The 69,814-nt window shown below is 55.6% G+C and overlaps 1 protein-coding gene and 1 long non-coding RNA gene across 3 annotated transcripts; one reads left to right on the forward strand and one right to left on the reverse strand.

Annotated features, from left to right (window-relative positions):
• Nucleotides 1-289: 289 nt before the first annotated feature.
• On the reverse strand, nucleotides 290-5,102 carry FOXF1 (forkhead box F1). 2 transcript variants are annotated; one of them, XM_074349299.1, is made up of 3 exons: nucleotides 4,849-5,102; nucleotides 3,215-4,220; nucleotides 290-1,780 (listed from the first exon to the last, which is right to left on the reverse strand). In XM_074349299.1, the coding sequence occupies exons 1-3, from the start codon at nucleotides 4,945-4,947 to the stop codon at nucleotides 1,620-1,622; spliced, it is 1,266 nt and encodes a 421-aa protein (XP_074205400.1). In that variant the 5' UTR covers nucleotides 4,948-5,102; the 3' UTR covers nucleotides 290-1,619. The 2 variants fall into 2 exon arrangements, with proteins under 2 accessions (XP_074205400.1, XP_010966497.3); XM_010968195.3 differs by lacking the exon at nucleotides 4,849-5,102 and having other exon boundaries at nucleotides 3,215-4,749.
• A 581-nt stretch (nucleotides 5,103-5,683) lies between these two features.
• On the forward strand, nucleotides 5,684-28,033 carry LOC141574338 (uncharacterized). The gene is made up of 2 exons (XR_012501245.1): nucleotides 5,684-6,040; nucleotides 26,289-28,033. It is a non-coding gene; the product is annotated as an uncharacterized LOC141574338 (long non-coding RNA).
• The last annotated feature ends 41,781 nt before the right edge of the window (nucleotides 28,034-69,814 follow it).

Genomic DNA, 69,814 nt, shown 5'->3' on the forward strand with positions numbered 1-69,814 from the left:
TGACATTTAGAGGGGCAGAGGGCTCTTCTTAAAAAACAGAAGCCAAGAAAAATAGTTACTCTTGTCCAGATTTCAGTTCAATGCGAAACGAGGAGTGAAAAGAGAAGGATTAGCCAACAAATAAAAAAGAGAGAGAAAATATGAAGAATCATCCATACTTTAAATGCAAAAAAAAAAAGTCTAGAAATCCCAGACTGGTCTCTGTTTTTTGGGGTTGGAAGACACTCTGCAATCCCGATAAAATACTCGTGCGATTTTATTTCTAATTGATACAATATTAAAGGCCATGTACAAATGTTACACATTTTTATTTTTGTTCTTTTCTTAGGAAAAAAATACACAAAAGGCAAAAACATCCTCAAATTGTCATTTTTATACAGTGCAGAAGGAAATTTAAAATACGTGTCACAAACGCTGCACTCCAGCAGCCAAAATACTAAAAAAAGGGGGGGAGTCCTTCATTTTATATATATATATATATTTATATAAAACATATGGAAATTTGTTTTTACACAGATCGGACTTAGCTTCAAATTTACAATGGATATCTAAAAAAAATTCTACGCGGCAAATATTGCCAACAAAGTTACACCATTAATACTGATAAACGGAGGAGCCTATGCGGTGTTTTCGATTATTAGGGAAAGAAAGTAGAATAAATAACAGGATGAGCCTTGCTATCGGTTTTCTTTTTAAAAGTGCCTTAACCTTTCTGCGTCACCGCAATCCTGAATAGGCGCGCTCAGCGGGCCTCCCGGTCCCCGCAGCGCCGTGCTCGCCCGCTCCCCCACCAGAAGGTTTACAGTAGAGACTGGGAGACAGCTGGGTCTCGGGAGAAGAACACTCACCAGAAAAGTCAAAATAAAGTTCGACACCAAACCAAAAAGACTGAAGAAAAGGAAGAAGAGGAAGGCAGACGGGGACAACAGAGGCCAGAGAGCCGCTGCTTCTGGGCGCCTTCTGGTTTCTCTCCTAAGAGGAGCAGTGGCTTCAGAAATGCAAGTTATTCGCACAAGGGTCCACCTGTGGTTGGTCGGAGGACTTCTGAGGTGGGGAGGGAGAAGGCGATTTCTTGCTCCCCTCTTCCCTGCAAAAGACGGCTCTAAAAGGCGACGCAAATTCCAAGACATTCTTTCCAAAAAAAAAAAGTTAAAAATAAGAAGATAAATACTCAACCAAAAAATACAAGTATTTGGTACTGATGGCCTCACACGTTTGCCTTTCTCCTAAAGCCTTCCCCGACGTTTGCCGCTGGAGGGGAAGAGGGGGAGACCGCAGCAGAATTCTTGTTTAGATGTGGAGGGTTTTTCCCCAGCACAGCACCTTCTCAGCCGCTTTCAATAGGATCAAAAATAGATATTTATTTACCAACAGCTGCAGTCAGATCAAGCCCCACCACTGCCATTTTTAAAAACTGTTGAGGGAGTAGGGGGGGAGGTGCCGGCCACTGCTCGGTTTTTGCCTTGGGGACTCCTTTCTGAATAATCCGGTTGGGGAGGGGTCAAACCCTTTTCTTCTGCCGACGGTTATACCTCGAGAATAAAGCAGTTCCTGGCAACGGGTTCCGAGGTCCCTGCGCCAGCCAGCCTGTGCCCGGAGGGCCCCCGGGGTCTGTGGCCTCACATCACACAGGGCTTGATGTCTTGGTAGGTGACCTGCTGGTGATAGTAGGAGCCGCCACCGGCCGAGTGCATGGACGAGGACGCCATGGTGTTGAAAGAGAAGACGAACTCCTTTCGGTCACACATGCTGGGCGACTGCGAGTGATACCGCGGGATGCCTGTGGGGCAAGGTGACAGGAAGGGGGGCGTTAAAGTATGAGCCTCCCGAGGTCACAGGTCCTGGTGGAGAAGCAGTGCTGCCCACGGGTGCACAGGGCAGGCCCTCCTGGCTCGGCCGCAGGGCCCGAGGCCTCCCCTGTGCGGCGCCTCCCCGAGTCCCTGGGCTCCCGGGCTCCACAGGGCCCAGCGCCCCAGAGGAAGATCCCAGAACACCGGCAACGGTCCCGGTCCCCCGAGTGCCCGCTGGCTGCCAGGGCCTCTCCTGCCTTGGACACCAAGAGCCGGGACAGGAGCTTCCGGAGGCCGAAGGGGAAGTGGTGAAAGGGGCCGAGGTGGGCCAGCAGGGAGGGCCCAGAGGCCTCCACTCCCAGGGCAGCCTGAAGCCTGTGCCGCCCCAAAGGCTAACCCCAAATGCTGCCGAGGTCCCGGTGCAGTGAGCCGGACCGGCTGGGGCCAGCACAGGGGCCAAGGGTGGCTTCTCCAGAGGAAAGGCCCCTTGAAGAACCAAGCCCCAGGGCAGCTGGTGCCCAGGAGTTTGAAGCCGGCCAAGCTAGGCGACCCCTGTGGAGAGGTGGCCCTCTGGCCTCTAGGCCCAGCTCCTGTGTCCCGAAGGCTGCTGACAGCTGACCCCTGACAGGCCTTTGCTTGGTTCATGCCGAGCTCGTTACAGAACCGGGTCCAGAAGGCTGCAGTTGGGGGCCAAGATAAAGGGCTCCAAGGGGAAGGTTGTCCATCTTCTTCCTTAGAGGGGTCGGGGTGGCAGTACCTGGGGTCTTGAAAGCCTGGATCCTAACAAGTAGAGTCCGTGGGGCCTGCAACTCTGGGCCCCTCGATCTGGGCCCCAGTCTGCCTCTGTCACCACAAAATACCCCCAGCTCAGCTTTCACACACTCAGGCCTGGTTCCTGGAAGGCCGGGTGCTGAGCCTCTGCGCGCCAGGCCCAGCCGGCTTCGGGCCTAACTCTCCTATCCTGCCCAGCTCAGAGCAGAGGCCGCTCTCCCACAGCTTTCTGGGGGCGATTGAAGAGGGTGAGCCAACTGGCCGGGGCTGGCCCTGGCTCCATCCTGGGAACTTGCTGAGGTGCTAGGGGGCTAAGGGACCCAAGGAAACTTAGAATATTGGGGTCTAAATGTTTTTAGTGAGGATAGGGCCTACCTGGCCAGGATGGGCAGCCAGCAGCTGGAAGTTAAAAGAGAAAACGATCTCTCAGCCCACACTGGGGGATTCCAAGCTGCACTCATCCCTCAAATGGAGGAAGATAGGACCGAGAGACACCTGGGGAGCTGATGCTTCCCTGCAGCACTGGGGTTAGTACCCCGCAGAAGGGGCCACAGGCTCTGGCCCAGGGCGTGAAGCGGTTTGGGGACTGGCTCCGCAGCACACTCATAGACGTCCGTCTCCCAGGGCTCGGACAGCCCAGCCTCCCCACTCACCTTGCAGCTCAGCTGGGGCGTTGTGACTGTTCTGGTGCAGGTACGGCTGGTCCAGGGAATGCGTGGAGAGGCTGCCGGACAGAGGGTTGGCCGCAGGGTTGCAGGGGGACAGGGGCTGCTGCTTGATGTAGGAGGCGCCGCTGTTGAGCGCAGCGGAGGCGGAGGGTGGCCAGGCGGCCGCAGAGCCCGAGTAGACAGCATGGGGCTCCATGACCCCACCAGCGGCAGCAGGCAGCAGTGGGGAGGCGGGCACCGAGCTGTCGTGGTGTGGGTACTCACCGGCCGCCGCACCGCCGCAGCTGCCCATGTACGAGTGGCCACCGTTGGCGGGCAGATGGGGCACCGAGTGGCTAGGCAAAGCCATGCCGTCCACGTTGCCCGGCAAGTGGCCGTTCATCATGCCCAGACCCCCCTCCAGCGCCAGGCTGTTGGGCGGGCAGGAGAGGCCGCCGGCTGAGCTCTGGAAACCGTAGGTGTCCGGGAGGTGGTTGAAGCCAAGCCCGTTCATCATGCTGTACATGGGCTTTAGCGCCTGGCATTTCCTTCGGAAGCCCCGCGGCCGGCGCCGAAACGAGCCCTCCTCGAACATGAACTCGCTGGCTGGGTCGATGGTCCAGTAGTGGCCCTTGCCTGGCCGCCCGAGGCCCTTGGGCAGCTTGATGAAGCACTCGTTGAGCGAGAGGTTGTGGCGCACGGAGTTCTTCCAGCCCTGGTAGGAGCCGCGGAAGAAGGGGAAGCGGCTCTGCAGGAACTGGTAGATCTCGCTGAGCGTCAGGCGCTTGGTGGGCGAGCTCTGGATGGCCATGACGATGAGCGCGATGTACGAGTAGGGCGGCTTCTCCGGGCGCCGGATGCCGGCGTTCGTCTTCTTGGCCTTGGACGGGCCGGACGACGCGGGGTCCATAGCCGCACCGCCTCCCCCGCCGCCGCCGTGCGGTGGCTGCTGCTTCTCGGGCGCCGAAGACATCGGGTGGCTGCTGCCGCCGCCGCCGCTGCCGCCGCTGCTCTGCGCCGCCGAAGAGCCGGGAGGAGGAGGAGGAGGAGGAAGAGGAGGGGGAGGGGGAGGGGGAGGGGGCTGCGCGCGCGGGGCTGGCTGCACCTCTGCCGTCATCGGCGGCCACTTCTCCGAGCGAGCCTCGGCGCGCCCTCCCCCGCCCGCCCGCTCGTCCTCCCCGAGGAGCTGCTGGATCCGCGGGCGGTTGGCGCAGAGCCCCCCTCTCTCTCCAACTCCCTCCTCCCCCACCTACTCTCCTCCCTCTTTCCCTCTCGCCCTCCCACAAGGGAAGGAGCCGAGCGGAGGCTGAGAGCAGCCTCTTTGCGGCCTGGGCGGAGGCCGCGAGGAAGCACCCCCCACTGGTTTTTGGGGGGAGGCACCACCTCTCGGGCCTTCAGCCGTGCGTCCCCGTGGGGAGCAGCGCTCAGTCCCCGCCACCCGCGGCGCTCGGCTCCGCGACTCCAGCCCAGGCCGCCCTCTCTGCCTTTTCTCTCGGCAGCGTCTCCCGAGCCGGCGTAAGACCCTCCAGGAGTTCCCTCCCCTCCCTGCCCCCCTCTGGCCCCCGCGTTGGTGGGCGCTTAAAGGGCCCCACCCTCGCCGCTCAGCGGCCGCCTGCAGAACCCGCCCCGCCTTCACCAACCTGGCGAGCAAGTGTTAATGCGCCCTCGGCCCGCAGTTCAGCCCCGCTGCGCTCAGGCCCCCCCGCCTTCCCTGCCTGGGAGGCGCGGAGGAAACGCATCCCGGGTCCCGGGCCTTCCCCGACGGATACTGCTCGGTAGCAAATCGCAACTGCGGCGGCAGCCGTGGCCGCTGGGTCGTGGCCATCGTGGGCACAGCCGGCTCCGCTAAGGGTCCCCGCGGCCGGCAGGCGTGTGTTCCCGCAAGGGACCGCCTACCCACTCTCCCCGCCCCGGGAAGGACTGTGCCGCACCCGGGACTTTTCGGACTCGCCCAGCAGCGCGCGAGCAAGCAGGCAGCCGCTGGAGCCGAGAGCGGGCGGAAAACGAAAGCGCAGGGCGGGTCGCTGCCGCTTTGTCTCCGGCGCCACGGGCTGTTCGGGGATCGAGTGAGAACCGCTGGCCCTTCGCGGGGACCAGCACCTCGCTAGCTTCTCTAGCAAGCGGTCCGCACATTCCCTCGCTCGTGCTCTGGAGCACTCGTGCACACACATGCACACACTGATGCACTCACGCGTGCGCTGCCACTCACGCATACACTGCGCTCAGGCCCGTGCGTGCCGGCTCCTGCACGCACCAGAGGCCACTGGAGCTTCAATTAGCACCTACTCCCACTTAATGTGTACACTGGCCACGCTCTGATCTGAGCCCCCACATAACTCAGTTGACTCCCCCGCCCGCCCCTCAAAACAAACACTCTGAAAACCCGCCTATTTGGCTCCGCAGTCCCGGTGTCCCCGCTTCCCAAGAGCAGGTTCCGATTTCTCGCAGATGGTAAAGGCCCTGGCAGGAAGTTTATACGGCTCAACGTAAACACGTTCTGGGGGATTCTTTAATAATAATAATAATAGAGAATCCCGCGTGCGCGGGGGGAGTTGGCCTAATGCCCCTGTGGGCTCGGCCTGCCGCCGCCGCGGGGGCCTCTGACACTGCGCGCCAGGCCAGGTTCCGGAAGGCTGTCTGCGCGGGCGGGGAGCGCGGGCCCGGGCGGACGTTGCGCGCCCAGCTGCCCGCAGCAGGAGGCTCTCACGCACGCCTTTCCCCCCCGCCAACCACCCAGCGCCGAGGTGCCGCCTAGGACGGGGTCGGGGGGACGGTGGCGCCGAGCGCAGGACGGCGCAGGAGCCGGGCGCAACGCCGCACGCGGGGACCCAGGTGAGTGCTGTTCGCCTGCAGACTTCGGAGGAGGGAGGAGAGGGGTGTTTTCACGGGTCATCGCGAGGAGCCAGGACGCCGCGCTCAGGCGCGAGGTGGGGTGAGAGGAGTGTGCCGAGCTCGGAGTGCGGCCCTCGGCGCTTTTCAAAGCCCCCGGCCTCTCAGGTTTCCCTCGTCTCCTTGTCACCCGCTGACGCCCCTCCTCGCTCCGACGCCTTCAGCCTGGGCGGTAGAGGGCTCGTCACCTTCGGGGCGCCTGACATGTCCATGAGAGGAGCTGGGGGTCTCGGCGGCGTAGCCTGCCGCGGCGGAGCGCGCCCGCGGAGACAGGAAAGCCACCTTCTCTGCGCTGCGCTTCTCCCCGGCCCTCCCTGCTGGGCTTCGCGTGCAGGCAGGGGCCGGCTGGGGAAGGGTGAGTGTGGGACGTGACCGCGTCGTGTGAGGTTGTGTCGTCGCGCAGGTAGACGCTCAGTGGCAGACCCACTCCCACTTCACGCAGCCCAGCCAGCATCCATCGACCCCAGGCAGCCTGAGCACCGCGCATGGTCTCCATGCATCTTCCCAGAGAACGCTCCTCACAGCTCAGGCGCCCCAGCCCTCGCAGGAACGCTCATGCCTGCTCACCGCTGAGGACACACTTTTGGTTACGTGCACACACTCTTGCGTGGCGCGGTCACCCACGCACAACTAGCCGCACATGCACACGCAATCGCAGACACGGCCGCTCCCCTCCCGCGCACACGTCCACACACGCATTCTCACATTCTCTCCCTCCATCCACCACTTTTTTTTTCCGCCAAACGGCAGCTGCAGGGTAGGAGGCCCCGCGGCGCCGGGAGGGAAGTTTCCGCGAAGGGGTCGCTACCGCCAGCTGCTGGGAGCACATCTGGCCTTTAAAAAAAGAGGCGAGCGGGGGAGGTTGCCCGCTCCTAAGTCAGCGAGGGGTGCAGCGCAAACCCCCAGGCTCCCAGAAAGTGATAGTAACCCCTCCCTTTCTCTCGCTCCTCCCCCACTGACCGGATGCCTCCAAAGTGAGGGGCTCTACAGCGCAGGAGGGTTGGGGGGATACCCTTTTCCTAATAGCCCCCTTCCCTCCTAGGCCTTCTCCATTTGGGAGGGCGCTGCAGATTCCATCTTTGGCTAACCCCCAGATCAGTTTTCCTCCCTCCTGAACCGGACTGTTTTTCACTGGCTCCCTGTGAGCTCCTTGGGGGCTCCTGTGTGTTTGGGGTGGGAAAACTTAGGCCTGCCTGGGAGGCAGTGCGGAGTCCAGGCCCCACTTGGCCTCCATTTACCCCTCAGTCTTTGCGGAGGGTCGAGGGGAAGGCCCGCAGTCACTGAGGCACACAGTGGCCTCGGAGCCTCAGAAGTGTGGCAGATGGAAGCGCTCCCCAATCCCTCATCTCCGTCGAGGTGGGAGGTACAGGGGAGGGGGGTGAGCCCCAGCTCTGTGATTCGGAGGTCCCCTTAGTAACTGGAAGAGCCACAGGCATGACAAGGAAGGCTTTTCCAGGTGCCCAGAGACCAAGCTTTCAGCTCTTAAGAGGCCCCTGAGGAAGGGTCTTGTCTGTTCATATGTTTTAGGGATGGGGAAACTGAGGCCCCTGCTTGGTCCAGCTAGTGCTGCCAAGTAGACATCTCTCCCTGGTTCCGCTCCACCTCAAAGGGCTGACTGCCTTTTAATTTACCCTCCCAGATGCCTTGTTACAGGCCAGGGGTGGAAAGAATGGGGTTTAGAAATGCTTCTGTTGCCCCCACACACACCTCTGGCTTCCCAGGCTCAAGGGCACAAAGACCCATTAGAGAACTCATGGCGATAGAATTGTGCACCGCCATGGGCACAACAGCAATAGTACCTATCGACTGCTGGCTGTGCACCCAGCACTGAGCTTCCCTTATCAGCACTTTCAGATGCTCTTAACCTTTCTCTAGGCTCTGAATTCCTTTGATAAACTATTCAGACCTACAACCCTACACCTTCCCCTTCTGGAGAGCACAAACCTGTGACATTTGTAGAATGACTGTCAAGTTTTTACCAAATGCCTGGGTGCCCATCCGTGAATCTACAACTTCCTACTCATGAACCCAGGACTCTGGTTAAACACTCTAAAGATACTTGTTTAATCTCCACAGATGCCCCTACCAAGTCAGTATTATCAATATTGTCAATATCCCTTTACAGATGGGTTCAGTGACATTGCCCCAATTTCTAGGTCACTCTGCAGAGCCAGGATATAAATCCAGGTCTGAGCAGGTTAGGCCTCCAGCGTACAGGGCAGAGACCCTCTACCTGCAGACGGCCGTGGTGGTCTGGATTTGAGGATTTAAATCCAGCCTCCACTGAGTAGGGATATTGTCTAAGCCATTTGTGCCTTAGTTTTTTTGGCGGGGGTGGGCGTTGTTGGTTTATTTATTCCCCCAGCTTTTTGAGATACTGTTGATGGGTAATGTCGGGTAAGTTTAAGGTGTGCAGTGCTGTTTGGTACATGTATTTGTGGCAAAATGGCCTCCGACCCGTCACAGAGTTACCATTCTTTTTTTTTGTGGTGAGAACATTTAGGATCTACTCTTAGCAACATTAAAGTATAGGATACAGTGATCTTAGCTGTAATCTCCAAGCTGTAACTTAGTATCTTCAAAAAAACAAAAGGGACGAATAAGGGCACCTATTTCTTAGGGCTGCGGGGAGGACTGGACAGGACAGGACAGTGTGGAAAAAGACAGGTAATCCAAACAGACAAGACACAAACAAAACTCCCAGGGGCCCAGCTCCAGGGACAGCGGGAGAAAACGCAGAGAGGGATGCAGGAAGCTTTCTGCTCTTAGCTTAAAGATCCATGAAGAACCCCCTCCAATCCCAAATCTAACCTGCACCCCAACACTGGCCCCAGGAATCCCCAAATGGGGGGGGGGTGTAAAAACAGACATGCCTGCCATGTCTCCCACTCCCCAAGCCCAAGGTACTTTTACTGGCTAATTGCTTAAGTGAAGCCGCCAGGGCGAGAGCACGCCGTAACCCGAGCGGGGAACCAGATCCACCTCGGACTGTGCCGGCTGGGCGGCGGGCGGGCGGGGGCAGGGGGCGGCCGCCGACCACCCACCGCGAGGGCAGCCGCCCCGTCCGCCCGCCTTCCCTGCTCTGCATTAGCGCTGGGCCGGTGCCTCCCCACTCCCCGCTCCCTCCAACCCCTTCCTGGCAACGTCCAAAGGCGACACAAGGTAGTGTGGGCTGGGCCCCAGACCAGGTGGGCACTGGGCAGTAAAGGCAACCGCTTGGCCTGGGGATGTCGCTGGGGGGGTTAGCGGGGTAGGATGTTTGTGGTGACTGTCCCCTGGAGACGGGACGATTGTGGGGAGAAACAGGGTCAGGAGGAGAGAGGGCATCCCCCCCATTATAGGATGATCTGTGCACAAAATAGTGGGATATTTCTCCCCAAACTCTAGCTGTGCACACGTCACGCGTGCCAATGTGCAAAATATTGTTCAGAGGGGCAAGAACTGTAGAACTAGAGAGACCCCGACCCCGAATAGTGCCCCATAAGCACAGTAGTGTCTGGAGGATGCAGGGCAAGGCCTGTGTGTGCAGAGTAGCCTGGGCTGTGCAAATAGACCGCGCTTCCTATGCTGAGCTTTATGGAGTGCGGGTGCCTCGTAGTGGCTCCACACGTAGTGAATAGTGTAAGGTGTAAACAGTTAACACAAACGTGTGCAGTGTATTGGAGTGCGGTAGGAGGAGCCCTGCACACGGAGCATTACAGCGTGTGTGTGGTACAGCAGACTGCACACGGGAGAGCCTGGGGGAGTGGACGGCGTAGTGCGTCCTGGGCAGGACATTGCAGCTGCGCGGGCTGCTGGGGGGGGGTGTGTGTGACAGGACGGGTCGCAGTGCACATGGCAGATGGGTCTCCACGCACACTGCGAAGCACGTGCGTTGTGATGCCATGGGTACAGAGCGCACTGGGCACGGCGTTTTGCAAGGAGAGGGTCTACCCAGTGACGCTGCATCTGCCCCAGCATCAGGCGGTGTGTTTGCGGTAGAGCATGGCGACCCGAGTCCAAGACTGTCAGGCGGTTTGCATGCAGCCCAACATGCAATAATGAAACCGTAAAGATCACACAGCTAAAGGCTACTGAGGCCTGACTGTGTGCCTTCACTGGGCGCCTCGAGGTCATCACTAGCTCAGAAACCCCAACCACACGCTGGGCGGCTGGCTCTGGTTTAATCTCAGGTCCCAGGGAAGCGAAGTGCTTTTCCTGCTTCACTTCTGCAGTGACAGAGCAGCCTTCCCGCACTTCGTTGTGCTGGGAAGGGAGAGCTGTCCTTGGCATGGGAGGGAGATGTGGGGAAGATCTGCACTGTGTGTGGGTCTTTGAGAGGCTATGCACTCAGGACCGGGACCTCCATCTGCAGCCAGCACAGAAAAGATGCAGAGACAAAAAATGTGGGCAGAATGAGCACTGGCATGTGGCCCCCAGTCCCGGGGGGCCCCGGTGCCTGGCGTGCGGGGCTGTGGGGAAGGCTCCCCTTCTGAGCTGCACACCCACGGCTCGGGATGCTGTCCCCCCTCGTGTGCATCGCTGCCGACCAAAGTCCAAACCACAGCAGTCCCGCCGTCCCCTCCTGTCAGCGGCGATCCAGATCCCGGGGCCCCTTCAGTTCCTCCTAGGGTCCCCGCAAGTGAGGAGGAGAGACCCATACCCTCTGGCTTCACAGGCCCTGCCACACCCCCTCGGCACAGGCACATTTGGGGCCCGGAAATCCCACCTGTGGGGACCACCAGGGCCACTTCTAGGGCGCGGCTGTGGTGAGGGCTGTCCCTGACCCAGGGCCTGGCAGTTAATCTCCCCCGTCAGCTATACATTAGAGAGAGGTTCATATTTTGGTCAAGAAAAAAAAGAGAGAGACAGAGGCTTGTGTTTGCCCTTCCACTTGGCCTTTTACCCGAAAGCACACATTTTCCATGACGTTCTTTAATGAAATATTTGACAACGTTGCAGCCCAGGAATTTACAGCCCTCTTCCCTGTGAGATTTTGGGGAGTTTTCTGGCGTTCTCTGCACCCTGCTCTAAGGAACAGAGGAGGGCCCGGGGACAAAGCGTGTCCTGGCGCTCCCCCCCACCACCCACCCACGCCTGGGCCGCTCTCCTTCCCACAGGGGCTGGCGCAGAGGCACCCGGCGGATCTCTGTCCCCGCTGCCTGGACAGCTGTGCTCAGAAAGATGGCAAGAAGCCGTTCCTTCTCGAAGGGGATGTGTGAGGATGTGTGTGTGCGGGAGGGAGTGTGCCCCGGATCTTGTTTCTGAACAGAGAGTCCGCACAGAGGCGGAGAAAGAAGCATCTCCCAGAAGGCGCGGCAGAGAGAAGGGGCTGCCCCGTGGCGCTCACTCAGAGGGCTGGCCTCCCCGTGGACATCAGTCTGGGGCTGGGTGCAGCGGAGAGACAGAAGAGGAAAACGAACAGGGTTCAGAAAGACAGAAAACAAGGAAGTTATAAATTAAATGTCAAAGCTCAGGTATTTTCTGTTTTTCAGATTTGAGGGGGAGATAAAAATAAGACCCACGCATTTGACCTTCGGGAAGAGGGAGTTAGAACAGCGTGAGACCAGGGCCGAGGGCCAGGCCAGGTGGGGACCGAGGGGTGCCTGCTCAGATTTGTTACTTAATCAAAAGCAGCAATTTGCTCCCGGAAACCTGCCAGTGTGCACACTCAGAATGTGCCTGTTGGTCTCCATTTATAGCTTGTAACGCTCTGTCTATTCCCACTTAGAGGGTGTTGAGAACAAGCGTTATTTCTAGGAAGAAAACAACCTGCGCAACCTGGCCTGGCTCAGGAAGCAGGGAGGGGAAGGGGCTTTACCCGCCTGCAGGCGGCCTGGAGCCCCGGGCCTGCTGAGGAAGGTGACCTCCTCTTCCCACACCTCCCCCCAGGTCGGGTTTGGGTCCTTTTGTCCCAGCCAGGTTGTGTCCGAGCTGCCCCAGGGACCCCTGGGAGGATTTGCACGTGGGTGTGCAGGGACTAGCACAGCCCCGGCGCCGGCAGGGCCGCCAGCTGTGTGTGTGTGAGACACGGGGAGATAGACACAGCTCCTGCGCAGACCAAGCTGCGTGGGGTGCGGGCAGCCTGCCGTGCGCGCGCAGAACAGAGAGGCACAGGTGGCACTGAGACACGGAGACCCACCCCGTTCCCGAAAGGCCCCCGTTTTCTGGTCACCAGAACTCAGAGAGGAGGGTGACCCCCGGATTATGAGAGAAGCAGGGGTTCACACACCAAGAGATCAAAGCCAAGGTTGAGAGAGAAACAGAGCTCCCGTGGAGGAGAGGAAGGAGGGACTCCTGGGTCTGGGGAGGCAGGGAGGTTCTAAGGGTTGGGCCAGGGGCTCCGAGTGGAGAGAGAGGAGTGTGTGTGGGAGGGAGGGATGGAGGGAGGGAGGGAGGGACAGAGACAGAGAGAGAATCAGAGGGGCATGTGTGCATGCACGCGTGTCTGGAGGCACAGCCCCAGCTGGGCACACACTGGGCACGTATCTCCGGGACTTCAGGCACTGGACAGGCTGTGGCCACTCTGTACTGGAAATTTCTCTGAGTCCAGTTTTCCAAGGAGCGGGTCCCAGACTACATCTCACTTAGCCCTGGGGTGGGGCTTCCCCAAGAGCCAGGAAGGGTCGCCATGGGGCCCTTTCCACTGTCCCTGGGGCCCTGTGAGTGTAAAGCCCTAGGCGGAGGCCCGGGCAGCACGGAAGGGGGGGGGGCCTTCGCAGGTGATTTCACCTCTGGGTGCCTCCACTTCCCTTATCTTAAAATGGGGAAAAGATCAGTACCCATCCATGGAGCGGCCCTAGGACCGGGAAGTACTCTGAGCAGGGTTTGGGAGGGGGCTAAAGGGGCACCTAAATGTGAACCAGGGCAAAATTCTTAAACAAGTAAAACCACACTGAAGCTTGGCTTCCACTGCTGTGTGACCCGGGGCTGGTGGCCTTACCTCTCTGTGCCTAGGTTTCTTCATCTGCAGAACCAGAGCAGTGACAGTACCTCCTTCTGGGTAGTTGAGAGAGCTGTGAGTAATTCTTAGCCTGGCTGTTATTATTGGGGTGCTCTCTCACCCCTGGTGTTCGGGGCACTGGGGTGAGATTCTTCATCCCTTTCTCCTGATGGTCCTGAAATCCGATGGGGCTCAGCTTGACAGACCAAGTTTTGGCGTCGTGAACTCAAGTAGGGGAATCGGCTCACGTGCGACCTTGGGCCAGTCCCCTCCCCGGGTGCTCTGTTTTGCCACCAGTGAAAATGGGCCCCCACCTCATGCAGCATCGAAGGGATCATAGCTCACAAGCCAGGCGCCTACTTCGGGGAGCAGAGTGTCTGGCTGGGTTGGAGAGGAGCCTCCTCCAGCCATTTGACAATTCAGACACACAGAAGGGTGATGAAGTCTCAGGTGTGTCCCCCTACACACACCCGGGCCAGGCTTGGTCCCTGGTCACCCTCTTGCAGTCAGCAGAGTCCCTCTTGGGCTCCCATCCCTTGTGGGGGTGCCGCAGGAGCAGGGACCTGGCGGCCGAAGACCTGGGTTAGAATCCCACCTTTCTGCCCCCGCTGCTGTGGGACCTCTGTGCCCCTTTTCTCATTTGCATGATAGTGAAAATAAAGTTGTCTCCACCCTCGGGCTGCCGGAGGCTAGACAAGAAAGGCGTCGTCTTTAGTGGAGAGCGCCTGCTGTGTCCCAGCGGGGCCCAGGATTTGTTGCTGAGCCCATTCCGCCGACAGGAGAGCAGCCGGCCAACAGTCAGGGCTCCTTAAACGTGGCTCCACTGTAAGACACTTCCCTCCTCCTCCCCAGGGCGCATGTGGGGTCCCAACTCTGGGCTGCCACTGTCACCTCCAGGAAGAAGAGGGGAGATGGTTGTCTCTTAACTCGGAGGCCCTGCTTAACGTATGTCCCACCTCCAGCTTTCCACCACGTGTAGTAACAGAACAGCAGCCTCCAGCCTTTGGGTCCCTGCCCTGGGACCCCCTCCAGGGGCTTCCACCCCACCCTACCCACTCCCCGGCACTGGTCCCCAACAGTCTGGTTTCTGAGAAGCGCCAGGCATGGTGGGTGGCGGGGCCTGGCTTGCGCGTCCGCGTTCCTCCAGGGCATTTGTCTCGCTGAGGGTGAGGGCTTGCTGAGACCCCAGACTTCTCTCCCTCAGGGTGTCGAGGGAGACTCTTTATTGCCACTCTTTTTGTGGAGTGAAATTGGGGCAGGAGGACTTGGAGCAAGGCAGACATTGGAGTGCCATTGGCTGAGCTCCTTGGGGACTGAGGGGGTCCCTGGCCCCCCAGGAGTGGACTTCCAGCCCTTGGAGTAGGGGTCCGACCAGCCCAGGCACTAGGTCTCCACCTGGGGCAATTGCCCTGCTGCTCCGCTAGCCCAGCGCTGGCAGAGGTCCTTGACTTTTAAAATGCTGTGTCCCTTTCTCCAATTCTCATTTTTGCCTCTCAATCAGTGCTCACCTTCCTACCAGCTGGCAGCTTTCTACCCTGTAGAATTTTAAAATCAAATGTAAAGTAGCCACTCAAACTTTCTGAAACATACTCCTTTATTTTGGAAAATATTTTTTCAGTGCATGAGATACACTAAATCTTGGAACAGTTTGATCACACACAGAGCCTAGCTTGGGTTCGTTTTAAAAACTAATTTGCTTTGGGAACGTGGTTTTCATATAAGTACTTCACTTCTCTACCCCAGCACCAATTAACTTTTATCCTGGGGATTTTTCTTAATAATTAGAATTTAATTATATGCAAAACTTCTATCCCTGACATTGGAAACCAGCTATTTCAAAAAGCTCAAAATACTTCAAATATTTTGTTATATTCCCAAGGTCAAAATCAATCTTTTTATCTCTGTTCTCCTCCCACCTCCCTCTTCCCTGTTAACGTTTTGAAAGAGTTAGGTCCACATGGCAGCTGCAGGCAAAACTTCCGCAGGGTCATTCCCACCCCTAAATTGGGCTAAGATCCACTTAATTCGCCATGAAAACTAACTCAATTAGGAATCAAATTTGCCCTTTTAAAGGGACCAGTAATGAGTGTCCCAACACCCCCTTCGCCACCGCGCTCACGTTTCCTCCGCGTTTTTTTGCAAAGCAGCATTTTTTAAAGGACTTAGCTTCAGGGTGGCTGCCTGCCCTGCACCGCCGCCTACCTGCCCCTAACTTCTTTCTGTCTCTCTCTCCTTTTTAAGCAGCCGAGACTCACTCTGATTTTTCGAGTCTGACTCGAGCACTCTCACGTCGCCTCCCAGACATAATTGTGGAGGGCTGGCTTTCGGCCGAGGCGGTGCATCTGACTCGCGCAGGAAGCCCAGGGAGCGTTTCTCGCCGCGCGGACCCAGGCCCGCGGGGCTCCGTGCCGCGCGCGCCACCCCTCGGGGTCGGGGACGGCCCGGCTGCGACTTGGTTCCGCGTCCACCGAGGCTCTGGCAGCAGCGGCGGCGGGAGGGTCCCGGGAAGGCCAGGCTGGTTACTACTGCTGTCGGTCTGCGACGAAGCAATTATTTTAACCGTGCTTTGGGCTAATGATGGGTTCTGCTTGCTTGAATGCGGTGTTTATTTTACCTCGACCATCTCCGGGGAGGGGGCGCCGGACGCTGGAGCTGCAAATCCGAAAACTCTCAGGACGGGGGTAGGGTCTTGGGAGGTGGGGGCAGTGAGCTCCTCTTCCTCACTTGCCTGGCCCTGCCTGGGTGGGAGCCGAGGGGTCGGATTCAGCCTTCTCCCGCGGCAGAGAGGTCGGAGCTTGGGGCACCAGGGCGCACCCGGGATTCGTGCTCGCAGAGAGGCACCTTCTGGAAACCAAGTGCGGGCGCGTCTCTGGGCCCCATAGCGTCCCTTTGACCGTGGTGGGACCATCCAGTCTCGGATACCGCGGCCGCTGGGCCCACGGGAGAGGGGCCGATAGGAAGGGTCTGCGCTCTGGACTCTGAATGCAACCTAGGTTGCCGCTAGAGGGTGAGACACTGGGATCAGACTCTAAGCTCCATGAAGCCGGGGTGCCTCGAACTTTATTTCCCCTGCAAAACCAGGAAATGCACTTAAAGTGCAAAATTGCTTGGGATGTGTCTGTATTGCTAATGGGAAATAACGGAGACCAATGATTAGGCCATAACGTTAGGGAGGGGGAAAAACATCAAACTGAGGACAATTCCAGCTACGTTGTTAGGGGCCTGAATTAAACGGGGAACCTCCGTGTGCTCCCAGAGACGGAGCCTGGAGCCGGAGCCGGGACCAGTCAGGCTGATTTCCCATTGCGGCCTGGGAAACCCTCCCGATTTTTAATTCGCGCAGGCGCGGGGCCCGAAATGGGGATACAGAGCCGGGTGGAAGAGGGCGACGCTCAGACCCAAGACTGCAGGCGGACTCCGGTGAGCTCTGATGTGGGGCGGGGCGCACTGGAGGAGATCCCCGCGGGCGCAAGGAGCGCGTACAGACACACACGTGCCGGGAGGGGATGCGAACCAAGGGCCAGGATTTCGGGGTCGCGGATGCCGGAGGCTGGCACACCAACGAGGGCTGCCAGATGGTCACCGCGTGCATTTCTGTGGACGGCAGAGACCCCCTAGCATGATTACTCTTCCTCCACCAAAAGCCCACCCCAGCGCGTGCGGGCCTCCACCCCCAGGCCAGAGGTCCTAGGCGACTTGCCCCCCGTCCGCAGCTCCTTCCTTTCCCCGCCTCTCCGCTCCAGGCGTCCAGCCGAACGGAGACCGCGCGGGTTCCAACTCAATTAGCTCGGTGCGAGGCTGCCGCCGGCGACCAGCTCCGCCTGCAATTAGAGCCGCGCCGGCGAGCGCGGTGGGCGGGGGCGGGCAGGTAAAGAGGCACCAATTTGCCCTGAGGCTTTATCAACAAGTGGCTTAACTAGGAATTTACGTTGACAACTCAGCACCTCCGTTGGGGCTCCGGCAGCAGCCAGCCGGGATGACAGGCTGAACCGTGGGGGGACGGCTGGAGAGCTGGGAGGCCTCAAGCTTCAAAGTCACCCAAAGGCGGCCTCAGTCCGGGCCCGCGCAGCGCGTGGACCGCATGGACAAGGGCGCCCCGGGGCGCGCCGCGAATGCAGGGGGTCCTGGCCTGTGGGCGAGCCCAGGCCGGTGGGCGCTGGGCCGTCTTTCCCGCGAAGTAGGTGGCCATGTATATTTTTGTTCAAGTGGTGTTTATGTTAATGAAAAAAGGGTGGAATTACAAACAGCCTGCCGATGGAGCTGGTGGTGCTCCCGTCCCAGGTCCAATCGAAGGGAGCTGCATTCTGGGCCACTGAGACCTTTAGCAGAACCCCGACCATCTTCCTCTAACTGGGTGAAATTGTCATGTCTCCTCCCTCCACTCTGCAAAATCGGGACTCTGCTATCATTTCCACCCCCATCCACAGCAGCACAATCAGGTTTCTGGATAAGAACCCTAATTTAAGTCCTGCAGTGCCCCTTTCTAACAGTACCCAGAGAGCTCTCTGGGACACTGGGGCTGGGTAAACTCAGCCTTCCCTCTCTCCTCCCCCCGCCAGCTTTCCCCTTGTCTCTCTTCTTTTCTTTATTTTAAAAATAATGTAATTACCCCAGGCTCTGACATTTGCTTCCTGGCCTGGATGACTTTTTCCTGGGGTAAAGCAGTTGGCTTTCCAAAGGCCACTGCAATTCCCCCGTCCCCAGAGAAGTTTTTTTCTTTTTCTCAACACTCACTGCCCTCTTTTACTCTGTTGATTCGAAAGCACAGCCATGGCATGTGCTGGCTTTTGCCTCCTTTCCATTAGTTGAATGAGAACCAGAGCAAGAAAAGCGGGACCCAGCTGGAGAGAGCGCCCCACCGGCAGCCAGCAGGAGGGATTCCGTGTCGTGGGAGGCAGGTTGATGCGGGGCGCTGCACCCCTCGGGGATCACCAGGGATCACAACCACATGCTTCCTCGTGGAAACGCACCCCCAGCCCTCCAAACAGCGTGCACCAAGTCTCCACAGGCAGAGTGATCTGGAGACTGACGGCTGTGTAGCCAACTCAGGGCCCTGTCTAATCTTGTAGAGGACATTGGGGTGGGAGATTCTGGTTTCCCAGTACATTTCCACACTCTGTGTAGACGCTGCTCCACCCTCTGGGATCAGTTCAGCCTCCGGTTCTGTGCGCAGGGTGCTGGGCTGCTGCACATGGGTGGCAGTGGCGTAGAGAGCACCCGGCCTGGGCTTCCAGCAGTGTCCGGGCCACATTCCCCGTCCTGAATCTCTGCTTCCCGGGTACTACAAAGCCCACAGACATTAGTCAAATAGGCTTTAAAGGCCAGGCTCACCCTGACTCAGCGATCTGCCTGGCTCCCCAGCAGCTAAGAAGTCACAGGAACCAAAGGAAAAAATGTCTCTCCAGGAAGAGGGAAATGGGGGATGAGTACTTGGCCGTTAGGATTCTGAAGGTAGACTCTTCCCCAGGAAAGGAGAGCTGTTCTTAGGACGACTTATTCTGACTGCGGGTTTAGGTGGAGCGCGCCCACCTGTGGGGAGGAGCTACACAGGAAGGGGAGACGATGTAAGGGCTGTGCCTGCCCTCCCCCCCCCCCCGCCCCTGCCCACCAGGGCTCCACGCCGACCCCTGGAAACTGACCTGGGACCCCTTTGTTGTGTCTGGGAGTTTGCATCCCGGCATGCGTCCCAGGTCTTAGGTAACAGAGTCAATCGGTTGAAGAGTAGTGGTGGGGGATGTTCTTAACTCAAAACCAAAGGGTCTTGATGTGGGAGGTGCAAACCCAGGTGTGCGGGTGCCTCTGGGGGAATAGCAGCCCATGGCTTTCACTCGCTTACCCACTCCCTCCCAGATAGGAACCACCAAGGTCGAGTAACTGGGGCCCAAATCACAGTTATTGGCACTCCCTTCTCTCAAACAGTTGTCATTTGTCAAAGCCGTGCGCTCAGCTGACACTCCCTTGACGGCTTTTGTAGTCTTGACATTGAGCAGCAACCGAGTGCACTCTCCGCTGCCGCAGTCCGGAATCCGCCCCCCTCCTCCGGCGCGGATGGAGGTCACAGGCCACGTTTTTCCTGTGGAGGCGCTGGGGTCACAGGCCCAGAGGCAGGTTGCTTCTCGGAGCCCCTCCCTGCTTGCCATGAGTTGTCTGCCAGCACGTGTTTCGTTCTCTCCAGCAGGTGCCGGGCGCCTGCATCCCGGGCTCCCCGGCACCCTCCCCAGCCAGGACAGATACAGGAGGTTTGTGTTGGGAACACTTCAAGCCCATGTTTAGTCTGTTGCGCTCGGGGGTGAGGCGTCCCAAGCCTAACACTCAGCTAGGCAGCCTTGCGTTCTGCCGAGGGGAGGGGGCAGGGGGTAGGGGCGGCTTTTTTTCTGGGGGACTTTGGAAAGCAGGGGCCAGGCAAAAAGAGGGAGTTGGTCGCAAGAGGGCCGCTCTCCAGCGTCAACAGCCACCCGAATCCACCCACACCCAAGGGTGCCAGGGCAGCCCTGGCCAAGGACCACACCACCTGCACTTGGCTCCTGGGTGCCCATAGGAGCCGCTTTCTCTGCCGCACAACTTTCTCCGGGGCTGGCGGATGCCAGATGCCGAGCCCTCAACTTGCCTGCAAGCTGGCGGGCCCCCTCTGCCCGTCCCAGCCGTTTATTCCATCCTGCAATTAAACCCGAGGTCAAATATCTCCTTAACGACGCTATCAGGCCAGCGGCTCATTATGGCGTATATTTAGCCATAAACTATGGGTTGTAGTGAGGAGGAGATGAAAATTATTGTGTTCTGGGAATGAATCCTTTTAGCAGAAACCAGAGCTGTTATTTACCAGGGAGCACTAAGTACAGGCTGCGGGACCCGGCGGGAGGAGCGCGCTGCCAGGCCCTTCCCGCCTCTGCCTGCGAACCCGCCCCCTGCCGGCTCGGCTTCCGAGTCCAAGTCCGAAGGCCCCGCCGCGGGGCACACTGGCCGCCAAGCCGCTGCGCTGCCAGGAGCAAAGTCAGTTCTCCATGGGGTGCTTCTATCCACCGAGCCTCTCCTCAGACGGCAAATTCAGTTACGCCCCGCTATCCCCACCCCAGTTTGTAGCGGGAACACCGTTAGGTGGGTTGTAAGAATGTAGCAATGGAATGGTCTGGAGCTTGGTGGGGCCAGAACTTCTGGCTTCCAGAGTGGTTCTCCTCCTGCTGTGCATCCTTAGGTGGGTTACCCAACCTCTCTGCACCTCAGTGGCCTCATCTGTAAAACGGTGGAAAAAACATACCTGCTCCCTAGAGGCTCTGGAGAATTAAGTCTGAGCCAGGAGGAGGTTTAGCAAATGATGCACGATGGCCAAAAGAAAAGTCATGAGGATGCTGATAAAAAGTAACCTTATGGGCTGCTGGAATGAATGAACAGATGGATGAATCTACTTATGTAAGTCTGTGGGAGACTTGGAGTCCAGGATTGGACAGAGCCAAGTTCGAATGAGGCCCAGACCATCACCAGCCATGCCACCGGCTTGAGCAGCTCATTTCCCAGGGCCAGGCCCTGGGGTTCTCAGCTCTGAATCCTGCCTGACCAGAGTTGCCAGGAGGAGCAGCTGAGATGCTCCTGTATCCAGTGCCGAGCGTCCTAGGAGGGAAGATGCGGAAACATTACCTCACTCCCTGCCCCCACCTCCCCCCAACATCCTGGATGTCAGAGGGGCCCTGGATGGAACCAGAAGCTTCCAGATACACTGGAGATGCTCAGGTTGGCCCTTGCGGTGCTGGGGGGGGAAGGAGATTGTGTGGGTCGAAACCACTCCAAATTAACCTTTCAGGAAATGACTGACTGACCCACAAGCTACAAATATTTGGACAAATGAGACAAGGGAGTTCCCAGTCTAAATGTTTGTCCAAGGTCTCTGAGGGGGTAGATTAATCACGAGACTGAGGGACCCCCTGCCTCCCATATAGGGCAGGTGTGTCCTAGAGGAAAGTGGCCATGGCCTGCCGCTCCCACTGGCCAAGGGCCAACCTCCCAGGCCAGGAAGGGCCCCCAAATCCCCACCTCTCCCCATGGACTGTCCTGCCCAGAGAGTCTGGGAGCTCTTGCCAGATAGACATAGGCTGTGTTGGGGCAGGAACCGATCCCCCAGACCCTCCCGTGAAACACACACACACGCACACACACGTCCAACAACCAGGTCCCCTGTCCTGCCTCCTCAGGGCAGCCGCCCTCTGTCCTGAGTGCGGCACACCCATTCCTTCTTCCATGCTTCCTGTCTGAAATGGGGCAGCAGGGGTCCTGGGGGTCCTTCTGAGCTTCCATCCTGGCAAGGGGAGGGGTACCGACGCTCTCTGTCTTTACCACTTTCAGAGGTATTTGCAGCTCTGAGAGGCCGGTGCTGGGTGGCCACGCTGGAGCCGTGCTGCCATTTGCAGCTGCGTGCCGTGGCCAGGTCCTACCTGTCTCTGAGCCTCTGTTTCTTCTTCTGAACAGTCAGGTTCTGTGTTAGCTCTCAAGAGGCCAGGCCTTCTACCTCTGACGTTCGATGGTGTGGCCCTCATTCACAGGAGTGGCTGTATCTCCCTGGGGTGTCACTGAGTCCCCACCCCCTCACCTTCAGGGAGCACACACAAGGCACTTTGTGGGCATTTGACTCGAGGTGGCAAGGCTCTAGGCCTTTCTGGTGGCTTGTTGGCTGGGGTGGGGGCACAGGGAGCAATCCAGTTACTTAATCATGTGGAGTTCTGATTAAATGACGTTGCAAGATGTGACTTTTGTTGGTCGATTAATGTGTATACGTATGCAGTTTATTGCTATGGAAGCACGTGTGTTAAAAGCTTGAGTGTCCTTGGGCTGCACGTAGTCTTGCCCAGGAGCTCCACAGGGCGGAGGCGGCCAGGAATGATGCAGGCAGAAGGCATGAACGCATCCCTGGACGTGTCCACTCACATTCACTGGCCTCGGAGGGCCCCAGGACAGCGGCTTAGACAGACTGTGGGCGACTCAGGGCCGGGCTCCGAGCTGCCGTTCACGTTGTGCTGTGGGAGGGCCTCCATCCAGGGACAGATGTGCTCACCCTGACAGGTCTCGGGAGCACACCGCCTGTGACTCACAGAAGAGGCGCTGCTGCCCCAGAACTGATTCCATTAGAGGCGTGTTTACTGTCCGGTGGGCCAGCCGCTCTGGTGAGGAGCCCCAGATGCGATGTACAATCCTCCCCTTGTCCCTCCAGGCCTTTGAAATGGCGGCTGTTGCACAAACTCAGTTCTTTCTGTTCGAAAAGGGTGTTTCTGTGCTGTCTTCCCCCGTGAGAGGGAGGCTGAATGCCTGCCTTGTGTCAGGCTCGCTCATGCGCGGAGGAAATAGCAGAAGATCCAGGAGGATCAGGCTCACAAGACAAAGTTTTCATACTTCGGTCTGTTCTCTCGGGTTAGCACGGGCACGTACAGCTGACCTGTCGGGAGGCCGTCTCTGAGCACAGCCGGCATCTGGCCGCGGAGCCGTCACTGGGGCTTGGAAACCAGGAAGACGGTCCTGGAACCCCAGGGCTCGCAGAGCACTTCCTGTGCACTCTGAATCTCATTTGATTCCCAGACAGCTTGTGACAGAGACTGAGATGATTGTTCCTGTTCTGCAGATGGGGTCACCTAGGCCCCGAGGAGGCCTGGCTTGTTTGGCCACAGGTTCGGGAGCTGTAGAGCCACGGGCTGACAGGGAGTCCAGCTCCAGGGCCTCAGCCCGCAGGGGCCCTGGCTGCCCGCTCATCGCCACCGCTGATGCTCGCCCTAGGCTGTAGGTGAGGGGCTGGGGCTGGTGCTGCAGGAGTTTGGGGCCCAGCACAGGCAGGCTTTAAACTAAATCACCTGCTTTGCATGTCACGTTGATAGTTTCTCGAGGACAGTTGACTTCAGACCACCCTAGAATCACTCCTGAAGTTCTCAAAGTCGCTTTCTGAAAAACCCAGTGTGTATGGATGTTCTTACTTGTGCTGCAGCGTCTGTGAGACGTCCGCAGCGTCTGTTCTTGGCAAAGGTGCTTTCCCACACTGTGAAGAGGTGACCCAAATTCAAAGACAACTTTGGGAACAAAATGCTTCATCTGACCAGCAGTTGCGTCACTATCTAAACCAGCTCTGTCCTTGTCTCTTAAAGACACTGAGGAAAATATGTGTAGATGGGACGTGGCTTCAGAATAACCCAGGGGCAGGGCCGGGGGAGGGCTGGCGATGAGACAAGGTTGGACGTGAGTTGATAAATAGTCAAAGCTGGCAACAGGCGGATGGGGCTGGTCACAGCATTTCCTTTAAATTTGGATACTTGATGTTTTCTATGGTAAAAACAACTTTTAAACAAACAACTTTTAAAATTAAAATCACCTTCTTCAAGCCATAGGAACCAACACAGTGAGGTGGGGAGTGGTACAGGGAGCTGTGCAGAGTTCAGTGGTGGTAGGAACGAATTACACACACACACCACACACACATACACTACATACACTACGCCACACACACCATGTACACACCACACACACACACACAAAGAAGGACAGAAAGAAATCTTAGACATTCAGACTTGATATGGTTTTCTTTCCTTCTCCCATTTTACAGTGAGAAACTGGGAGACCAGAGAGGGTAAGAGGCTCATCGGGTTTGGCACAGCCGTGCTAGTGGTAGTGCCAGGATCAGATCACAGGATGACACAGACTTTTGGCTTTGTTCTTTTTTAAAACCACGTCATGTAGAAGAAGAAGAGAATTTTGTATTTGCTGTTGTAGAAAGTGGCCAGTCGGCCAGGTCTTGTACAAGCATGTGGGTAGGAAGGTGGGCAGTGCTGTGAGCCTCCTGGGCACTGACTATATGGGTGCCCCTTAGCCTGGCAGCCGGAGTTTCCAGGTGGCGGGCTGGAGTCCTCCATTCTTCTCAGGATGTTTGGGGATCTGCTGAGGTTTCAGTGAGTGCAGCACTGCGCAAGCACACCCTCTTCACCCTCTTCATCTGTTCAGACATCCCAGCCACGGCCAGTGACGTGACGGTGCCCTCCAAGGACTCACTGAATACGGGGGATTCGGGGCTTCCCAGATGGCAGGACTGCCTGGAGGAGGACGTTCTGGCTGGGCCTCCAGAGCTGACTCGAGCAACACAGAACTGACCTGCCAAGAGAGCTTCGTGTTTCTCTGAAACAGGAGGCACGAGGTTGCCACTGGTCCTGCCAATTCAAGAACAACTGTGCCTGCCATCCACGGTCAGGAAGTCCCCACCCTGGCCGCCTGCCTCCCCAGCACGGGTGACGGGACGCTGGACGCGGCACACCTGCAGAACCGAGCGGGAGCTGGAACCTGCTCCAGGCTGCCTCCCCTCTGCCTCTGGGTCTTGGCCACCTGCACCTCACTGGCTGAGTCTCATTCATGACCTGCATTCAGGCTGCAAGGGGGTCTGGGAAATGTAGTTCTTGACTTTCCGGACCAGGAAGATACCTGTGAAAAGGGCAGTGGATGCTGGGAGCATCCATAGCACACAGCCCCTTCCTCTGTGTCTGGGAGCTCCATTCATAGCACTAGCTGAGCACTTGTCTGGCTGCCTGAGACTCACTGGCGGTGTTGGCCCCATCTGCCTGTATGCCACCGTCCCGGGGCCCCAGCACCTAGCACGTACTCAGAGCACATGTTAGTTCTGTGTTTAGTATCATCACTCCGTCCACTCTCTATCCACCTATTCATTCAACAGACATTACCAAGCGCCAGGCATGGCCGTGGTGGTTAACAAGGAGCTTCCATTCTGGTTGGCAGATGATTAGCAACAAGAAAGGGCAAACCAGCAGAAAAGCTGATTTCAAAGACAGCAAAGTGTGACAAAGAAAGTAAAAGCAGGTGGTGCGATGGAGTGATGGGAAAGGAGAAGCGAGCCAAGGCCTGATGACCAGGAGTGGGACAGGCAATAGTCAGGGAGAAGAGGGAGCAGCACATGCAAAGGCCCTGGGGTGGGAGCAGTGTGCTGACCTCCAGGGTCCACAAAGAGGCCAGGGGGGGCCTGGGGTGGTGGGGAGTAGAAAGCAGAGAAGGCTGAGAAAGTAGAAAAAATGGTGGGAAAGGTGGGCAGGGGCCAGGTTGATCCTGCCAGTCCGGTGTGAATTTTGCTCTCAGTGTGATGTCCACTGTTCAAGGTTTTGGCAAAGAGAATGGCTTGATCCGTGGGTGGTTTTAAAACATGTCTGCAAATTCCTGCATGCCCCGTCTCTCAGAAGGGATGGCAGATCTGTATGCCCCTCCCTTTAACCTGGGCAGGACTCTGAGACAGTCTCACAAGTAGAATGTGACAGAGGTGATGTGTGTGATTCTAGGACAGGGGAGCAAGGGGGTCGCTTCTGTCTGCCCTGCTCGGGACCCATGCCTTTGGAGACTTGAATGGCCTTGAAGGGGGTTGGCTCTTCAGAAGCCCCCATGCCGGAGAGACCATGTGAAGATAAGAGAGCCCCAGTGTTCCAGCCTCCCAGCCCAGGGGCCGGCGTGTGAATGAAGGAGCCTGCAGTCCCCGTGGGACTGTAAGCACAGGAGAGAGCCCCGCCAGAGCCACTCAGCCCAGCCCCTCTCAAACTCCCCACCCACAGAAATGGAGAAATGACAAAGCAGTGCGTGTTGGCATGGTTTGCTGTGCAGCAGTAGATCACCAAAAAAAGTCTGATTTACGTGTTTAAAATGAACTTGGTGTTGAAGTCTAACATCTATACAGTGAAGTCTGCAAGCAGCTCTGTGAGTTTTCTCAAAGGCAGCGCACCCTGCTAGCAGCGTGCAGATCTGTGCACTTCAGCTCGCCCCCAGAAGCCCCTTGTGGCCCCCTCTGGCCACCCCAACCCTGTGACGGACTGAATGTCTGTGTCCCCCACATTCCTGTGTTGAAATCCTTACCCCCAGTGTGATGGTGTCAGGAGGTGGGGCCTGGGGAGGGATGGTGTTCCGTGCAGCAGAGAGTCCTGCCTCGCACAAGCACTGCACACGGGGAATCGTATGGGATGTGGTCCTTTGATGGGCATCTTCACTCTGGGATGTGTGTCTGTGGTTCACTCGGGCTGTTGCAGGGAGTGGTGCGTAGCTCACTCACCTCCACTGCTGGGTGGCCTTCCGGCGTGCGCTGGGACCCAGGCTCGTTGTTGGTTCCGGTCCAGTCTCCCACCCCTAGACCTGCTGTGGATGCTCTGGGACGTGCCTCTTGGTGGACGTACATGTGCATTTCTGTGGATTATGTTTCCGCGTCACTTCACGACCACCCTAGATGTAGTGGCTTAAAACAATAACCGTTTTCTTCTTCCTCAGGATTCTGTGGATGGAGTGGGCTCAGCCAGGCCGTTCTTCCGCTCCATGTGATGCTCCACTGCATCTCCTGGGCTGGACGTCCGAGCTGGCCTGCTCTCCCGGCCGGTGCTGGGAGCCCAGCTGAGACTTTTGATCAAAGCACCTCAGTTCTCCTCCCTGTGGCCTCGCCCTGTGGCTCCAGCTTCTAATAGTGGGGTGCCTGGATTCCAAGAGGAGGGAAGGAGAAGCTTCCAGCCTTTTTAGGATCTGGGCTCATATGTCCCAGACTGTCACCCAATTGGCCGGAGCATTGATGGGCCCAGCCAGGCTCAAGGGAGGGAAATAAGGTCGGTCTCTTGGGGGAGGGCTGTTCTGCGCCTCAGGGCAGGGGGCGTTGTTGAGGACCATCTGCGGAGCTTAGGAGTGAGTTGTGGTTTGATTGACACTAGAGAAAGACCACTCTGGTCACTGTGGAGAGTGGATTCTGTCCTCAGATCCACCAGGACTTAGGAATCACCTCTGTGCCCTTCTCACCTTGACCTCGACTTCTGCATTGAAGGTCAGCCCTCTCGGGGCGCCCTGGATGTGAGCAGAGAGTGAGTGAGAGTCCGGACCCCGTGGCCTGCATCCTGACTGACAGCCGGAGAAGCATGCTGAAGTTTGGTCCCCAGCTCTTGCCTCTGGCTTCAGTTCCCAAGGGCACTTCCTCCTTGACAAATCAGACTCCTCCATAGAAACGGTCCACACTGTACCCCAAACCCAGACCCTGCAGTTCAACACTGATGTGGCAGAAATGAAGGGTCACGTTTGTCCAGCGTGGAGCAGTGAGGGTGTTCATCAGTGTGGGCTAGGGAAACCTGGAATTGGAGGTGGCCCGGGGTCCCTCCCCAGGGGAATGGACAGGACCCCAGCAGTCTCTGCACATGGTGGGAACTGTGTTACACTGACACTGTAGAATGAAGCTGTTCTGTTTGCAGCAACATGAGCAGATTGGAAGCACGACATTAGATGAGAAGCAGGGTGGGGGCCATGTAGTGCTGTAAGGCGAGGGTTCACTTCCCCGCTCCCCCACTGACCATGATCTTGGGCAAGTTACTTACCCTCCCTGGGTGTTAACATCCTCAAAAATATGCAGGTAGGAGGGTGGACTCTCTGCGAGGACGGCTGCTACTCTCCTTCCATGAGGGCAGTCCCCAGAAATGGGGTGGAGGGGAGACAGGGGCACACTTAGGATGCTGACTGCTGGCCGGAAGTGTGGAGAACCACCGCTTGAAGATGAGGGCTCAGCCTGGTGGGGACAGCGTCGCTAGGGCGACCCTGCGTCCTGGGACAGAACAGATGCACGCCTGTTGTCTTGGTTTTTTAAATCCAGCTTAGACAAAGATGGGCAAAGAGGCAGTTTTTAAAAAAAGAGAAAGACACACAGAGTGAAGAACGCCAGGTGAGGTCACAGAGAGACACGGAGAGGCCATGTGACGACGGGGGCGGAGGTTGGGGCGGTGCTTCTGTATACCAGGGAGCCCCAGGGAGGCTGGCAGCCCAGCAGCGGGGCAGAGGCCGGGTGGCTCCTCCCAAGGAGCCAGCCCTGGGCACACCCTGATCCCAGACGTCTCACCTCCGGGCTGCAGGGAACACATCTCTGTTGTTTTAAGCCATCCAATTAGTGGTGCTCTGTTATGGCGGCCCCAGGAAAAGCGTGCATTTAAGTACCTAATCTTTTGTATATATTTGTATTTGTTAAATAAAAGGTATTTATCAATCAGTGAGTCATGAATAAAAGTTATTAAATTGTGTTGATAAAAAGAGATAGCTACCTATACATTTTACACGCTCATAAAGAAAAAATCCAAACGTATATAGAGTTCTTCTTGTTTTAATTATTTCATTCCTTTAAACAACAAACAATGTGGCTAAAACGAACAGAATTTTTCTTTTCATGAAACAAACAGAAAGGGTTCAGTGACTTAACTGGGTAAACCACCCCACCAGCGTGGAAGCAGGGCTCAGCTTCTAGACAGAGTCGTGTGTGTGGCAGCAGCGGGGGGGTTTGGGGTTTTGCCCGTTTCGTGGGAAAGGAGTAGGGAGGCCTTTTCCGAGAAGTGCTCCCCAGCGTGCTGGGTCCCCGGGCAGTAACACTGGCTGCCCCCTGACTGGCTCGGGTGGGAGCCGGGTCTGAGGGCCACTTGGCCTCCCCGCAGCTGGGAGCCTCTGCCCTCCTGGACAGGATTCCATTCCCCGTGACACTGTCTGCCCAGGATCTTCAGATACACCAGTCGGAACCTCCAGCAGCTGGCCCTTCCGTGTGCAGCAAACAGCACCACGTCTGAAAACTCCCCAGCGCTCCTGGGACCACCCCCCACTCCCCAGAGGCCTCTTGTCTGCGTCTGGCCTGAAGGTGGGAAGGTTTCAGAAGCTTCCAAGGAAATTACTCTTACTGTGAGGAGTCAGGTGTGGCGAGAACAGGCATGCCTTCTTGTCTTGAAGGCGAGGCCAGGCCACCCCCCAGGACACCCCAGGAGAAGGACTCGACGAGGCAAGGTGGCCGGGCTCTTCATGCTGGGTCAGAACGACGGGCACGCGTCAGACATCCCTGCCCGTGGCCCAGGGGCAGGAAACTAACTACTCTTCCGAGTCTTGTCTGGTTCATGACAGGGACTTGCAATAAAACTAATGATTCAGTTCACCAGTTTCTAAAGCCATTTCTCTATGTAATAGTGACAATCCCAGTGTGGAAACAGAAAAGGACACCAGCGTGTTCCAAGCCCACGGCACCCAGGCTCTTCTTTTAATTTTCCCCACTTTAGGCAGAGTGACCCCATTTAACATTTGGGAAACTGAAGCTCAGAGAAGTTAAGGAGCTTGTCCAAGGCCACACAGCGAAGACACGACTGGGCCGGGCTATGAACCCAGGTCTCTTTGAAGCAGGGGCAGACCGTGTGCTCTGAAGACGAGCATGCCTCTCTCTCCGGTTCCAGAGCTCCCCTAGACCTTGCCACCCTCCCACCCAGGGTGGAGCTGGGTCCCCAGCCCTTGATTCTAAGCAGACGTTGTGACTACCCCTGGCAGAAGGGGCAGCGGAAGCGACCGGATGTGATTTCCCAGGCTTTGGGACACTCATCCTTGGAACCCAGCCACCATGCTTTGAGGAGGCCCAAGCAGCCTGTGAGAGCCCCACATGGAGAGGGTCTGGGGCCCCAGACTCAGCCCTGGCTGCGTGCTCAGCCCCGTGGATGGGTGCGCCATCTTGGAAGTGGGTCCTCCGGCCCCAGGTAGCCTTCCCCGCTGAGCCCTGCCCAGATGGCTGATTCGTGAACCCAATAAACGACTGTTGTTTTAAGCTACCACCTTTCAGGGTGGTTTGTTACACCGATGCAGAAGCCATGCCCCTCCACGGCCCTTCCAGGGCCCCTTTCTGACTCTGGTATCCTCTGCTCTGCCCTGCATTCTCCCCGGTGGTAGGAGAAGCAGAAACCAGGAACAGAACTTCTGGAAGGTTCATGTCTGGAAGGTTGAGACCCACAACTTTATCTTAACATCAAAAGGAAAAGAGCATTTAACTTCCGTTCTCAGAGAGAGCTGGATGAAGAAGGAAAAAGCAGACTGCCAAGGGCAGAGGGTTCTCCACCTGGAGACGCGTTTTCAGTTGGTGGTTTATCCCTCCCTCTGAACATGCTGCCCCTGTGTGAAGAGACACTTTGTAAAGACAAGTTCCTTCCAGGGATTTGATCTGGGATCTTTGCTTCTAGGTGAAGGGGTCAGGTTAATTTTTATACTAAGGCATCAGCTTCTAAAATGAATATACGTATAAAACGTAAGGTTAGATGCGTATGCCATCAGAGCTGTGTTTTGGATGGGCTTTGGCAAACTTTTAAAATCAGGCATTGTCATCAGGTAACTAAGATGACTGCCTTCAGCCGGAGCTCACACAGATGGTCCCAGAGCAGAGGTCCCCAGAGGGACACACTGCAGGAGAGTTTTCATAACCCTGCGATGGCCGCCGACTGCCCACCTCAGGACTGCAGCTCACTCCTGTGTCCCTGAGTCTTCATCCTCATGGTCCTCCAGTGACCAGTCTGGACAACCTCATTCTGGACAGCTGGGTCTGTTAGGCCCCAGACACACACTCAGAAATAGCCACTACATTTTACTGGACCATGTAGCAGGCACTGTGCTAAAAGCCTTGTATTTCAAAAGGTGGTTCATTCTTCCTCATTTTATTCGAGAGAAAACTGAGGCTCAGAGAGATGATTAACTTGTCCAAGGTCACACAGCTCGGAAGCAGCAAGCCGAGAATCCTCGCCTCAGCAGGCCACCCCCCAGAGCCCGGCCGGCTGGGTCAGCAACTCTGTGTCATAACGGGCCCTCCGGGAGACGCTGCAGCACTCCAGGTTAGAGCGAGGGTTTGGGGACTGCCCCCATTGCCCCACGCCATCCCTTCCCGAGGCCTGGTAGTTTGCTGTTTCTTAAATTCTTCACATGTCCTTCCCTGGCTAACCCCTCACTCCCCCATGCATCACATACATTGTCATGTCAGTTAAGATGCATTTGGCTGTACGTCACAGAAAAACTGGCTTTAGCAGTGAGGACATGTATGTCTCTGTCATAAAGCGTCTGCTGGTGGGTGGGCCAGGTCAGCTGTGGTGTCTCAGTACTGTCCTCATGTCACTGAGTACCCCGATTTCTCCATCCTTGAGCTCAGCTGTCTTCTGCACATTGGTTCTTGGCTTCTCACCTCACGATTATAAGATGGCTGCCATAGCTCAAACATCACACCCGTTCCCCCACATCCCAAATAAGAAAGAAGGGGGCAAGTAGAAGAGATGCTTTACTTTTGGAAAGGAGAAGTTTTCTAAGAAGCCTAGCCAGGACACAGTGGGGTGGCTCACGTGGCTTCTTATCATTGTCATGATGAGCCCAGATTCTGGAGACACACTGGGTTCAAACCCCTGCTCTACCACTTACCAGTTGTGTGGCTGTGGACGAGTCACAGCAGCCACACCTGTGCCTGTTTCCTCCTCCGTGAAATGGAGCCAGCTAGGCGGGGCTATGAGGGTTAAAGGGGCCAGGGTGTGTGGACTGCAGGCACAGGGCGAGCTGTCACTGCTGTTCTCAGCTTCATCAGCCGCCGTGCAGCACAAGGGCTGGTGTGCAGAGAGGATTGGAGCAGAGGCATAAAGGGCCCGGTGTGAGAGCACCGCACACTCCCAGGCCCTCCCTGAGCCGTCTCGCGTGGACGTGTGTTTGGAGTGTGCGAGCGGGAGGCGGTGTGTGAGGACGCGGTGCTGGGTGTCTCCCACCACGGCTTTCTGGGGCTGGTGGCTGAACGTGTGTCAGTGTCTGGCCTCCTCCGCGCTTCCCCGAGAGCAGCGTTCACAGGGCGGGGCGAACGTGTCACGGCAGGAATGCGACGGGAACCTTGGACGTCCGGGACAGGCCCACCGCGGCGTCCCGGGGGTCCGGAGGCCCTGCGGAGACGAGTGTTTCCCGCGTTCTGAGTGTCGCCCTCAAACCTCGAGAGGCGAGACCCGCGAGGCAGGCCGTGGGGTCACTGAGCCCAGGAGGTGAGGCTCCCTGCCACACCCGAGGGGGCCGCCGGAGAGGCGTGAAGGGCTGCGGCCTGTTCTTGGGCCGACCCCGGTGGAGTGGGATGCGGTGTCTTCAGACAAACGGGGATCTGAGGCTTCTGGGGCCGGTAGCAACCACCCTGGTCCACTTGCCCGTGCTCCAGAGGCGGACCCATGCTCTCCTGCACGGAAAGGAGACGGATCTCCAGGGCGGCGGAGGAAAGTCATAACCGTGGTGTCTGAGTGTCCAGTGGCCCCTAAACAAATGACCACAAACGGGGCGACTTAAGACAACAGAAATTATTCTCTTAGAGGCCGAAAGTGAGCCTTCAGGGCATGGGCAGGGCTGTGCTCCCCCCAGAGGCCCCTGGGGAGGGTTCCTTCCACCTCTCGCAGACCGTGGCGGCTCCAGATGCCCTTGGTTTGCGGCCACGCAGCCCAGTCCCCGTGTCTGTCCTCACGCGGCTGCCCCTCTTCTATGCATCTCCTCTCCTGTCCCCCGTAAGGACACTGCCGTGGGACTCAGGGCACCCTCCGCCAGGGCGATCTCTCCTCACGGTCCTTAATTTACACATACAGAGACCCTTTCCCCCAGTAAGGCCACGGTCCCAGGTTTCAAGTCTTAGGATGCAGACATACGTTTTGAGGGGCCGCCGCCAACCAGCAGCAGCTCTTCAAAGACCCTCACCTGCTCGGAGACGGCGGAAGTTGCAGCAGGAAACTGCTTCACTTCGTGGGCGTGGAAAGCAGAGCTAGAGCGTGGAGCGGGGCGGAGGGGCTGGAAGACACGCGCGCAGGGCGCCGGCCCGGCTGCCGCGGTGACGGCCTGGATGGCGTGTGTCTGACCTGGGGGAATCTCAGTCTCTCCCGTGGGCTGCGTCCCACTCAGTGAGCGGGGCTGAGAGGTTGGTCCGCAGCGTCAGCGTCCAGAATTGCTGTCCTTCTGGTTTGTCTGCCCCCCATAGGCTGCCGCCCCAACGTGCAAGACCCTCCCGGGGCCGGGGCAGGACGCAGGGCCGAGGTCGAGGGGAGGGCAGGCCCAGGGCTGGCACTGAGGTTGGTGCAGGCAGGCCCGGCCAAGGGGGTCCTCACGGTCAGCGTGTGTTCGGTTTCTCGGGCCTGTCTGGGCTGCTCGCTCACTGTTTTGGCCCCCGCCCCCAGCTGCCTTTCCCTGAGGGCATGGCTGGCAAGGTACACACAGCACTTCCCTTGCATCGGCCAGCGCCTGGTCTCGTGGCCACGGCTGGCTGCACGGGAGTCTGGAAATGTGTTCTTTGCTGGAGGTGGCCATTCTCCTGATAGGACATTTGGTTACGGTAAAAGAAGGGAAAATAAGGCACTGGCTGACGGTGACCGTCTCTGCTGAGGAGGGGTCAGGCTCAGCTCTCCCTGGGACTTGCTGCAGGAAGGCTGGTGGGCTTTGCCCGGGAAGGTCCTTCATTTTTATGTCCTGCAACCTCGGGCCCAGCAATCATGGGCCATCGCCGGCTTGGCTTTGCTCCTTGCACACCAGCTGGCACCCCCCGCATGGCAAGGGTCCAGCACTGTCCCCTGAGATGTTGCCCCCCCGAGCCCGTGGGGGAGGGGAGCTGCAGTGACTGTGCACCTAGATGCCAGGCGCTGCCCTGGCGCGTCCCCGAGCGTTACCTGAGGAGTTGCAGCACTTCCGGCCAACAGCCCTCTGCAAAATAGGACGCAAGCGTTCTCCCAGAGCAGCTCGCCCAAGGCCTCTGGGGCCTGCAGGCTGCTCCCGGGCAGTACTGCCCTGGGAGGTCACGCAGCTCCACAGGTTCAGCGAGGTTAACGTCCATAGGAAGGTGAGGCTCCCTCCGTGCCTTGGCCATGTCCCACTGCATTGTTTGTTTCAGAGCCTTCCTGCCAGACCCCAGAACCAAACACTCCCCAACTCTGTTCTCTTTGAGGCTCAATGACAGTGGAAAATGAAATTGTCCTCTGCAGGAGACAAGAGTTTTTTCTTTGTCTTCCCACTCCAGCTCACCCACTCATCACTTATTCAGCAAATAATAAATAAGAGCCATTTACTGAGTCCCTTCCAGGGACCTGACTCTCTGCCACAATTTGCCAGACTTCACCTCCATGGACAGCCGATGTGTGATACTGTGGCTGGACAGCACAGATGCAATAAGGCAAGGCATAACTATTATGGTAAAAACTGTGGATTGTCCAACAGGAATGTGACGGTGTGTCCAGCCTCACTCAGACTCTTGGGGAAATGCAAATAAAAATTTCAATGGGCCCCACCTCTGGGTTTATTTCTAAAATAACTGATAGCAGTGTTTTGAGGAGACATTTGCACATCCATGTCTATAGCAGTACTATTCACAGTAGCCAAGAGGTGGAAGCAGCCCGTGTTCATCGACAGATGATGGATAAACAAAATGTGATCCATCCATACAATGGAATATTATTCAGCCTTAAAAAGGAACGAGTTGCTGACACCTGCTACAACCTAGATGAACACTGAGGGCATTATGCTGAGTGAAATAAGCCAGTCGTGAAAATACAAATACATATGAGTCCACTTACATGAGGGACCCAGAGGGGTCTGATTCATAGAGACAGAAAGCACCATGCTGGGTTCCAGGAGCGGGGAGGGATGGGAGTTCAGTGATGTTTCAGTTTGGAAAGATGAAAAAGTTAGGTCTGCTTCACAAATGGACTTAACATGACTGAACTGTACACTTAAAAATGGTTAAGATGGCAAATTTTATGTTATGTGTTTTTTTTACCACAATTTTTTAAAAAACTGAGGTAACATCTTTTACCCATTGGATTAAATCTATGAATGGTGGACGTGTCGATCATTGTGCTCTCTAGAGAAATAATCTAGAACCGTCCTTAACGCTGTAAATGCATGCACCCTCTCTCACTTGGAAACCTCCAGAAACAGAAACCTGGTTGGCTTAAGTGAGGTTCATGGAGTCCCTGACCCTGTGCCCAGCACCCCAGCCCTCAAGACATAGCAGCGGCTCCAAGTGTTACAGTCTTAGCACAGTGAAGCGAGGGCCTGGGCCCCCCCAGCAGTCAGGGGTCTTCAGATACACCGAACCAGTAGGACATAGACAGTATGTGTATGAGAGGCACATTATACAGGTGAGACACAGGAAGAGATTTTACTTCAAGGAATTGGCTCACATCGTTGTGGGGGCTGGCAAGTCTGAAATCTGTAGAGCAGGCAGGAAACTCTGGCAGGAGCTGATGCTGCTGTCTGGAGGCAGAATTTCTTCTTCTCTGGGAAACCTCAGTTTGCTCTTATGGCCTTCACCTGATTAGATGAGGCCCACCCACATGCTCCAGAGTCATCTCTTTTTTTTTTTTTAGTATATATGCTGCCGAAGCAAGCACTCAGAGTCACCTCTTGTACTTAAAGCCAACCAACTGTGGATGCTGACTACATCTCCCAGACACCTTAGAAACCACACCTAGATGAGTAGTTGGTTGAATAACTGGGCGCCTCAGCCTGGCCAAGTCCACACGTAAACCCGACCAATGCAGGGGCATTTCGTACTGTGCTTGGCTGGGTTGCTCTTCCCTGTAGGCTCTAGGCTCTGAGAACTGGGCAGGGCTGTGAGCAGCTCTGCCAGTGTCTTCCATTGGTCCTGTCTGCCCTGCCCATCCAATCAGAATTATCTTAAGGGATTGGCCGCAACCTTGAGGTTTTAGCCAATCATCCTCCATGTCCAGGTTTGTCAGTTTCACCAGAAAAAAGCTCAGTCTTCACCATTTGCTGGCCTTTCTGCACATGCAGGAAGTGAGGGTAACCACATCAGTGCTTGCTGAGCACTTACTACGCACCAGGAGGCTTTCATCGCTTCATAAACATTAGCCCCTTTAATCATATGGTGAAATACTTTTATTACACCCATTTTACAGGTGAGGAGACTGGGGCCCCTAAAAGTTAAGTAACAAGCTCAGGGTCGTGTGGCTAGTAAATGGAGGAGTCAGGATTCGAACCCAAACCCTCTGGCTCCAGAATCCACTCTCCTGAGTCTGTAGCATGTACCATCCTAGGACATCATTCTCTGTCCCTAGGACAGACTGGGGAGGTGACAGCTGGGGGCAGGACACACACCTGGAGGTCAGCCCCCTCCCAGAGTTCCTCTTTGGGCAAATCCAAACGTCATTTCTTTCTTGAGGCTGCATCTCCTTCTCCAAAGCAGGACTTAATCCCCTGTCTCTTCTCTGGAATGTTTCGAGAATTTGTGTCTGTCAAACTCCTTGGAGAAACATGAAAAGAATTTTTTAAATGCCAGGTCTTTTTTTTTTTTTTAATCAATTATAGATTTTCCTTTGGGGGTAGCCCCAACTTCCATCCCACTGGAGTGAACAAAAATAATCACTCCAGTAGGTTGTCAGCAATCGCTTAGGACCTCAGGCTCACACGTACCAAGGAGCGACGTGGAACCTCAGGGGGATTCTGGAGCAAAAAGCCCTGCGCGTTCCAGGCGTGGGCACGCAGAGCCGCACGGCCGGCTGCAGCGCCCGCAGAAGTGTGTGGAAGTGGCGTTTGCACAAGGCGGTTCTGACAGCTCCTTTTGAGGGCCTGGTAACTGGATGCTCTGCAGACTGGAAGAAATTAGCCCCGACCACAGGCCATCCAACAGATCCGCATTTAATAATATTTCCCAAATGTGTAAAGCACTTCGTTTTAGAATAACAGGAAGACAGGAATCGCCTGGAACTGCAGACTTGATTTTCATCCTGGTCATCACGTCCTCCCAGGGAGCCCTGCATTCCCTAGCCAGCGAAGAGTAGGGGGCCCCACCCCATCCAGCCACCCAGTGTCCCCCCACCTCAGGACTGGCATCTCCCAGGGAGGGGGCCGTCCCCAGGCCTTGCACTCCTGGCCTGATGTGCTTGAGGAGGGAGCCCGGGATCCAGCCGGGCCTGGAAACATGAGAGCCTCCACCAGGTCCACCAGGCCAGGGAAACCACCACAAAATTGCTGCCTTCCTTCTGCTCTGCTCCACTGGGCTGCCCGCCTCACGGCATCTCCAGGAGGCCCTTCTGACAAGAGAGCATTGTGACTGGTGTCTGACCCCTCCTCGTCACAAAGGGGGCCTTTCACGGCTGTGATCTGGGAGGGTGGGGACCGCATGGCCCGCTCATTAGCCAGCTCTGGGCACAGCGGCCCCGGCTCACCGAGCGGTACCTGGAACCAGCCCTCCTTCTGGAATCAAATACTTCATTTGAGTTCCAACGGGAGTTCTCCCGACGGCTGCAGACTTGCTTGCCCCGGAGAGAAGTGCCTGGCTGTTCACGCCGGCAGACGGTAAAGGAAGCCCACATGGCCCCACATCGGAAGGTGACTTCCTTCTGGAAGAAAGGCCACATGTGGATGGACGGACTCGTGGTGTCAGCGGGCTTGGGAGGACACAGGAGAGGCGGCGGGCCCTGGCGACACGCGGGGCGCTCGGTGACTTGGAGGAAGGATGGGAGGGAAAGAGACTTCACTCTCTGTCCTTAGGCTCCTTGGGGTGTTGGACCACCTGAACAAACAGCTGATTCACAACCGTCTCCATCCTGCAAAGGCATTCCAGGAGGGCGGGCGGGCGTGGACAACGCTGGGCCGGTGGAGAGCGCGGCGCGGTGTGTGTGTGTGCCTGCGCCGGGGAACCGAAGATCTAATTGCTTTCAGCAGCGCTCGGCCCCACTGTGCAATTAAGCGGAGGGGGCCGCGGGCTCCCAGGGTTTAAGTGATTTCATGTGCATTGGTGATTATGCCGCACTCCTCAGGTAAAAGCCCTGCTTTTATTGTCACCTACAAGATGGTTCCCAGAGAGGACTGGGCGACGTGCGGCCTGCCCACCTCACTGGGGCTGGCAGCCCAGGGTCCCGGTGGCGGTGTGAGTGGGGAAGTCATGGAGAGAAGCTGCGGGGTCTCCCTCCTCCGTCTGCCAGGGCAACCGCGCCGGCCCTGGGGCTGATCGGGATGGACTGGGCCAGCCTGTTCCTCGTTGCAGGACACACTCGTCAAAGCCAAGAGTTTCTTGCTGGAGATGTGAGTGTCCCTGCTCATGGACCTGCCCCCATTTTTGTCATTAAAAATGATCAAAATGACCCCAGATGTAAGTAAAGGAGAGCTGGGCAGGAGGGTGACTGCGGAGTGTGATGGGGCTTTGTCCCTTTAGCCCACGAGACCCACAGAGAGGATGGGCCAGGGGAAGGTCTCCAGGACTGATTCTGATGTGGGATGGGGTAGGGTAGGAGATGGGCACCTGGGGGAGAGGTCTAACACAGTTCAGAAGGTTTTAATTTTAAAAATAATTTTCAGAAAAATGGTCTCTGTTTCCCCTCATTGTCTGACAGTGGCCTCTGGCTCCTTGGTCTCAGGCAAATTAATTAACTTCTCTGAGCCACTTTATTTTTTTAACGTGTAAAATAGGAGAATAATGCCTTCCTCCTGGGGCAGTTGTTGCAAAGATGGGACGAGATGTGCATAATGAGATCAAGTCTGTTGGCCTGGAGGGAGCGGCTGTGCTGTATCGTTAAATGAGAAAGGAAGATGTGCGGGACAACGCCAGTAGCCGGTACCCATACGCAGACCCCGGGCCCCGAGTACAGTTCTCTCCACAACACTATGCGGCAAGAGATGATTATTAATCCCATTTTGTAGTTGAGGAAACAGACGCACAGAGAGGCCAAGTAACCCAGCCCGAAGCAAACAGCTGTAAGTGGCCTAGCCGGGATCTGAAGCGGCCTGGCTCTGGGATCCACGCACTAAGCACACCCACCCCGCCTCGGCTCTGTGAGCACAAACCTCAGTAAAACTCCATGTGTTTACGTCAACGTGGAGAGAAGCTCAGGAGGACACACAAGGACGCGTGATCCACGCAGGTCACCTTGGGACAGGGGTGGGGTGAAGGGGCAACAGAGATGGGAGGCGAGGCTGTTCATTGCACATCTGGACATTCTTCTGCCCATTGTAATTTAAAGATGAATTTCATGAAGAGCTTCTTGAAAAGAAAGAACGGTTTGGCCTCTGCGGCTTTGCCCGGCGTTTCAGTTCTCCGAGCCTGCTGTCTGGCGTCTTTATGAGGTTGGCCAGGCGGCACGGGGGCTGCTTTGTGAGCAGAGTTGGTTGTCAGGAAGCCCACGGTATGGCTTTAGGGTTTGTGCTACGCAGATCTGGCCTGAGCTTCTTGGCTTCTGGCTCAGCAACCCCTGGTGCTCGGCAGGGAAGGGGCGCGGTGGTGGCTGTTTCATTAAGACTCGGCGTGTGGTCCCAGCATCGCTGGGCTCTGGTGGAGGCCTGGGACTGCTGGTAAACGCCAGGTCTCCAGGGATTTTGTGTAAGTTCCCAGCGAAATCTCCCAAAGGGCGTCCTACTCTATCACTGAAGCTACTCACCCTTGTGAAGACGGCACGACCTCAGTTCTTCGTGAGTGCTCCTGGTGAAATGAGCAGTTCCCTTGAGTTTGGGGAGCTGGGATTCATGATTCTGGCTCTTCAGGCCCCCAGGAAGCAGGGCCGGAGACAGGACCTGGGGGCGGTGGCTTACTTGGGGGAGATCATGGCCAGGAGACTCGAGGGAGCAGAGACTGGAACAGGGAAGGAGGACAAGGAACCAAGGATGCCTTACTGCCCCATGAGCAAGCACGGTCCCGCAGGAGCCCCCCTGAGAAGCCTGGTGGACCCGCCCCCGGGATGCTGGAGGGGTGGGACGATGGTCCACAGCCCACTGGTTGAGGGTCACCCGGGCATCGTCTGACCCACACTTTGCAGCTGCTCCTGTATGTGGCTGATCAGCTCCCTTGGGGCCAGAGAAAGCCCTGCCCCCTTTAGGGTAGGTGTTTGAAGTGGGATGTTGTCAGAGAGCTGGGAGGCACGTCTGCAGCTGTGGGTAAAGTCAGGCGGGCCAAGGGGCTTTGGGCTGATGCATCCACTGCCCCTCCCTGTATGTTCGTCCGTAAAAGATGCTGGTTCCTTGCAAATCTTCTCTCACTCTTGTTGCCTCAATCTTCAAGAAATATGTCTCAGGGAATAAAAGTACTGCTAAACCTCTAAGAAGTATTGTCATTAAAATTAGTAGTAATATACCTATTATAGGGCTGGCTTAAAATGAGGGGATACACTATAGCAGTTGCTAAAATCAGTGCTTCTCAAGTTTTAATCTGTGTGCGAATCAGCCAGGAATGTTGTTAAAAATACAGATTCTGATCAGGATGATCTGGGGTAGGTTTGAGGTTCTGTATTTCTAACCACCTCCCAGGTGGTGTCAAGGCTGCTAGTCTGTGGATCACACTTTGAGTAGCAAGGGCTTAAATGAGTTCAAAGTTCCTCTTTCATGAAAATGCTGGGAGATAGTCTGGGCCAGTATGCTCTGCTGTCTGTAGTCCCCAGGGACTGGGCCCCTTTCATCTTGTTACTCCATTCCCAGGTTGGCTGCTTTAGCTCCAGCCATCTCACTAACCTTCCAGTTAGCAGGACAGAAAGGAATGAAGAGGAGCAAAGTCATTGTGGTCGCAGATATTTAAGCTTTTTGTAGACCCACGTGCATTTGTAAGAAGTAATCCAGAGAGATCCCATCCCACGTACGTACCCTTTGCCTCGTTAGCCCAATGACAACACCTTGGAAAACAGTATTACAATATCACAATCAGGATGTTGACATTAACATGGTCCTCCAATGTAATTCAGGTATCTGCAGCTTTCCTTGTGCTTGAACGTGTTTCTTTGGTTCTGTGCAATTTTATCACCCATGTGTGCCTGTGTGTCCGTCACAGTCAAGATGCACAACAGTTCTGTCACCCTAAGGATCTCGCGTTGCCCTTTTATAGCCACGCCCATCTCCCTCCCACCCGCACCTCTGGTCCTTAACTCCTGTCCAGCAGGGGCCAAGGTGGTTTTTTCTAGCCTTGAACTCCATGTAATGGAATCACAGAGCCTGTACTCCATGTCCAGCTGCTTGTCGCCGCATGCTTTTGAGCTTCATCCTTCATGCTGTGTGCACCATGAGGTGTTCTGTTTTTTTTTTAATTGCCTCTCATTCCATTACTTAAATAAACCATATTGTATGAGTCCATTCACCTGTCGAGTCATTTGGCTTGCTTCCAGTTTTTGGCTGTTGTGGATAAAGCTGCTATGAACATTTGCGTTCTTGCCTTTTTAGGGACATCTGTTTTCAGTTATTTTGGGTAGACACTCAGGAGTGGAATTGCTGGGTTGGAGGGGAGACCATGTGTTTTACTGAATAGGGTCCCACCAAGCTGGTTTCCAGAGTGGCTGTATTTGGTGCTGTCAGTGGATCTAATTTTTTTCCAAATTAAAAGAAAATGGCAAATATTTTCTTACAATCTGTAGCTTGCTTTTTCGTTTTCTTATTGGTGTCTCTTGAAGAGCAAAGGTCTTCAACTTCGGTGAAGTACAATTTAGCAATTTTTAATTTAGTCGTTGGTGCTTTTTGTGTCCTCCCTAACAAATTGTAGTTTGTCTATGTGTCTTGGCTACATTTAGGAATACAGTCTATCTCAAATTTTTGTGTGTGGTGTCAGGCAGGTGTCAAGGTACATTTTTTTCTCCCAAGGGACATCCAGTTGTTCAGCAGTATTTACTGAAAAGATCATCCTTTCCCGCATTGAATTAATAATTATTATTATTATTAATTGTTGCTACTGATGATTTGTTTTCCTTTTTTTTTTTTTTTTTTTTTTTGCTTGATCACTTGAGTTCAAGGCGTATGGATTGTATTAATCTTTTCAAAAGAACAACTTTTGGCTTTTAATTTTTTTCTGTTACTTGTTTTCAATTTCCTTGGTTTCTGCTCTTTATTATCTCAGTCTGCTTACTTTTACTTAAGTGCTTCTACTCACATAGTCTTCTTTTTTCTAGCTTTCTAACGTGGGTGTTTAGACCATTAACTTCAAATATTTCTTCCTTACCAACAAACATAGGCACCAAGCCTACAGGCTTCTAAGGACCCTTTTTGCTTGCTGCAGCTCATAATGTGCTCTGTTTTCACTGTCGTTCATTACCAAATATTTCATAATTTCCCCTGTGATTTCTTCTGTGACCTGTGGATTATTTAGAAGCATGTTCCTTAATTTCCGAGTATTTGGCGAATTTTCCCAGCTATCTTATTTTTTATTTCTCATTTAATTCCACCATGGCCGGAGAACACACTCTGTGTGTCAGTCCTCCACTGTGGATGGCAGCGTGTTTCCTGGCCCAGCACGTGGTCTGTCTTGGTGAATATGTCACGTGCTCTCAAAAAAGGGTCCTCGTTCTACAGCTGTTGAGTGGATATTCTGCAGATTCATGTAGGTCAGGGTGGTGGGTGGCGTGGTTCAAATCTTTTATATTTTTACTGATTTCTTGTGTCTACTCATTCTATCAATTACTGAGAGCGGGATTTTAAAATCTCCAAGGATGACTGTGGATCTTTTTGTTTCTCCTTTTTTATTTCCTGTATAATTTTGCTTTGTGGTATTTTGCAGCTCTGTAATTAAATGTGTACACATTTACCTATTCACGTAGATTTATGTATATTTTTTAGTCACTGTGTGTACAACATGTAATATATACATGTATGTATACACTGTATAGACCACATATAAATACACGTACAGTATGAGTACTGTGTATATAAGTATTTACATGGAGTGTGTATATTTACACACATGGATGTGCGTGTATACATGTACATACATGTGTGTGTATATGACTCACTCATCTCTGTGCCCCATCTGTTCAGTTTTAACATATCACTTCCCTGGGGGGCCCCTCCGAAGATAACCACTTTTATTCTTCCAAAGTTTCTTTATGCACATAAAAGAAAAGGCAAATGTATGGGATATTACTCTCCCTACACTAAAGTCATCAAGTTATACGCTCCCTTCTGAGATCTGACGTTCCCATGACGATAGGTCTTGGCACTGCTTTCATGTCAGTCCATGCGAGCTTCCTGGGGCAGCTGCGTCATGCTCCAGTGCACCTGTGTCACCAGCCCTGCTGAGGGGCACTTGGCTGGTTACAGCCATGATCTGTTAACAATGCCACCTCTCTGTCCCACTTCTGGGTTCCTCCTCCTACTTGCCCACTCTCCAGATACCAGCCCAGGAACCAGGCAGGCAAACGAAGCTCCTGGTCTCTCCTAGAGGATGGGGCGGGCCGGGGGGCTGTAAACACCTGGCACGTGACACTTCCTCCTCTCACAGTCGTGGGTCTTGCCCTCCAGGGGCTCTGTCTTTGCCCCCCTGCACAAAGCTACCCCCCAGCAGCCGAGGAACAATGTTTGTGTAAGAAGCCCCTTTATGCAAATACCCTTGCAGCTCCTGCTTCTGGGTTCCGCACGGCAGCCTAGTGATCAAAGGCCTGGATGCTCAGCTCTGCCACTAGCTTACCTTGTGCCTTTGGGACGTGCTCTGCCATGGACACTGGGACAGTGACAGCTAGTGTGTGGAAGGGTGCTTATTCTCTAATGAGCATTGCGTATTCAGTCCCTTTTACCTGACAGCATTATGAGGCCGGTCACACTACTTTCTCTGTAGGTCTTTCTGAGGCACAGAGAGGTTAAGTATCTTGCCTAAGGTCACACAGCTCAGCAGAGCTAGGATTCAATCCCAGGAACTGGCTCCAGGTTATTATGAGGGTTAAACCCATCAGTGAATGCAGAGCATTTAGACAGGGACCTGAAGCACCGTGTGTGCTCATTATTACCTCTTGTCATCATTACTTGCCCACAGAATTGGAATCTAGCTAATCTGGCCTAGGTGGAGAGGAGGCAGGATGGGAAAATCCCAGGCACACCTGGAAAAATCAAAGAGTCACATCCACCCTGCACAGCTTTTAAACGCACTAGGTGTATGGGAGCAGAGGGATGGAGGAGCGGCTGCCACTGGCATCAGGTGGGAAATGCCAGTGAGTGGGTGGGTAAGCCTCAGCCACCTCGGTATTAAAAGCCAGGTTGCAGCCTCACTTCTCAATCGTGCTAGCGTGGGATGCCGTCAACCTGAAATGTGCAGATGATTTGGAGCGCCTTTGCTTTTCTTTGCAGCAAACAGAGAAGCAAAGAAGCTAGCAAGCTTGTTTTGGCAGAGGAAAAAACATAAAACGCCCAAACCGCAGAATTCTCAAAAATATTGCTAAGCACTAATTTCGCTAACATGTTAGACAGCCTTTCGGATCTAGGCAATCTTGTTCCTCGGCTGGAAAGAGTTCTCGAAAGCCATGTGATCCCAAACCTCCCGGGCATGCGAGGATGATGGGAAAATCAGCTCCTGCCTTCCCTTGCCTCCCGGCCAAGCCGCGCGGGGCATCCCGAGTGCAGCAGCCCAGGGCCCACCCAAAGGACGCCGCTGGTCTCCAGAAGCCCCAGCCCACCCTGCCCTCCCACACGCAACTAAGCCCAGAGGGTTACCTGCCCCCGAAATACTGTCAGACCAAACCGGCTCCCCAGGCCTCAGTCCCAGAGCCAGCAGGACAGCCTCAGGGTGTGGACAGAGTCCTCGCCATGCAAGGTCTGCGTCTCTATCAAAACGGGCTAAATAGCGAGGCAAACAGGATAGCATCCCTGTTAAGACGGTAATGAGTCACAAATGCTATTTCGATGGTTTTCTTTGAAAGAAATACACATAACCAAACCAATTTTAATTAAAGATCTTGTCTTTGTAATCAGGCAGCCACAAATGAAGGCAAAACCGCTTTCATGTGGAATAACATACACAGAGCTGAACTCCTTTTCCCATAAAAGGGCAGGGTAGGTTTTTTTTTTTTTTCCCCAAATAAAATAGTTTGTTCCTAACAGTATGGGGGATGCAAAAAAAAAAAAAAAAAAGTCTTTTGCAAAGTATAGAGTTTTGAGTCGTCCTCACTCCCCACTTGGAAGCCAGTTGTTGATGTTAAACCAATTGGAACATTTGCCAAATTCACATCCCAGCTGGGATTATCCTACCCTTTGAGATCAGACATGCGATCCTGATTTTAAAATGAAAAATGCAGTCAAAAACCAAATAAACATACCTACAAGTACATCTAAGTCGCGAATGGTCGAGACATGATTGTAACACACCACAGTGTGTATTTCTGCAGAAGGAGAACCTGGACATCAAAACTGATGCTTTGATTTTTAGTTTTAAACGACAGCAGTTGAAATACGCCCCCAATCCCAGTCCATCCTCTGAAACCAGCGAGGAGATCATCGGTTTGGGTTAAACGCGTCTGAAGTGGCCCAAGCGTGGCCATTCATTCCTGCTTCTTAAATCACATCTTCACCCACGGGAGTCTTGGGGTGGATGCTGGTGGACCATCCTGCAGACCACCGCACCATGTTGTGCTGAGACGTCCTCGGACGTGGCTGGTTGCCCTCTGCCTAAGGAAGGCTGCGAGGCCAGAGGTCATCTTGAGTCCTCTTGGCACCCCCAGTGCGGGGAGCAGGAGGGCACTGGGCCACTGTCTGCTGAACTGGACGGCTCTCAGGGCAGGAGGAGAGGGTAGCCATGTTGACTCCTAGGGGCTCCTTTAAGCACTTTGGGATGAGTGAGTCTCTATGCTGTTCCTAAAATACGGAACTTTGTTGTCTGGAGATAACTAGAACACAGGCTTGAGAAATGGATGGTACTCATGACGTGTTAAATGCAGGGTAGCGTCTGTTCTGTTTAAGTGACAGACTCAGACCAGCCGAGGCTGCGCATCTCTGTTACCCGCTCATTCGGCGTCACGTCCCATGTAGGAGCTCACCCGTCACCGTGTTTGATCACATCCTGGTTCTGAGAAGAGCAGATCAGCTCTCGTTATGATTCTGCATGGGGCAACAACATGGTCCCCTCTGCCTGCCCCCAGGGCGTGTGTCCCAGATGCGTCTCACAGACTGTGGAGGTTGGAGAGGCTGCAGCCGCACATCCTCGTTGGTCATGAGGGCTGGGGGCTCGGGGCACACAGGACGCGCTGGCCATTCTCATTCTCACTCTCGAATGAATTCAGAGACAGATTATAGGAGATTCTCAGTAAATAAGTGATGCTCAAACAAGCAAGTGAATGAACCGATGGCTGGCAGAGGGACCCAGACGTGGGCTCCGCTCTGCTGGGCCTCATGGGGTTGCAGGCCCAGGGTGCCCTGTTTGAGCCTCTGAGTGGCCCCAGGGAACAGGGTTCTGATTAGTGGTGGCAGTAGATTCAGGCAGCTTTAATTTTATAGATGCCTGGGGCCTGGGGTCTGAGCAGGCCTGCAGGGGAGGGGTCGTCTCAGCATCCAACTGGGGAACTCCAGTGAGGCCCCTCCTCGGCTCTCTCATCTCAGTGCCCCACTGTGCTCTCCCACTTCTGGGGTCTCAGCCTGGCACAGAGTTTCAGCAGGTAACCCCGCCTTGCTGTCTGCATTTAATTTATCCCACGTCACTGGGACCCAGCTCTGCAGACAGCTGTGCGCTGGGATCATCTTTTACAATCCAATTAGCAGCAGACCCCCCAGACAACAGGGAGACCCGAGGCAGTTCTCGTCCCACAGCAAGGCTCGCTGCAGCGAAGTTAGGCAGCTGGGTGTCTGGAAGGAGGGGAGGAAGGGACAAGGGGAAAGGAGGGAGGTGAAGCAATACTCTGGCAGGGGAGAGGGAGGATGCTCTGAACTTGGCCGGACCAAGAATGAAAGAGGCAGGGAAGGCAGAACCACCCACGCACTTCCCCCACATGGAATCGCAGCTGCTGTGCGATCCTTAAGCTCCGCTGGGGGCCCAGACATGCGAAGGGCTCGCGTTCCTTTCTGTCCCGGCGAGAAGGTGGTGAGGGGCCTTTGTCTGCATCCTCCATCCTCACCTGGGGTATAGGAGCGAGAAGCCTCCTGAGAGCTGGAATGGATTTGCAGCCACTGCATCCAACCTCCTCTGTCAACAGAAAGGGAAACAGGCTTAAAGCGGGGCACACGTTGCCCAAGGTCCCAGGAGGTCTGGGACCAGACCCGAGACCTTCTGCCTTCCAGTCGCTGGTGTCCTGATAGGTTCCCCAGAAGGGCTTTCTTTGTACCGCTTGTCGCCTTGCCTCAGTTATGCCTGGGCCAAGGACGGCAAGCGTGCACCACCGGATGTCAGGAATTCACCCCAATTTCCCGCTGGGAGGCTCGAAGTTTCATAATTTCCTCCACCCTGTTTACATCATCGGAGGCCTGCTCCCGGGATCATGCATTCCTCTTCTGGATGGGGAAACCAAGGGACGGGCCAGCTGATGAGCAGCATCCCCCGAAAGATGCCTTCCAGCCCGGAGACGCCCCTCCCCCGGCCACGCTGCCAAGGCTGGTCCTCGTCCCCAGAGGCGGCCCTGGCACCGTTCTTGCACAGCTTCTGCACCCCCACGGCCCTTTCTCAGCTGACTGCATCCATCAAAGTCACTAAGAAGGCATCGCCAAGAACAGAGCCTCCTTTGAGTCTCAAAGAGCCGAATGGTCCAGCAAACGAGAGACTGCCAGGCTGAGGACGTGAGCCAGCCTGGGTCCCGGCCAGGACGGGTGACCCGGCAGCCATAGACACTCTGCACGTCACAGGACTCCCGCTTTAAATGATGGCTGGGACCACGGGCTGTTCACTTTCCCGAACCTGGCGTCGCATTATCTATTTATCCTTTAACTCCACGTCAAATGCAAACCTGCTCCAGGACTACATGCCCGGTGTAGCCTCCTCCATCAGCGGCTCATACCCGGCGCTGAGCCTAGGGACGGGGTGGGGTGCCCAGCAAGTCTCCTGGTTTAGAGGGACCGGCTCATGAACTTGGCCCCTTGCTAATTACCCCTCCCGGTTGCTCGGCCTGATGGCTGTTGCGTTTGGAAACAAATGACACACTTTTCCTACATCTGCTCCAAATTTGTCTTTCAGAAATTAGAGAATTTAGTTACGCGGTATTACATGGCAATCCGGGCCGGGCCTCGGCGTGTGGAACTGATTGGATATTCTGCCCCAAAATAAGAGGAGTTTCGAGCTCTTTCCAGGAAATTGAGTGGAACACCCAAACTGACATCCAATATTAAATATTATATTTGTAGAGTTGTTCTGCAGAGTTCCCTGGCATCCAACATCTGGGAGCAAAATTTATAAATGGAGAAATTGAATACCTGGTTAGAATGATGCTCATCAGAGCTAAGAAATTAAAATATTACTGTGTGCACTCCAAGGCAGCCTGCTTATAAAGGTAGAGCTATTAAAATATGATTAGCCGAACCATATTGTGTCTCAAAAATGTCATACACCATTAAAGTTGAAAAGACTTTGATGCAAATACCCCTGGCAAAGGCTTTGCCCGGTCAGCAGCAATGTACTCGGGAATGTTCACTGCAAATATACAGTCTCGCCGAGGGGTGGGTCGGGGGTGCTGCCTGGCAGCAGGACTCCCAGCACCTGGGGACTTGGGCTCTCGGGCTTGGGAGTGTCTCACTGCAGGACAGTTTAGGCCAAGGCAGTTTCCTGAGTATGAGGGGCAGCAGGGATACTGGGTGCAAAAGTTTAGGGGCTGCCAAAAATCTTGGTAATCAAGATAAGTTAATATTGTAGATGATATTAAAAACAAAACAAAATGAAGGGGAAAAGCCCCGGCAAACTGCTGCCTGCTTCCTGGCCTGCTTTTGTCAATAAAGTTTTATTGGAACCAGGGCCACGTTGAGGGTGTAGCCAGTGAGATGGGGTCACGGCAGTTCAGGATCAGATTCTGTCCTTGAAATTTGGTATTTTGTTCATTGGGGATTTTTGAAAAATTTATTTTGAGTTTTTTAGTGTCCATTTAAATTTCAGGCCTGAGGCAAATGCCTTGCTCCCCTCACATAGCCCCAGCCTTGGCCAAGGGAGTAGTTTTGGTCCCCCACCCCCCAGCCAAGGTCCCCACCCTCGAGCTGGGCCGGCTGTTACTCTGAGGGGCCCCCCACCCCATGCTTGAAGCAGGTGGAGAAGGCTCCTCAGCCTCAGGAAATCAACACCCCCCCACCCCTCCCACCCATCTCGTCAGCTGGAAAGAGAGGAGCTGGGACTTTAGCCTGCATGTCCCTGTCCCTTCTCTCTGCAGGCTAGGAAAGTGGGGCAGAGCTGGTGGCTTCTCAGCCAGGGTCCCCACAAGGTGACCATGCTCAGACTCCCATGCCTACAGCGGGCGTGGAAGGGGCAGGAAGCCCTAGGGATACACCAAAGAGCATGCGTTCTCTCCGGGAGAACCCGGCCCAATCCCAAGGGTCACTTGCCCCATTTGACCCCCGGTGTGAATATTTTAGCATGAAAACCAGTGAAGGCAATACCCCTCCACCGCCACTCTACCCCCAGGGGCAGCTCAGGGGCTCTGAATGCTGTTCTTTAGCTGCTGGACTTAGGGGACCTCCAGTATCTCCAATATCTCCTTGGGAGTTGTGGTGTGCAGCCTTCAGGGTCCTGAAAAGCCAGCAATGGACTTTTGAGTGATGAGTCCCACCCAAGGGGTGGGAGAGGCTGTCCCAGATCTGGTGGGCAGCAGACCAAGGCCCGCCCATTAGCAGCTCTGTCTGGATAAGTCCCGATACTGGGTTTCCTCCGCTGTACTAGGTGGGTGGTAACACGTGCCTGCCTGCGTCCCTGCATTTGACCCTCACAAACCTGAAGTTCAGTTGCTATAGGTGCCCCAGTTCTAAAGGGCCGGCCGTGTGCAGATCAAGAACCAATGTTCTCCTACGGAAAGGGGGTCAGAGACAGTAAGCATCTTACGCAGGACCACACAGTTAGTGAGTAGGGGTAGGTCTTCAGAAAATCCTGGGTCTTGGTCTCCACCTCCTATTTCTCACGTAGTGGTTCTCCAGCCAGAGCCTGCCTGGGGGCTTGTGGGAAGATTGCTACCTCCCACCCCAAGTTTCTGATCTGGTGGGTCTGGGCCAGTGGCCAGAGACCAGTTCCCAGGGGATGCTGATGCTGCTGTCAGGGACCTCATTTGGGAAACGCTCTTCTAAGGATGGCTGGGGCGGGGGCTGGGAGGGAAGCCTGGGGCGAGTGCAGGGAAGCTGGTACCAGACTGTGTCCTCCTCCTTCGCAGGGGACACCTCCAGTGCTGGGCTGAGCAGAGGTTCCCAAATGCTGCTCCTGCCGTCTGCATAGGAAGCCGCTTTTAAAAGATACAGATTCCCAGGCACCCCCAAGACCTTCTGAACCCAGGTTGGCCGGGGGTAGAAGTGCTTATCTTTGACCCTCTCCTGGGTGTCTCTGACACCCACAGGTCAGCACCAGCTGCCCCACCCCCTCACCACGTGGATTCTTGGGAGGGGGTTCTTTTAAAACACCGACCCCTGCACCCAGCCCGGGTGGTCTGAATCCGGATTTCCGGGAGTCGCCTTGGGCATCTCGAGCGTCTGGCACTCCCTGGGCGGCCTTGATGCTCTCAGTGAGCCAGGACTGAGGAATTCCGAGTGCGAGAGCCCCACCCACCCACCATCACCGTTACGAGGAAGGCACTGCTTGTGCTGGGCCAACTAAGGGAAGGATGGTACAGCCGCAGCCGATGAGCAGCATCTGGGCAGGGAGCCATTCCAAAAGTGGGCTGCTCTAGAGTCATCGAAGAAAATTGTATCTGGGGACTTTGGGCAAGGCCCCGTGATTCTGTGGGCCTGGTTTCCCCTTTAAACCACTGAGGCCTGGAATGGGCCCAGATATAATAGGATTGACCATGCTGCCCACTTAGGATGCAGACCACGCAGCCTCATAAACGGCCTGAGAGATCTGTAAACTGAAATAACTGCCCCCTTGCGCCCCACCACTTGTTTGGCTTGGCAGAGGCGAGAGTTCATGCCTGGCATTATTATTATTATCATGGGTTTTTTATGGTGATTCACTGCCCCCAGCTCAGCCTTCCTCTCACTGCCTGTGAAGGAAACCTCTCTGACGTCTGTGTTGCCACTAAGATTCGTCAGGGTGGTTGGAGCCCTTGGGCTTGATTGGGGTGAGGCGGGCTGGGCTCAGGCCGCTCCGAGGGCTGACCTGTCTTTGTCCTCTGGGGTCTCGACCTTCTGTGTGCAGCGCTCGGTATGGGCTTCCCTGGTGCTCTGCTCAGTGCTGGGCCGGAGGGACCTGAAGTCACTGGGGGTACTGCCTCTGGCCAGGCTGGGCAGCCCTGTGGCCAGACCATGCCTTTGCTCGGCCACGAGCCCGAAGAGGGAGAGCAGCTGAGTTAATCCCAGACGCTGGGCGAAGCTCGGCACGTCAGGTGTGAAGCCAGACTGCCTAGGTTCAAATCCTAGCTCTGGCACAGACCTGGTGGGTGTCCTTGGACATCATTTGAAAACTCTCCCTGGGCCTCGGTTTCCCCATCTGTTAAGTGGGGATCATAACCAGAATGCCACGTAGGGTTGTTTTAAATATGAAATGTACCCAGCCACAGAGCGCAGTCTTGCAACAGTGAGCATCAGGATGGGGAGATTACCAGGTGTCTGCCCACCTCTCCATACCTCTATCTGTCTTCGTTTTTTAGAAAAAAGTTTTTACAGGCCACAGACTTCTGGGGTCCAATTATTTGACCTGAACGTCTCTATGGAAGGTGTTAACAATGCACGTTTGCAGTTCACTACGGAAAGGCAGCCCGTAGTTACCTGATTGGCAGAATCAGAATCTAGAAATTTCGAGGCCCATAAAGAAGAGGAGTGATGCCAGGGCAGTCCGGGGAGAGGGAGCTGCCAGAGCAGAGGGCCCCACGAAGGACTGGGCTTGTCGAGGGCAGAGGCTCAGTGCCACTCGCCTCGCCCTCCCCTCTGCAGGGCTTGGCACAAAGTGGCCCATCAGAGCAAGAGGCAGGGCAGTTGCAGAGCGGTCCCCCGGGTGCCGTCCTTGGCACCTGCCTGGTGCTGCTATAGCTGGAGGATCCAGTGGCTCCACTCAGGGGGGCCCAAAGGGCCTGTGGAAAGTGAGGCTTTGGTCTTTGTTAAAAAGATTGCGTCCCCCAACATTTATTATGGAAATGTCCAACCCTACAGAGAAGCTGAGGGGCGTGTCCAGGACCCCCCCGCACACCCCTGCACCCAGACCCTCCAGTTCACCCCTGACCGATCTCACCTTGTCCCCTCCCTGTGCACCTATCCATCCCTTCGCCCACCACTCCTATGTCCATTTTTAATTCATTTTATTTTTTTATGCAGGCATCAGATTGCTTCACCTCTGAGGCTGTCTTAATTTTACCCAAGTGTCTCTGTTTAAGATTTTAATAAGGCAGAGCCTGGACCAAAATACAACTGCTCTTCTTGATTTTACTCTCTCATACACAGCCGTGCTCATGGTTGGTAGAGCAGTTACTCTGGACAGCGGCTCTGCCAGCTCCCGCTGTGCCTCTGGCCACGCCCACCTCCCTCTCGCCTCCAGGAGTTAAAACTGCATTTTATCCGTCTGTCTTCCATCCATCTGTCCGTCTGTCTGTTCCTCCATGCATTAATTCATCTATCCATCCATTCATCTGTCTACCTTCCGTCCAACCATCCATCCACCCATTCATCCATCCTCCAGTCCATCATCCATCCATCCACCCGTCTGTCTGTCTATTCCTCCATCCAGTAATTCATCCCTCCCTTTATCCTTCCATCATCCAATCATCCATCTATGAGAAAAAAACCATTTATCCAGAGCATCATCATTTGTTACCATATGCCTCTCATTTAATCCCCATGACAAGTCTCCCAGACAGGCACTGTTAATTATCTTCTTTGAACTCGTGAGGAAATTGAGGCACAGCGACATGTCCAAGGTCACAGAGCACCCACAGGCAGCGCTAGGATTTGACCCCAGGCCACGGACCTGCTCACACGGGTGCCTGGGGCTGTCTGGCTCCTCCCCTTGTAGGGACCTGGTGGGTCCAAATGATCAAGAACGGAAGTGGGTGATGCCTCCCCCGCTTATAGAACTGTGACCTCAGAGCGTGACACTGTTGCCCCCAAGTTTTAAGAGAACTCCTGGAGCCTGGGAGTTTTTCCACTGGGGAGCTGGGAGTTGGCTTCGCCCAAAGGGTCAGCTTTGAGATTAGCTTTGGGGACTTTTCCTGGAAGGAGCATGTTCCCTCCATCGGAGTCTCATGCAGTCGTGTCAGGGAACAAAACCGCATTTCCTGTGTTTACCAAAGCTGTAATGTCAGATGAGTGAAAACCTGGGCCACCCTGCCCAGGCGCATTCCAAGGGGACCAGCCACCCAGGAAGCAGTCAGGGTTGGGGTGGAGGGCACGGGGGTGGGGTGCTGCGCGGGGCTTGGCGGGAGCCAGCGGTCCAAGCATTAGCCCTGGGGCTGCTGGGTGTATTTTGGGGAAGGGGTCCTGAGCCCGTCACACTGCCCCTTGGTGTAGTGAGGACCTCAGAGCACAGCCTCACCCCTTTGCGTGTCTGGGCAAGACGGAAACAAAACTGAAAAAGACCCCCAGGATGCAGGAGGGAAGAAGGTGGTAAGCTCTCTCGTCTGGCCCCTCTGGTCATAGTGGCAGAACCATTTCTGAGTCCAGCAGCTTCGTGCAGCCCTGGTAGAGGACCTGGCCAAGGCTCCCGGCTTCACTGGCGCTGAGGTCCTGGCCAGGCGACCAGCCGTGTGCTGCTCCATCGGCGGACACCGAGGCCCGGTGGGGCTCAGGCTCTGTAGTCTGCCTTGCTGAGCCCTCGGCTTCTCGCCTGCGAGATGGGCCTCGTCGCGAACACTGTCTCAGCGGAGGATGGGTGTGAGGAGGTCACGTGCGTAGATGCCCCGCACACCCCACGCAATCGGGTCGGGGCGTAGATGTCACCGGCGTTACAGCGGCCTGTGGCGCAAACGGGCCCTCCCTCTCCTGCGTGAATCTTGCTGGCCCCTCGCCCCGAGCTCCTGGCTGCGTTTCCGTCATCATAAAAGATGGTCTTTCCATGAGCAAGCCACTTCTCAGGGAGGCTCGTCGAGAAACTTCCCGCTCTCGCCCCCACTCCCTCTCTCCGCCTCTTTGAGGTCCAGTGGAAATGACCGCCAAAGCAGGGCCCGTGAAAACATTAGGGCCACCAGGTTGGCCCTGTCCTCTGTCCCCATGGCCTGATGGAGAGCTTGGGCCCAGGTCCTGGCCGTGGCCCAGCGGTCAGGGTGGGGGCAATGCCTGCAGCCGGTGGGGGGAGGGGAGCGCCCGGCAGGGGGAGAGAGGCGCATGAATAATCCATTGACCTTTCCTCTCCGTGTTTGGGCGAATGTAAGCCTGTTTACAATAAACCCCAGGGAGATTTTTCATCCTTCCAAATGGAACAAGGGTTATGTAAGCAGAGAGACCTGGAGCTCGGCAAACACCTGCTCTGGGGGGCCCGACGGAGGGAGATCGGGAGAAATGGGGCCCTCCGCTGACTCACCACCAAGTTCAAGACGACATGGGCTTCATTCAGTGGGAGGCTGCTGGGAAGGGCAGAGGGGCTTCCTGGGGCTGGGCAGACGGGGCCATGCTTGAGCCGCACCTTCAGGATGCGCACGGGGTCTGGGACCCCTAGAGTCTGTTTCAGAATCACCCTGGGTGTCCTGTTCCTTTAAAAGTCACGTGCTCTGGTTATCCTGTGTGGGGCAAGGGCGCTCGGCCCTCCTTAGTTTCAGTCGTTCTGCTTTACTCATCCCGGGGGCAGTGAGCAGGCGGCTCACCCCAGGATCGTTTCTTCACAGAGGCTGGGTCCCCGTCTTTGGGTGTAGGTGTGTTGTGTTAAATAGGTCGTACTGGGAATGCTGGGTCAGCAGTTGATGCTTTGGATGATCTGTGGGATTATTTATAGACATTCTAGACTGTTTGGGAACCTCTACCCATTAATGACTTGGGTAAGTCTGTCTTACCCCACTTGGGGGTGATTCTGTCCTTACAATTTCCCAAATAAAGGCATAGACTTGGAAGTCCCGAGTGACCTTGACCTTCGGCCACACTGTGCCAGGAAGAGGGAGGGATGGCATCTAATCTTACGTCCAGACGGCCCCTCACGTTCAGGTTCTCTGTGGGGCCATAGAAGATTGTATCTTCCAAAACAGCTGCAAGCATCTCCCGTCCCACGTGCTCTCCTTGCAGCGCACACCCCGGAGATGGGCTCTGTGCTCTCCCCCAGCTGCATCTTGGTGGCCCCATGACTACGGCAGAAGTGGGCTCAGAGAGGAGACACAGCTTCTGTGCAGTCCTGTTGGGACATTCATTCTGGGAACCTGGTGTGATGTGGGGAAGCCAAGAGGCCCACTTTGAGAGATTCACATGGGGAGGAACCGAGGCTGGCAGCCTTCAGCTGGGCCAGACTCCCAACTGACAGCCAGCACCAACACCAGCCCTGCGCCATCTTGGATGTGGGTCCTTCAGCAACACCCAGGATGTGCAAGAGCTGCGTCCGTAACCCAGGGGCTTCTCCCTCTATAAGCCATGTCCAAGGTCAGTGGCCCACAGGTTACAACCTCTCCTGCCTCTCAGGCCCTCTTCAGCCTGGCTCCCACTGCCTTCTCGGTGCTTCCTTGACAATCCAGCCACATGCCGGGAGATCCCTTGCAGACCCAGCTCAGGCCTCCAGCCAACCATTGCATCCACTGTCCCCGCGGCCTGGACTGGCCTCCATTGTAGAAAACTGCCCATCTGGTGAGGCCCACGTCCCAGGGCCTCAGACCTTCTCCTGGTGTAAGAGACGGGCACCATCTCATAGGGCTTCAGATCCAGAGAAGATCCTACTATGAGCTGTAGGGGTGCAGGTCTGATTTCAACCTGCAAGGGTCCATGAGTCACTGCCCCCTCAGACTTCCCATCCAACCTGGCCTGGGCCCCTCTCAGGAGCCCTGTGGTTTGTGAGCTCTGATTATTCCTTCCACGGTGCAGCGCCCCCCCGCGCAGGGCAAATGTCTTCATCACGCTTGTGTGGCAGCCCCGCGACTGCCACATATACATGGTTCCCTGAGCGGTGCCCAGGGGAGCTGCCTGCCTGAGTTGGGCCTCATGCCTCCGTGTTGACAAGTCCAGCTCACACTGGTCACCCCAAATGCCAGTTCTCCCATCTTTCATTTGCTAGAACACCCCTCCCTCCCCCGAGCTTTAGTTGGGTTCCATATCCATTGACTGATCCACCCAAAGACTGGACAAAGTCTGGTCCCCTGACCTCAACTCAGGATGACCTGAGATCTAGAAGGTCTATCTCAGCTGGACGACTCCTTCCCCACTGGGCGGCCCCCACCAAACTCCCATGCAGAAATCCCATGGGATTTCTGTCTCAGAGCCAGCTTTCCAGAGATTCCCCCACCCCTCCAAGTCAGGCTCTTCCTTCATCCTCTTTCCGGGATGCTCATGAGATGGCTGGAGCGTGAGCTGCCATCTTGGAGAGCAGAGTACATAGGGTACACACGTGGTGGGCTGGAGGGAGCTTGGAACCCCGGATTCTGTGGAGTGTGGGGTCCTCCCCGCCATGACTACCTGTCCTCAGGTCATCACGTGAGAACGTCTGGACTACTATTTTGGGTTTTCCTGTCATCCCCTCCTCCAGCTAATGTAGTGTGGAGTTTGATTCTCATCATCACCCCAGTAACTAATCTTGGCTTCGTTTTAAAGATGTGGACTCTCAGGCTCAGAGAAACTAAGTCACGTGCTGAAGGCTGCACAGTTAGGACGTAAGACCTGAAAGCGGTGTGTCCTCTGACCCATTGCCTAGCTCTCTGTAGTGGCCACTTCATCATCAGTGTCACCTGCCAGCCCCACTCCTACACCTTGCCCATCTGGCCTGTAACCTCACCAACATTTTGTCAGTTGGGGCAACTCCCCTCACCCCACCTCCCTGGAGCTTCTCCTGAGGGTGGTGAGTCATTGCCCAGAGCCAGCTCGGGGCAACCTTGACTCACTCTGGCGCGAGGGGAGTTCCTCCAGCTGGAACATTCTCCCCACGCCGGTGCCTATTTCAACATGACAGGAAAAAAGGCACAGAGTGAGGTGTCCTGGCCTTACTCTTCATTCTCCTGGCTTCCTGAGGCCCCATGTTCCTCCACTTGGCCTGGCTGACTCCCAGGCACCTTAAGCTATTTGGCTCAGATGTCCCTTCCTCCAGGAAGCCTTCCTGACTTCTTCCACCCTGCTCTGGATGTGTACACCCCAGCAGGGCCTTACCCCAGTGTCTTTATTGATGAACAGCAAACCTATTGAGATCTCTGTCTGGGCTGCATTGTTCTTTCTTGTGTCTCCAGCCTCCTGAAAAGCACACAGGACACAGGGAACATGTGTCCTAAACGCTTATGTAGGGAGAGTGAGGAAGAGTTAGAGCTGCCACTGCCCAGGCTGCAGCGAGCTCACCGGCCTGGCGTCCGGGGTCCGGCTGGGCTGTGGGAGGAAGCCTGCTCAGGGCAGGGGCGTGGAGACCTGGTTCAGGTTCCAGCCTTTCCAGTTACCTGGGGAGATAATAATTCATGTTTCTGGAGAACTCTCCATGCACCAACTGCTGTTTTGGAAAGCCCTCACGTGTCACCCTCTTGACCACCAGTGAGGAAGGTATAATTACTACTCTGGCCACAGAGGGGGTGCTGAGGAATAGAGACCACGCAGATGGGGAGCAGAGGGCACCTCCCTCCCTCTCAAGTCCGACTCTCCCCAGCTGCCAACTGCGGGCTCTGCTCCGTGGGTCCTGATGCCCAATTCAGCACCAAACTGAGGTCCCTCGTCTGCTGGGCCGGAGTGGGCATCAAACCTGCTTCCCCATGCGCCTGGTCCAGACAGCCACGTGAAGCAGTGTATTTAGAAGGCAGGAGTGCCTTTCCCTGTCCACTTACGTCACCTGGGGCCAAGGCTTCCTCGCCAGCCCATGGAAGCTGGGTTTGTGTCCTGGGGAGAGGCCCCCGGGCTCCGGCATCCTCTGCACCTGCAGTCCAGGTGCGGCCTCTGCCCTCTGTCCTGGAGAGGGTGGGCGGGCCCCTCTCCTCTCACTGTCTCCAGCAAGGCGGCGAAGGCTGGAGGGGTGGAGAGGATGCCCGAGCTATGCACCCAGAGGAGGTGCTAAGCTGGGTGTGGGTTCAGAGCTCCATGTCCACCTGTCTGAAGTTGTGGGAAAAGCCAGCAGAAGGTCGTGCTGGTGCACGTCCCCTCAGAAGGCACAGAGGACGGAAGCCTAGCTCCATCAAAGCTGTCACATTTGGAAGGCGCTCACAAGCTGAGCACTGTGCTCAGCACCTTCTGGGCCACCGGGGCTCTCCTGCTCCCCACGTCCCCAGAGAGATGCACAGGGAGGCCTTGCGATGAGGGGGAAAGGGTGAGCGTCATGCAGCTGCGAGCCGGGGACCCCAAGGATGGCTGCCAACTCCAGACCTGGAAGAGGGGCACACGTACAGACCCCCTGTAAGCCTCCAGAAGGAACCAGCTGTGCCAACACCTTGGCCTTGGATTTCTGGCCTCCAGAGCTGCGAGAGAACACGTTTCTGTGGTTGAAGTGCCACCTCCACTCCTTGTGGTGCTTTGTGGTCCTGGGGGAGTAACCCCGGAAGTGACCCGGGAAGGGATGGAGCACAGCCAGTAATGGGCCGAGCCTGCCTGGAGCCCCGGTGCCCGCTGACTCCTGACTTGGCCTGCTCCTCCAAGGCAGCCCCCAGGCCATTCTCTGTCTTCACGTTTGCCCAGCATCCCCTGCAAACAGCGTGAATGGGGCCCTAGTTCTGCCTCAGCCCCGCCCAGCTGGTTGTGGCCAACAGCCCAGAGCCAACTTGATTGCTCCTGTAACCTCCTGCCCCAGCATCTCTAATTCCGAACCACTCCACCCAGCCTTCCAGGCTCCTTCATCTGGCCCTGTCTCACTGAAGCTCAGAGAGGTCAGGACATTGGCCCAATGTCCCACAGCTGGGAAGAGGCAGAGCCCAACCCAGACTCAGACTGGAGTCCTCAGGCCATGTGCTGAGCCCAGGGCTTTGCCCACTGGCTGGCAGTGCAGCCTGGCGGCCAGGGAGGGCACATCAGTGCCCTGGCGCTGTTGCTGACCAGCGTGGGGCCTTGGGCGGGTGGCTTCACTGTGCCATAATACACAAGGTGCTGTGGGACTCTGAGTGTGACCACATCCCAGGCCCAGGCATGTATGACAAGGCTGGTCTGCCCAGAAGGAGGTCTCTGCTTGACCTTGGGTCTGTCCCGTGACTCCAAGCTCAGCAAGCAATGTTGCACTGGTGCGGGTGTCGGCTCCGGCGGTGCCTGCCGCCTGCTTTCACACCCGCCGCCCCCACCCCTTGCTGACAGCCGCCTCTCAGCCTGGCTCATGGAGCTGGACCCGTCTGAGGGATGTGAGAGTTTATTCTTTCTGGTACCTAAGGATGAACTCTTTCATGATCATACACATCTATGTTCCATGTTCACAGTAGAAAACTTAGAAAAATCAAGGAAACAAGAAAAAAGATTGCCGGTAATCCACCGCTCAGAGATAACGATTTTGAGTATTTGTGTCCTTTATCCCTGCCTTTGATGTGTCTTTAAAAACATGCTCTGCTGCATTTATCCAGCATTTATTCCCCTTAGACTTTACGTATATTATCTCATTTTATCCTTACACAGTTCTGTCAGGTTTGCATTACTATAATCCCCACTTTATTGAACTGAAGCAACTTGTTCAGAGTCGCAGAGACAGTCACAGGGATAGAGCGGCGATGTGAACTCAGCCAGCCTGATGCAGGGCCTGTGCTCCTGCCACCCAGACGCACATTCTCCCTCCCTCCCTCGCTGTCTCTTTCTCTCTCTCACACTCACTTTCCTGCATCCTGGCAAAGACATGAGGTTGAATGCAGCTTTGAAACTTTTTTATGTAATAATAGAGCAGGGATGTAATTCTGTTTCGCTGACTAGAATTCCCCCTACATTTTTGGCCCCTGCCTGTTTAGCCAGTTCCTTAAGTGTTGAATGTCTAGATAAACATCAAGGCCTCGAACATCTTAGAGTTAAATCTCTCTGCACACATCCTTAATTATTTCCTTTCTATAAATCCCTAACAGCGGGGAATTCAAGTCGCTGTTTATTCATACTTGCAATTTTGGTAGTTATTGCTAAATCGCCTTCCAGAAAAGCCGAATACATTTACACTTCCAAGAGCTGTGTCTGAGCAGGATCAACAAGGTTTTGAAAAATCTTTCTTAACTAGGGTTCTGGTGTCTTAGAAGCTCTTTTGGCCATTAAGACCCCAACCATGTTCCAAGGAGGAATATTCCAGTTACCCAGGAGTCTGGGCCAGCGCTCTGTGATGCCCGGGAGGGAAGGGGTGGGGGGGGGGAAGGGACAGGGAAGCTACATCCTGTACAGACTTCTTGAAAAAGGCTCTTCTGTGGGATAAGGACATTTTGCTTCCCACATCACTCCTGCGTGAAGCCAGTCTTTATAAGGAAGGGTGAGCATTCACCCTCCCTCTCGGGGATGAATTTTGTCCCAGAGCACCACCAAACCTGTCTCCAGGTTTTAGAGATGAATCCAAGGAGCAATTTTGAGATGAGTGGGTGTGAGCTCAGACACGGTCCCCACTGAGAGCAGGGCAGGCAAAGAGGACGGGTCAGGATGTCCACCCAATTTGGCCGTGAGTGGTGGCACCATAGGTCCTGGGCGCCACACCCAGCCATGGCTCCCTGGACTTCTCCTCCGTGGACCGTCCGGAGGCTCACTGACAGCTCGGGCAGCGGAGAAAGGGGCTTTCCAAAGAGGCGGCAGATCCCTGGAATAAGCGAGTGGGAGATGGGGTGGTGCAGTGCAAAGACCCCAGGTCCAGGGCTGGGACAGGCTGGGGGTGAAGTTCCATCTCTGCGTCTTGCCAGCCCAAGGGCTCCAGCGAATGGTCTCACCTCTCAGTTTCCCTGTGGGGGGCACGGCTCCTACTTTGCAGGGCTGTGAAGATGACGGATAGCTGACCTCCTGGTGCCTGATGCATGGACCACAGATGCCCATAAATAGGACCTGTGCTCATTTTGACCCAAAATCAGGAAGAGAGTGAATGAGGTCCCAAGCCAGAGGCTCTCCCATTGCAGCAGCCAGAGTCTCAGCTGGAGGAGGAGTTACCCTCAGGGACAGCGGCTCTTGCCTGCGTTATCTAGACTCTTCCCAGCAATCTGCCTGAAACCCCCGCCCTACAGATGAGAAGATAGAGGGTCTGAGAGCTCGAAACAGGGGTCGGCTGGAAGCCCAAGCCTGCACTCTGTCTGGGGAGACCGCCCCAGACACCCAGTGTGAGAAAATGGGAGTGCGTTCAGCTCCCAGTGATTCTGGCAGCAGGGGCTGCGGCCCACGCCTGGGGAGCAGGGGCGGGGTGGGAGCTGGGCGGTGCCGCGGGTCAGCCCCCGACGTGCCCGGGGCAGCCGACGCCCTGCAGGGAGGACGCGCCAGCTGCAGGCCCCCCTAGAAAAGCGGGACCAGAGAAGCCATTTCCTCCAGTTTGTCTCACGACGGGCGAAACTATGAAACGGTTATTGATGTTTGCGATTTCATGCATTTTTTCCCCAGTGATAAAGGAGATTCTGAGAAGCAATGTCTGCTTCCCATAATTGGTGAGTGTTCCCCAGACGGCCGTTCAGCCACCTTGAAAATCAATGTTTTCACGACCCCTGACCCGTCTCGCGCTGACGAGTGTCTCTCCTACAGGTTGCTCCCAGGATGAAAACAATAAAAGCAAATATATAACAGCAAAGGCCCGAGGTTAATGTCTGTAACAAGATAATGTTACTTAAGGGAACTGTAAAGCAAATCATTCCAAAATTCCATTTATTCGCTGCTGCTCCGACTGTATGTTGGAACCACGTGTGTGCGCTGCGGTGCAGCCTCCGTGCGTGTGTTAGTCTGTCTGACCCTGTGTCCGGCTGTTGGTTTAATACCCTGATCATCCAAACCCCCTGAAGAGGGGGAGGTGCGGGAGGCTGCTCGGTGTGGCTGTGGGGCTCGTGCGCCAGCCTCGTCCCCGCCCGCTTGTGTTGTCTGGACTCACCCAAGTCCCACCACCAGGTGAGACGGACACGCCCTCAGCCTCCGCCCCGAGCACGTGAGACTGACGACTGGAAAACTCTGCTCAGCAAGCAGGTGTTTCCTTACCTGATGCCACACATCTGGGCTCTTTGGATATGGGGGGGGGGGAGGGAAATGTGCAGGTTTCATCTGGATTTGGGGGTCAGGTAAACAGGCTCCCGCCCTGGGAGTGGATTTGACTTATCACTGGTGGGGAATTCCTCGCTGTTGCTCATACTCTGCTGAAACCACGGTCCCCAGAGGGTAATCCCAGGGGCTGAGAGCAAGGGTCATGGAACCAAGAATGCATCAGTGTGGGGTCTTCCAAAGTGGATCGCGTACCCGGTGCTGGACAGGCCAGACTCAAGCCACAGCGACGCGGTGCGTGCTCGCCAGGATGGCTGGAATTATAAGTGGGGCAAGTGTATCAAGTTCTGGCAAAGATGTGGGGAGGGGGTGGCAGTTCCAGTGTGGGGGGCCGGGTGCCCCATGGAGACAATGCTCGGGGCTGGGAAAGAAAAAGGCTGCACCAACCCCAGACCAGACTTGGTGGGGGGGTGGGGGGGCTTCCCGAAGGAGCTTCACTTGAGCTGAGACCGGACAGTGTTAGCCAGACACGCGAGGGGAAGGAATGTTTGATGTCTCAGGGTGGGGGCCCCTCTCCGAGGCCTGGGAGACCAAGATCTCGCATCCGTCCTCATGATTCAGGGACCTTCTAGAAACCCGGGCCCAGTGCCATCCCTGTCCTTTTCAAAAGCCCTCCTGCTCTTGCTGTTGGCTGCCCGGCTCTCACCCACCCCCCGTCCTGCCTCCTGCGCTGGCCCCTGCCCGTGAGCCTGCGAAGGCGGATTCCCAGCCCAGCCTCCCTCCTGGCTCCAAGGGCGGGAGCAGGCCCCTGAGGAGGAGCAGAGAGAAGGGGGCCCTGAGCCAGGGAGGGCGGGCAGGGGACACAGAGGAGGGGTGTCCACAGTGTCCCTGCCAGCCCTCTGGTGTCACTGTGGGGCCTCATCTCCATCGACCGAGCCGGGGAAAGACAGTGGAGGCCAGCCCCCAGTGGGCCGCGCGTGCCCGTCAGGGCCCAGCGATTTCAAGCTTCCCCTTTGGATGCTTTGGAATTGTCTCAAATATACACTTTGCTCCTGTAAGTGGGACTTTTTTTTAAGAGCAGGCGAGGGCTGTCCTGTGGTGCCCATGAGCCAGACTTCTCTTTCTGGAACCTTCAGGGAGAATCCTGGTCTTGCGTGGCGCGGTCTGTGACCAGCTGGTGCCCACAGCTTTCTCATCTCTCAGGCGAGGAGGCCTTGATTTTGAGGCCCAGGCTGCATCCTAAACGTCTCATCAAGCACTTAGCCCTCAGCAAGTCTTGACGTTAAAAAAAAATACATGTAAGGCACTGATGACTTCAGAATAACGAAAATACTAACACCTGAACGGGTGAACATCCTTCAAAAGCCCTAGGCACACCCCAGCGGCTCTCCCCGCCGCCCCCACCACCCAAGACCGGCTAGCCCTTCTCTTCCCCCAGGCAGAGTATTTTTAGAGCGTTTTCAGCCACTTTTCATTGAACCTTAGTTTTTCCCTGCCCCCCACCCACCAACTACCTGAGGTGTAGGAATGAATTTATAACAGGAAGCCTTTGATTTCAGAGCCTTCATGGTTTTGAAGTCTTCCAAAGCGGGGCTGCAAAACAACAGGCTTGGCTGAAAGGAAAGTCACATGCTCCACGCGGGGGCTGCCACCGTGCTTTCCTTAGGGTGGGAGGGGGCGTCTCTGTGCCCAGAGCAAGGAAGCGCCCGCCGTGTGGAGGAAATGGGGGCTGAGGTGAACACCCCTCACAGCCCAGCACTGTCCTTGCTCCCCGACTCCAGCTGATGGGGGAGGGGAGGCCTGGAGGGGCCTGGGGGCCCCTGTCCTCAGCCAGCCGGTGATGCTTGAGGCCACCTGCAATGGTGACATACCCGTGCAGGTCTGGGACCCTTCCCTAGATCCTCACTCTTCCATCCCCAATCACCACTGTCTGTGAGGTGCTCATCAGTTTCATAACTGCCTTTATCGCAGAGAAGGGCAGGAAAGGGCATCCTGTCACACATGGGTATCGGTCAGAAGAGGCTCTCTGACTTCAAAGATGCTAAAATGTGATCAGTGTACAGCTTAGAATTGAGGAACTGAGATAAACGGGATCTGGGTCCTCCAAGGGCTCCAGATCTACCCAGAGGGCTGTCAGCGCCTCCAGCCCAGACCCCCACCCCCCTGAGAGAGATGGCCACCCCATCTTCCCCTTGGAGGTCCAGTTCCAACCCCCTACGTTACAGCCCCGGGGAACCTCATCTATCCTTGCTGTAATGGCCCACGAGGTCCACACTTATCCCTGTCTACACACAGGAGCCCGAGGCTCGGGGCAGCTGGGGAGTGGTACGGGGTCGCTATGGCGACTCTGGACTCTCTCTCTCTCCAGTGCTGCCAGCCTTCCGCGCACACTCACATGCTTGTTTCATTCTCTCCCATCCTGGGTGCTGAAGAGGGTCCTTTTGCCTCCAGCAGTGCAGAGCTGAGTAGTTGGGATGGAGACAGTATTGCCGGCTCAACTTAAAACATTTTGCAGAAGAAGAAATGGCTTCAGAGAGGTTGAACGACATGTGCAGAACCACACACAGTAGATGGGGGAAGCTGGGACTCTAGTTCTGACCAGAACAAGCCTCAGTCTAGGTCAGGGGTCAGCAAACAATGGCCCACTGCTTGTTTTCGTAAATAACGTTTTATTGGGGCACAGCCGTGTTCATGTGCTCATTCATTTAAACACTGTGGCCGCTTTGGTGCAACAGAGTGGAGCGGTCAGGACAGGGCCTGTGTGCCCACGGAGGCTCAAATGTTACTCTCTGGCCCTTCTTGGAAAAGTCTGCTAATCCCTGATGGAGACAAATTAGAGTCCATTTCAAAGTAGTGGCCACAGCAGAATTACGTGGACAGAACAGGGGCCCCAACTGCGACAAGACGGTCACTGGGTTAAGTGGGTCTACGGCAGGTGCTCGAGGTTCTCCTGCGGGGAGCTGGAGCCTCGAGATGGTGCTGGAGGGGCTGGGCGAGCGCGCTCGCGCCACGGACAGCTCCCTGCGGGCCACGCCCGCTTCCTCCCACCTCCTGGCCTTGGCGCTGGCAGGTCCCTCGCTGAGACCCCCCCCCCCGCAAGCCCCCTGGCCCCTCGCAGGGCCCAGGGGTCCAGTTTCCGTGCTTATCAGGAAGACAGCCTACACCGCCCTGCCACGCCGCGGGTCTGCTGACCATTCTGTCCCTGAGACCGAAGGCGTCTTCCAAAGACAGCTGATGGGATGGCTCCCATCCCACATGTGACTGCACGCCCTTCCCCTTAACGGGTGGGGCTACATCCCCGGCCCTTGAAACTCAGCAGGTGTCGGTTGGTCACTGTTTTGGCCATCGGAGGGTGCAGAAGTGACACTAGGTGACTTCATAAGTGAGGTCCTGAAAGGGGAGGCAGCCCCTGGGGTGCTCCCTGGGGAGCTGGCTCTTGAAGCTTTCGGCAGCCACGCCGTGAGGAAGCCCACGCCCCCCACACGGGGAGGCCACCGGAGGGGACCTGAGGCTGTGTCAGGGAGGGCCTCCGCCGCGCACCTCGCCCGCCACACGGGGCCCTGAGCCACGGCCGTCAGCTGAGCCCTCCTGAGGTCCTGGCCCTAGCCGCATGGGAGGTGGTACTGGCTGAGCTGTGTCCTCTGAAAAAGCTGTGTTGGAGTCCTGACTCCCAGTACCTCAGGATGTGACCTTATTCAGGATGGGGCTTTTACAGGTGTTATCAAGGCAAAATTTGGTCATTGGGCTGGGCTCTAATCTGTACCTATAAGAAGAGGAAAATTGGACACAGACACAGGGAGACACCAGGAGAAGAAGAAGACAGAGGTCAAGATGATGCCTGGAAGCCAAGGAGGGCCACCAAAGATCACCAGCAGGAGGTAGGGGAGGGGCCGGAACAGACTGTCCCTGAGAATCCTCAGGAGGAACCAGTCCTACTGACACCTTGATCTCGGACCTCTGGCCTCCAGGCTGTGGGAGAAGACGTATCTGTTGTCTAAGCTACCTGGAGTGTGGCCCTTTGTTACGGCCACCCTAGCAAACAAATATAGGAGATAGTAAAATGATTGTTTTTAGTAGTTTCAGCCAAAACTAAGTTTGGGGCTGATTTGTTATGCAGTACTAGCTAGCTGGAGTGTTCTCCCGAAAAGGTCGACTCTCCCTGAAGGCGGGAATCCTGGCACATGGTGTGCACATATTAAATGAGCACCGGGGGGACGATTGGATGTTGGATGGTTGGTTGCCATTGCCCGCAGATAAGTCCCCGGACAGCCCCACGGTTTAAGTCCAATTTCCAGAGAATGAAGATCTGGGCGCAGTGAGCTGGGGCTCTGAACTCAGAGCCGAGGTGAGCGTCTGTCGTCTGCCTGGGAGCTGGCCTGCAAACCCCCATGGTGATGCATTTCCTGAGAGAGCCCGTGCCTGGGAAAACAGGAAGGTTAGTGCCTATGCATTTTTACGGGCGCCCAACGTGAGATTTTGGAGGACAGAGGCCCAGGAGGCAAACAATACGAGTGAGCTGCTGTTAAGAAGCCAGCGGGAGGGCCACGTGCTTTTGCATTCAAGCGGCACTCACTCTGATGATAAAGGACTCAGCCTCGAGTTCTGGACTGTCCCCCACACAGTGCAGAGCCCCCTGGGGATCAACGAGCGAGGACCTAGGATCGTAGACTGTTAGGAGACATGAGGGTCGTGACATCCAACCCGCTGCCTCCAGGCAAGTAGGTGCCTGCCATCCAAAATGGAAGGATTCCTTTCTTATTTTTAAATTTTTTTCAAAGGCACCATAAAGTGTTAAGGCTGAGAGTTGAACGGTCTCAAGCCATCCGTCCATAACAGGTACTCGGGTAATGGAATGAGCTGTCATGTGAAGGGAGCTGTAAGGATAAGGAGGTGGAAGGCTGGCGATGAGGGCAGCTTCCCCAAGACCACGCAGCCTGAGGGGTCGAGCTGGGCTTTGAGCCGCGATCCTAATTACTAGCAGTGACCGTGGGCGCTGCAGCTACGCGGGCGGTGGCGGGGGGGGGGGAGTACACCTGACGCTGGACATTTAGGAAGAACAGCCTATGGCTGCCTGCTGGTCCATGGGGTCACTTGGGGGCCGGGGGACCACCCATCCAACCATCTCCACTTGTCCATGACGGTATGGGTTTTATTTACTTTATTCAGTATCTTTAAACCACATGGAGATAGTTGTATCAGTAGCCCCTAAACTTAACAGTGATAATGGCCCTCTAACCGTGCTGCCGCGAAAAGCCAGCCTTTGATTCTCATTTTTCTGCTTCCTCACATCCTCTGTAGATGCCGTTGTAAGTTTTTAGTGAACACAGATGCTTTTTCCCCTTATTAAATCACAAGCGCTGCCTTGTTCTTTTGTTTTCTATATCAAGTCGATGACGTAGCACATCTGCTGCTGGAGTTTTTAAGGCTTCTCTCTTTTTTCTCTTCTAAAACCATTGGCATGAACGTTTTCACACCCAGAACCTTCTTCTTTTCTTATTTGCTTATTTACTTGGCATGAATTTCTAGGAGTGAGTTTTGGTGTTTTTTTTTTTTTTTTTTTTTTTTTTTGCTAAATCAAAGTGTATGACTGTTTTCTATGGTTCTTAATATCTATTTTAAAGCCGTTTCCCAAGGGACTGTAAGAATTCACACCCCGTTGGTGACATGGCAGGTTCCAGATTCACCAGACGTTGGCAGCTCCATGTGGGATTGTTGCCTGAAACCATTGTGAATGCAGCAGGTGTAAAAGCCTGAAAATCTGCAGCCAGGACCTGTATCTATGCAGGGAAAATGTGTGTGTGTATATATTTTGTGTGTGTGTGTTGGTGAGGAGATCGGGCAAGACACTGAAGCCCGGGGTCCACATCTTACTGAAATCACACCAACCTGATGATTAAACTCATTCTCTTCACTTGTGTTTATTTATTTATTTTCTGTGCAAGAAATGCTTTTCTTCAGCTCAACAGAATAGGGAAGTCTGAAAAAAAAAAAAAAAAACCCTACCTTCTGCAGAGGATGTGAGCTGGCTCACGGCCAGGCTGGACTTCACCCTCGTAAATACCTCCCTTTCCCGTCAGGGGCCGGAGATAAGACGTCAGGGTTCTGCCTGGATAGCCGGTACCCCTTCCATGTGCAGAACAGCGAGGCCCCGGATCAGCTGCGGGCCCAGGCCCCTAGGCCCCAGGGGTAGCTCCGGTGAAAGGATGTCCATCCATCACCAGGCCCAGCATGGGATGTTCCAGAAAGGTTGCCCAAGGAAAATCATTCCCATTTTCTTTTGTTTTCCAGACCACAGGCAGGGTGAGTTCTGGTGCAGCCCTGCACTAGCCTTGTGCACTCTCCCCTTGTCCTGCCCACCCTCCCAGCCTCCCCATGATGTCCCAGGCCCCAGGGCCTCCCCTGTGTGTGCTGTGTCCTGGTGACACGCGAGCAGATGCAGAGGCATCCGGGTTGCCTGTCCCCAGGAGACTGGCATCCACGGTGTCGTCAGAGAGTGGGCGCCAACTGCATACCTCAGCTCCAACGCACCCCACCCTCCTGCCCCGGGTGGAGGTGCTTTTAGTATATGTGGGAACAAGAGGACAAGGTCAAGGACACGCCTACTCTGTGTGGGTTACTTTGCAGGGAGGGGCAGAGTCAGGGAGCGGCTCAAATCCAGAACAGAGGGAGGGGATGGAACCAGAAACAAGGTCCTGGAAAGGGGGTGGGCAGGCCCGGTGTGCAGGGGTGTGCGTGGGGGTGTGTGTGGGGGCATGAGCGTGCCCCCCACCACTCACAAGTTCCCAGCTGACCTGCCTGTACCTCTCCTCTTCCCCCACTGCCTCCCTGACCTGGGGCCCACCATCATCACCAGCCGCCCTAGTCTTGGTCAGTTCCCTCAGGGCCTCTACGCTCCTGCCCTCGGGCCGCTGCTCATGCCGCCAGAGGCCTTCCCTGACCCCCCTGCAGGCCCCCCCCCCACTCACACGTTCATTTGCTCGCACATCTTCTGACGCACACCCCCATCTGCCCTTTCTCCCAGGTCAGGGCCCCCAGCTGTCTTCCTCCTTGGAACCCCGCCCAGCCACAAGGTGGGCACTCAAGACACACATGTTGAGTGAAGAGTGACTTGTTTATTTTTAATTAATTAATTATGCTTTTAACCTTAAATTCCACTGCACATTGACTCTGGGAGGCATTTGTCATTAAAAGACCTCAGGACTAACTTTTCAACCCAACGCCGGGGGCGGTGGGGGCTTAGAAGTGAGTCTCTGTGGAAGTCCCGACTCCAGCTGCTCCGGGTGCTCAGCTGGGCTCAGCGGCCGATCTGGGCCTGTTTCTCAGTTAACACTGATGTTTCCAGAAGAGGCTCAGCCTGGGGGCAGGGTGTTCCTGCCATTTGAGGGGGAACAGTGTGTCGCTGTATTCTAGCAAGCTTCCTCCCCAATGGAAAGACCCATTCTGAGAGGTGGCATGCGCATGTTTCCCAGATGAAATGAAAGCCAGCCGTTTTCAAAGGAAAATGAGCTGCCTGGACTGAGGTTGGGGTTCGCAGTGGGGACACAGTGATTTGGGGCACCTTTCGCTTTGGTGAGCACCAGGTTTCCACAGCTTAGCCTTCCTGTGACTGAGACAGTCTGGCCAGCATCACGCCCCATGACCTGCCTACCCCTGGCCTGGGGTGCCAGGAGGGAAGCAGGATGTGGGGTCCCTGCGCCTCGAGTGGTGTCAGCTCGAGGGGTTGGGGCTCTGAGTGTTCCCTGTAGCCCTTGGTGGTGGCTGTGAAATCCTGACCTTGGGTTTGAACAAAAGAGGCCCTGGGAGGTCTCTGCAGAGGAAGGAAAGTCATACTCAGATGAGCCACCCCTGACGCTCAAAGACTCGACAGGGGAGTGCCAGGGAACACAGCCGTCCTTCCTGGAGAGTCAGGCTGCTCCAGCTGCCTGCCTCCGCCCCGGCTGCGCTGGGGAGGCAGCTCTGCTCTGTCTGCTGTGCCTGGTCAGGCCTGCCTCCTGACGCCTGTGTCCAGGAGGACGAGACTCTAGGGGCCTCCGTGCAGGAGTGGCCAG

This window comes from Camelus bactrianus, chromosome 21 (assembly GCF_048773025.1).
Source record: "Camelus bactrianus isolate YW-2024 breed Bactrian camel chromosome 21, ASM4877302v1, whole genome shotgun sequence".
Lineage (NCBI taxonomy): Eukaryota > Metazoa > Chordata > Mammalia > Artiodactyla > Camelidae > Camelus > Camelus bactrianus.

Bases quoted from the DNA above. Each gene is read 5' to 3' on its own strand.
- FOXF1 (XM_010968195.3), bottom strand. From the start codon at position 4,325: ATGACGGCAGAGGTGCAGCCAGCCCCGCGCGCGCAGCCCCCTCCCCCT. The intron at 1,781-3,214 runs GTGAGTGGGGAG...CTTGCCCCACAG, and splicing joins CGCCCCAGCTGAGCTGCAAG to GCATCCCGCGGTATCACTCG.